This window comes from Notamacropus eugenii, chromosome 1, assembly GCF_028372415.1.
Source record: "Notamacropus eugenii isolate mMacEug1 chromosome 1, mMacEug1.pri_v2, whole genome shotgun sequence".
NCBI classification, from domain to species: domain Eukaryota; kingdom Metazoa; phylum Chordata; class Mammalia; order Diprotodontia; family Macropodidae; genus Notamacropus; species Notamacropus eugenii.
Genome location: NC_092872.1, coordinates 304,502,687 through 304,574,775, shown reverse-complemented (window position 1 = coordinate 304,574,775; position 72,089 = coordinate 304,502,687). Strand labels below are relative to the sequence as shown.

The following is a 72,089-nucleotide window of genomic DNA, read 5'->3' as shown; positions in this document are numbered from 1 at the left end:
ACTTACTTTTTGATTGATAAAAAATAGAAGGGATGATGTTTACTATTTTCATGACCCAGAACAACCTCTTTCCCTGACCTCATCTCCTTTTGGCAATGCTCATCCTAGAGACCTCAACTTTTGCAGTGCTACAGCTATATTTTTCTCCTCAGTGCGTACAACTTCCATATGTTCATTTTCTCTGTGGTTATATAAGGTAGCTATACCTTTCTGCTACTTTCAAAATGATGACATTGTGCTCTTTATTCTTTGATTCCATTTACTTTCCAAGTAGAATTTTCCCCACAAATTCCTACTTCAAGAGGATTACTGATTGTTTCTGCCAGTTAGTATCATTACCATCATCATCATTACCATTTTTATTATTAGCCTACAGCCTAGTGATGATTTAATTCCCTCAACCATTCATGCTGGGCTCAATTAATGTTTAGAGAGGAATACTGGGGTGTACTAGTAAATGTTCAAAAACAAGGATTTCTGAAAAAAAGTCAGGCACACAAATTCTTAAGTTTAATCTGCATTACTAACACTTTCTTAAGCCTATGTAATTAGTCAAATGATGAACCAAACCCTGATTTTTTTAGATATTCCATTTTCTAAGTTATAAGTGCTTACATTGAAAATTTAACAATAAGGTAAAGCCAGTTAAGATCTGGCTCCAGTATATCCCTGGGTACTAATACATTGACAAGTGTCTAGAGGAGGGCAGTGAGAATGGGGAAAGCACCTTATAATCAATCATGCCATATGAGGGTCATATAAAAAAACTGAGAATGGAAAAGAGGGATGCGATATCCATCTTCAAATATATGAATAGTCTGTCATATGGAAAGGGGAGTAAACCTGTTCTGCTTAGTCTAGAAGGAAGAAAGTAAAAGTCTCAGAGTCAAATTTAGGCTTACTATAAGAAAAAATGTAGACCTACACAAATATTTTCAGGGATGTTCTGGAGCCAGGAGGCCAGTTCCCAAGAGCTGATGGTTAAAATGTTAATATAAGTGTTTACAGCTCAGAAAATGGCAAATGCTAGATCAGGGCTTGATTTACTGTTTTGTTGATTGCCTAGACTTAAAATGATGGAGAAAGTATTAATAATGAAGATTAAATTGCAAAGTATGCCATGTGTACATCTACTTTTATGGAAATCCGGTTGTTAAATATTTAGCACACTTCAGTATCTCATATACATTAGACACAGTTAATATGCTGTTTGTTTTTGCTGCTTTTTTTTTTCCTTTTTATTCTTTGGTAGGAGAAATGATTGCCAGGGTTGAGAAAGGTGAAGGATGTATTTGGAAATGAAAATTGTGTAAAAACAAGATATATCATTAACTTAACAAAAATTAGAGCTATTCAAAAAGTTAAGTGGATAGGTTTTAGAAGTTCTGGCTTAGTGAATATGTCAGGCAAAGTATGGATGAAAGATTATGTTATAACTGTGAGTGTGTGTGTGTGTGTATGTGTGTGTGTGTGTGTGTGTGTTCGTCCTTCGTTGCCGAAGAAGACCATGTCATCAGAGAAATGATGACACGACTTGCAATTGAATTTGTTTTGAGTGAGGGAGGGTTGTGCAGGTCACCAGCCTCACTTCTCCTCCAGAGCCATCTGACTCCAGTGACCAGATATTCATCAGGATGACTGGAGATGACCCAGGATGAGGCAGTTGGGGTTAAGTGACTTGCCCAAGGTCACACAGCTAGTGAGTGTCAAGTGTCTTATGTTATAAAGGGATTTCTTGGGCTAGATAGTCTCTGAAATCCTTTCCAACTGACAATCAGTTCTTTCATGCATTAAGAAAATTATTTTGGTGGCTGTGGGAGGAGAAAGAAGGAGAAAGGAGAGACCAGAGTCAGGGAAACCACTCAAAAGACTCATAATCAATGAGGTGATAGTGAAGAGAACCTGAATTAGTATGAATTTGAGATAGGAGAAGGAACAAATTCCAGAGATATTTTGGAGGCAGAATCAATTAAACTTGGCATATGATGGGACCTGACTAGGTGGGGAAAGGGAAGAGTCAAAAATGACTCTGAGGTCTCCAGCCTTCTGTGATTGGAACATTGTTCTTATTAACACAAAGGAAGTTGAGTAAAGGGTCAAGTTGGAGGGGAGGATGATGAGAAGAGATGGATTCAATTCATTTCCTTTACTTCTTTCTTGCTCCCCTAAATCCTAAGGTGCCAGTGACATAATTTGCTCTCTGATCATCCCTTGTGCTATTCTCCAGTAAAATTGCATTTTTTTCCCTTCCCTGTCCATCCAAATTTATCTTTCTTGCTGTTTCAGCAAGGACCCCAGCACACACATGAGGGTCTGCTGTACAGGTTCTTAGACCTGCTTTTCTAAAAGGAAAGCAACTTTTGAGGGGGTTAACAATCCCTTTAATCAAGCACATATGTGTCATTCACTTTGTTCAGAGAAATAAAGATCAATATACAGGGCTTCCAACTGTCTGACCATAAGCAGTACATACATTACAGATCATCAGGACAGATCCAACTGTCTCACCATTACACACATATTTCCCAGAGAGAGAAGCACCAACATTTGGGTTTTCAAAGCCAGGGGGCTTCTTCAAATGGCTTCCTAGAGTTTCATCTGGCACATAAAACTTCTTCCAAAAATAAGACCCAAAGTAAGACCTCACCTCAGTGCATCTGTACACTTTCAGAGCCAGAGGGCATGGCCCTCTGACCCAGTGCCTCAATAGAAATTAACAAAAGGATTGAAGCTTGTTAATGGATGGAGAATATCTTTAGCTTTTCCCCTTGCCTCCACCATTAACCTTAAATTACCATTACATTTGCCTCTGGTTTCTTTTAAAACTCTAGTAGATAATTATTTAATCTGAAAACAAATTTGAGGTAAGCTGTTCATGGCCAATAATGGTTTAAAAGGCTACCTCTACCACATTACATTTATGTTTTAACAGGGCTTTCACTGTGGCAGGATAGATGGGGGAGTTATTTTAGGTCAAGACCCCTCCAGATCGCACTACATAGTCGGCTGTTTTCTCTGCCTACTGGTAAGACCTAAAAATATAAAAAAGCCAAACATTAGGGGTAATCAAATGATCAAATTTTCACCTTCAAAATAAAAGTGTCCTGCACAGTTTCAGACCTTAGAATCCACTAAATGAGGACTGTCATCTGCTAACCATTGTTGAGGACCACGTTTTATAAGGAACCACATAATGCCATAGTCTATCCCCAACATGTCAGCATTCTGCCACATTCTTAATGTGTATAAGCAAAGTGAAAGGAATAGAACACACTTGACTCTCCCCCACAAGCCTATCTGTCACCTCTACTCTAGTCTAAACTAGCCAGTTTGTCCCAAGCTCACATCAAGCTGTCGTATTTATTTCATTTAATGGACATGCAGCTTGCCACTAAACGTTACTTTTCTTCTGTCTCTCTTTGGAACCACGGCAGTCCACGGAAGGGAAAAGAAAACTTTCTAGAGAGGGTGTGGCAGATGAATAATATGGTCTTTGGCATGAAGATGTGTATATTTTGGTCTTTGAAAACTCTCCCAAGGGGTATTTAATAAGTTACTGCAGGCAGGGTTGACATTCAAAATTACATTTTTCTTACATATAATAATGAATAGTGGTGCAGTGAAAAGAGCAATGCATTTGGAGTCAGAGAATATGGGTTCGAATCTCACACTTGTTACCTGTATGATTCTAGAAGGTCGCTTTGCCTCCTTGGGCCTCAGTTTCCTCATCTGTAAAATGAGAGTGGTTGGCTTCCAAGGTCTCCTCCAGATCTCAATCTACAATCATATAATTCATATGTTTCTATGCGGGTTGCATTTCTACCTCTGAAATCCAGAGAATTTGAGAGGAAGGCTGAGTCTGTATAGGATTGTCAGGTTGCTGATTAAAAGAAAATTTTTTTATTCATTTTGAATTCAAATACAAAAAGACAAAAAATAAAAAACCAAATCCATTTCCATGTACACAGCACAATACAAAGAAAAGGATTCAGTATGAAACTATGAATCTCCATTTCACACTGAAAAACTATGTAATAAATACCATGCATCATTTTCAAAACTACCCTGCTTTTTCTATGCTTCCTTCTGAGTTTTCTTTTGTTCTCTGCTGTTTCATTTTTTTCTCCCTCCCTCCGCACCCCACACTAGAGAAGGCCACCATTAAACAAAGACACATATATATGTATATATATACATACATGTTTGTGGGTATGTATGTATATATGTATATACACATATATACACACATTATATACATACATACACATATATATATATTTGTAAAACCATACTAGGCATACTTCTATTTATCAATTCTTTTTCTGGAAGTGAATAACATCATCCTTCATAGGTTCTTTGTAGTTGATTTGAATATTTATAACACTCAAAATTATTTGGTCATTTGAGTTGTTCTTAGAACAATATTACTGTTACTTTGTATACAACATTCTCTCGGTTCTGCTCATTTCACTCTTCATTATTTCATGTAAGTCTTTCTATGTTTTTCTAAACTCAACCTGCTAATCATTTCTTACAGCACAGGAGTATCCCTTCACAATCACATACCACAACTTGTTTCACCATTCCCCAATTGGTGAACATCCCCTTAATTTCCAATTCTTTGCCATCACCTGATTTTGAGATAATCATCCCTTTGCTTGTCATTGTGTAGACACAGATTCTCAAGGTCAATCTCTCCATCAGTTTGATTTGCACATTTGCTTTATTTCACAATAATGAGGGATTGGTCAATGAAGGTCCAATCCTAGGAATGTACATGTTTGATGAGCCTGCTTCTGGGAGTTTCTGATGATGTAGTATGGAGGGGCCTGTTTCTCTATTTCACAGTAAGCACATGTATGTTGAGACTGTTAACTTTCCACTTACTCATTGGTGAAAAGGGACCTTTGGACTGGCTTTGAAACTGAGGGAGCAGAGAGAAGGCCCCCAAAGAGAAATTTGAGCTTCTATTTCCTTTCTACAAGTCACAAAGTATAAGAGGCCTATGTCTGGGGTAGGACTTACTCCTATTTGTGTCTTCTTTCCTTTAGTTTTGGAGCTTGGGAGATTTTGAAAGATCAGAGACATAGAGTCCATTAATGGGAGTCATGTCTCCTTAGACATATATAGCATGACCAGGCTGACCTTCAGAGAACTGCTGGTTTTGCAGTGGTACTGTTACACACCTGTCATTATTACATCATTTCTATGTCTGTTTGGAGACAATTTCTTTTAAGAAATTCAATGTTTTAACGGTTGCAAATTATGGTGTATTTGGTAGTTATTTTTAAAACTAATATTTCATTGTTTTCTCCAATCCCTTACCAACTGCTTGCTTTCTATACTCCCTCCTACTCAACCCAACTGAACAAAAACCAGTTCATATAGTCACTGCATCTGACGAGGTATGCAACATGCCTTGCTGCTGGAAGAAGAGAAGTATGTTTCCTTATTATCACCTGGAAACAATACTGGTCATTGCATTTCATCTGAATGCTGATGTGTTTTAGAATACTTTCAATAGGTGGACCAGACCTGGAGTCAGGAGAACTCATCTTCCTGAGTTCAAATCTGGCCTCAGACATTTACTAGCTGAGTGACCCTGAGCAAGTCTCTCAACCCTATTTGCCTAAGTTTCTTCATCTGCAGAATGAGCTGGAGAAGGAAATAACAAACCATTCCAGTATCTTTGCCAAGAAAATTCCAGATAAGGTCACAGAGTCAGACATGACTTAAATGACTGAACACTATGTTATTATAGTCACGTAATTGGTCTCCTGGTTCTGCTTTCTTCCTTCTGTGTTAGTTCACACAAATCTTATGTTTCTCTGAATTCCTCATTTTTGTTATTTCTTCTGGTTTGCCTCTGCTAGAGGCAGTTAGGTGGCACAGTGAATAAAGCACTGGGCCTGGAGTCAGAAAGACCTGAACTCAAATCTGAACTCAGTTATTTATTAATTGTGTGACCCTGGGCATGTCACTTAACTTCTGTCTGACTCAATAACATAAGGGATGATAATAGCCTCTACTTCCTGGGGTAGTTGTGAGGTTCAAATGAGAAAATGTTTGTAAAAGGTCCTGGCATGTAGCAGGTGTTTAAAGAGCATATGTTTCCTTCCTGCGGGTACAATAATATTATATTACATTCATATACCACAATTTGTTCAACACATTTCCTCAATGATGTGCATTCATGTGGGTGGTAAGAAGGGGGAATGGGAAAAAGAAGAAGATTAGGAGAAGACATGTTCTTTTTGCCTGTTCCACAAATGACAATTCTTTATACTTAGATTCTTTTGTTCCAGAAGTTCAGAAGGCTTTTAACTAACTATGTGTCCTCCACTATTAATGGAGCTGATAGCCCTGGAAGTTTTATGTTCTAAGCAGAGGAGCATGTTTTCATTTCCTAGGATCATGAGAGATCATAAATCTAGAACTGGAAAGCATCTGGGAAGCCATTTAGTTCCTTTGTCTGTCAGAAGAGAAATCTGTATGTACTATGTTTTTTTCATTATGTACTGATTATCTTATTCAGTCAAGATGGCAATTTGTGTGGCAGGATGTTCTACAAGGGACCACATGCTGTATTTCCATTTGGTTAAAGGAGAAACTGAGGCTTTTGGAGATAAGCCTACACCATAAGGCAGTGGAGAAATAGCTTTTAATTCTCCTCTTTCCTAAAAGATAGTTCCAAAAGAAGACTATTAAATGTACATGAAAAATTAAATCCAACATTTAGTTTCCACACTGTGCAGGGCACTGTCTGAGGATACAAAGACAAAAGCAGTGCCCTGACCTTAAGAGGCTTACATTCTAGTGGGGGAGGGAAGGAGAACCCAAAATATTGTAGATACAAAGTACTGTAATCTGTGGTCCAGACTCTTCTCCCAAAACCCAAGGACCAGGTTTAATTATTAAACTTTTTTTTTGGTTTCTAATGCTCCTATCTGTAGTTTACTTGGGAAAATTTACAAATATTCTAGTGTTAAAGTTCCAAATGTTGGTAACATCCCTTACAAGTCTGAAAGGTAGCAGTTAATGCATCTGTAGCAGGGTAGAGGACAGTCTTTATTTTGTTATTTGTTATGATTGTGTTGCTTCAGTAGTGTTTAACTCTTCATTACCCTCACTGGAGCTTTTCTTGGCCAAGATGCTGGAGTGGTTTGACATTTCCTTCTCCAGCTTATTTTACAGGTGGGAAACTGAGGCAAACAAGGTTGACTTGCCCAGGGGCACACAGCCAATAAGAGTCTGAGGCCAGATTTAAATTCAGGTTTCCTGACTCTAGGCTCAGTGCTCCATCTACTGTACCACCTAGCTGCCCCTATTTTACTTTGTAGAAAGTACAGAAGATGCAAAGTACTCACAAGAGCTCCCAAATGGATACAGAAAACACTAATAAGAATCTATTTTTCCTAAACCATCAATTGTTCTTTTAGAAACACGGTCTTTCTTATGATTCACATAAGAACAGAAAAAAAAGATAAAAGCCTTGAAAATTTGATTGAAAAATTCAGTGGAAAAGGAGAAAAATTACTGGCACCACCAAGGAGGTGGCATCTTGAGTAGAAAGGAAGCAAAATTTAGAGTCAGAGCACCACAGAGGAGTCCTGACTGCCACTTACTACATGTGAGACCTTTGGCAAGTTGCACTACCTCTGTGGGTCTCTGTTCTTCATGTATAAAATGAAGGAGTTGAATTAGGTAATTGTTAAAATCCCTTTTAACTCTAAACCTATGATCATATAAAAATCATTATCACTTGTACTCAGGTATTATTCTTTATGAATCCATAAATACTACATTTATTAGAGTAGATAAAAAAATTAGAAACTCTAGCTGTTTGCATTGTTAATGTTTTTTTTTTTTTTTTGCTTAATTTAAAGATCTTACCCATCCATTAATAGGTCCGTTTGACCTGCTTAAAACACATGGAAGCCTAAGTCACAGGAGGAGCTTCCTGAACAGGTGGAACAGGAAGGGTGAAGCAGGAAGAGACAGAGCTGGAGCTGAGAGGAAGTGAATCAGACTAGTCAGAGCTGAGAAAGAGATAGTAGGCAACTAATGAGTGGGAGAGCTTGTTTGTGATTTTGTTTAAGGGAGCCTGTTTGTGGGAAACCTGACAGAGGTATGTAAGGCTTGGGGCTGGTGCTGCCCTCTGCTTTGTTATTGTGTATAGATTTCTTTGTTGCTATGATGAATTTGGCTTTCTGGTGTTTGAATAGATGTTTTGGTTCTGTCTTCCATGTGGAGAGTCTGTTGCATTTTGCAATTCAAAATTACACTGGCATATTCATAGCTGCCATAGGTGCTATGAATATCACATTGGTGCTACACTGTTCTAGAAAACAGTTTGGAGCTATGACTCTAGAATGACTAAACTGTGTATACCTTTTGACTCAGAGATACCACTACTAGACCTATATCCCAAAGAAAGAAAGGAATCATATGTAATAAAAATATTTCTAGCATTTTTCTCTTTTTTTCTGTCTCTCAGAAAAGAACTAGAAATGAAGGTGGTGCCCATCAACTGGGAGATGTGGGGAATGGCTGAACAAAGTATAGTTTATGAATATAAGGGAATATTATTCTACAATAAGAAATGATTGTCACAAATGAAATTTTGAGAGACAAAGTTCTGGGTATGATAAATTAATTTGTTAATTAGGCTAGCAAATCATTATGGTCAGCTAGCTGGTGCAGTGTGGATAGGTATGGAGTCAAGAAGATTCATCTTCCTGAGTTCAAATCTGGCCCCAGACACTTACTAGCTGTATGATCCTGGGCAAATCACTTAACTCTATTTGCTTCACTTTCCTCATCTCTGTAAAATGAGTTGGAGAAGGAAATGGCAAACCACTCCAGTTTCTTCCCCAAATGGGGTGAAGAAACTTGGACATGACTAAAATAATTGAACAGTAAAGCAAATAATCAATGTCGAGGTCAATGATCACTCTCATGTGATCAAAGACCCCAGCAGAGCATTCCAAGCCACTTAAATCCAGGTGTCTTCCTTCTTACAGTTCATCCTTGTTCCCCTGACAAGGGAAAGGCAATCTTGATTGGTGAATATTTAATGAAAAGGTAGGCTAAGAGGTCTCAACTCCTTGCAATTATTTTATCATTGGGGAAAGAGAATAGCTGGGAAACATGACTTAGTCATGGAATTCAAGCTTCCTCTAGCAATGGGCTAGAAGAACCAGGATCTCCCCGACTTTTAAAGACCAGACCAGTTCACCTCCAACTTTGATTAGAAAAAAAGGACACAAGAGTCACCCTTGGTAGTTTGGACAGCTCAGGCTGGTCTTCTGCGCTCAAGGGATAAAGCCTAACTCAAGCCTTGGGAGGGACTGAAATATGATCTTTAAGGAATATGATTCCTTAGCTAGAATGAATGGGAGAGATGACCTTTTGAACAGAGAAGGGAATATTACAAATTAATGTTCATAATCAAGTGATATAGCATTAAAATAAATTTTTCTCATGAGGAAAGGAGCAGTTTTAAAGAACTCTTGTCAGACATAGGAACAGATGCAGAGTGAAGTGAGTAGAACCAGAAGAACAATCTATAAAATAACAACAACACAAAAGCAAACAACTTGGAAAGACTTAGAAATGCTGATCAGTGTAACAACCAACCAAAATTCCCGAGGGCTGGAGATGAAACAAGCTGCTCTCCCATTCTGACAGAGGACTGATGGATTAAAAATAAAGAATGAGGTATATATTTTCAGGCATGACCAATGTGGAGATTTATTTTTGTTTGGTTACGTATATTTATTTATTTTTCCTTTAAGTGGGAGAGGGAGCTAACAGAGGCAGAGGAGAGGAGACTAGTGACAGGGTTACCAAAATGCAACAAAAAAGGAGAAAAGTAATGAAATGGGGTTATCAAAGCATTTTTAAAAATTCACAGAACAGGAAGATCAGTAGGAAACACTGACAAGCATCACAGCTTTGAAAATATCATGCTGAATTTATTATATACTTAGAAAGAAAAGCAAGCTGTATACAATATGAATTTCCAACTTCGTGTGTTATTATCTTTCTTCTTTTTAGTTTGTTTGTGGAACACTAATCTTGTTTGATGTTTGTTCAATTCAGAATTTTTTAAAGTTATAGCTCTAATGTAGTTATACTAATCTAATAATAATAATATTTATATAGGACTTACTATGTGCCAGGCACTGTGCTAAGCACTTTTCCTGTTTGATCCTTATAACGATCCTGAAAAATAGTTGCTATTTTACAGATGAGGAAATTGAGGCAGACAGAAGTTAAGGGACTTTCTCAGGGTCACACAAGCTAGTTAAGTGTCTAAGATCAGAGTTAAACTCGAGTCTTCTTGACTCCCGACCTAGCACTCTATCTATTGTGTAGCCGTATAAGTGAATACTGTTCCTGGTAATGCCTTTGTTTATTCACAATGAAACCACCCCTGAAATATCATTTTAATGCACTTTGCTGTCTTTCTGAAAGCAGGATTGTGGAAACTCAGACTTAAAAAAGTCCTTCCAAATCATTTAGTCCAACCTGTACATGATTGAGAATCCTCTCTACACCATCTCCAAGAAATGTCTCTTCATCCTTTGCTTGAAGATTCCAAGTGCAGGGAAACCCACTGTTTCCAGATGTAGACCATTCTCCTTTTAGGATAGCTCTAATTGCCAGGAAGTTTTTCTTAACACTATGCCTAAACCTTCCTTTCTATAACTTCATCCTTTCTTTTTTTTTCTAATTCTGCTTTGTGGAGCCAAACAGAACTGGTCTAATCCTTCTTATAAATACTCCAACACAGCAATCTTGTTCCCCTCCCCCTCCAGGCTGAACTCAGTTCCTTCAAACAATTTTCAAAGGACTTGATCTTGAGAGTATTTACCATCTTTATTAACTTCCTCTGGATGCTCTCCAGCTCATCAATGTCCTTCTTAAAATGTAGTTCCCAGAACGTAATTCTGCAGAGATGGTCAGACCAAGTTTGAGTACAATGGGATGGCCATATCCTGTTCCTGGATGCTAGACCTCTTTCAATGCAACCCAAAAATCACATTCATTTTTTGGCTGCCATATCACATTACGGATTCATATCCAGCTTATAGTCCCCTAAAACCTCCAGATATTTTTCAGACAAACTGTTGTCTATCCAAGCCTTTCCCATCTCATATTGGTAAAATTGATTTTTGAACCCAAGTGTAAGACTTTTTTCAATTCCTATTAAATTTCATTTAACATAGTTTTGAAGGATTGTAGAACTCTGATTAGTACAATGATAAACCACAAGTTCAGATGAAACATGCCACCCAGCTCCTGTCAGAGGATACACTTAAAAAGCAGAATGGGAATACATTTTTTGGATATGGCCAATGTGGGAATTTGTTTCATACACTAAACATATTTGTTTTGTTTATTTTCCTTTTTTTACTGTTCAATGGGGGGGGGGGTAGGCAGTAGAATAGAGGGATAATGAAGGCTTATAAAAATAAATAAGTTTTTAAAAAAGAAATATACTTCATTTCATTCAATTAAGAAACTTATCTGTTAGCATGTTTTTAAAGACAACATCCTGGATCTACAAAAAACTGTGAAGAAAGGTCATTAAGCAAAGCCTTTAAACTGTAGCTGGTGAGCGGAATCTGACGCCTGATTTTTTTTTAAGCTTGAAAATAGCCTCTAAGGAAGGAAATAGAAGAGTGGTTATACACTGTCATAAATCATGGTTGCTTTTTGTTTTTTAAAAAGAGTCACCAGACAAAGAGGTATTTTATTCTGGAAATATGTTCATTCCTTTATTCCTTCTATTTGTGTTACTAGTTTAGGCCCAAATGAGGAACTGAGAGGAGGATCTTTGAAACCATTCTATTCAGTAGATCTAAGATATTAGGAGCCAAAAACTTTGGGCATGATATGGAAGATTGCAAATGCATTTCCCTCACAAGGAGTTGTTGATGGCGGCAAGTATGGACTTGGATTGTAAGTGTGAAGTTCTGAAAAAGTAATTTGGCCCCAAGAAGCCTTCAGGGAGCTAGCTCCTTCATGAGAGCCTGACCTTTCCCTCTCTGGGTGTTATTTTGTATGATTGTTTAATAACAACCAGTGCCTTTCAAATTTTGTGCTGGATAGATATTGTATCTGATAGGAAGGACAAGGTTATATATTACAGATCTGAGTCTCAATCAGTAAATGTAGAGGCAGATATTGCGCTTATATAATGGAGTGTGGGAAAAGCACAATAAGGGCCAAGAGACTGAAACTTCGTAGGAGTCTAGGAAAGGAGAAAGAGGGTTCCAAGGGAAACGGAACTTGAGCCATTGGACTTTGGTAAGAGCCGAAGACGAGGCTGTAGACCTTAAGCAGTAGGAAATGTGTTAAGCTCATCTCTGCTGATAGTCTCAAGGGCAAGAGAAGGGCCTAATCCAGACCACTACAAAAGCCCAAGAAATGGGTTAGAGAAACAATGTCACTTAGTCTTAAGCTAAAATCAAAAGCCTAACCTTTCTGCCTATTCCTTTGACATATAACAATTTATGGAGCTGACCAGTGGAAGGTACTTGTAGTTCAAAGACTGAAACAGTCTTTTCTTTTGGCTAAAATCTTCTTCATTTCATCAGCTTCTCTCTCCCTTTTTACCCAAATATTTTCATGTGTTGAAGTCATTTCAGTAGGTTAGACTAGATTACCTCTAAGGAACCTTCTAACTTTAAGATGTTATGACTGTTAAACATGGGAGGGCTGGTTTGGAGAACCAAATTTCACTGTCAAATTCCCCTGGGCTTCCCTGGAAAAAAAAATGAGAGAAGAGAAAAAGGAAAGAAAAAGGAGAGAAATCCAATAGCTTTTTTTGAGATGTTAACACAGGTTAAAGTTCTTACAGGCTGAAAAATGACTTCCAAATTTTTTTGGATCTTCTTAAATGTCATATGTATGAAGCCTGTCACTGGAAAAAAAATGTGAAAACAGGAATAGATCAATTAACAGTCTTTTGATGTCTGAATTCCAGGAGCAGAGCTCTTTGGTTGGTTGATAAGAGATTGAGTATCTGAAAACAGAAAAAAGTTGTTGACATCAAGTTCATTTTCTAAAATATGTTACTACTTTTACATCTCTCCCTCTACATTACTTGCATCTGTTCCCTTCTCTCTAATGATACCACAACCACCATAGTTTAAACCCCCATCACCTCTTGGCTGGGTTATTGCAATAAACTTCCTTTAGTCTCTCATTCATCTTCCAACAGATGTCAAATTGATATTCCTAAAATATAGTTCTGACCGTCCCTCCCTCCTCTAGCAGTGCCCTCTTGCCTCTAAGAGGATAAGATACGAACTCCTCTGTTTGGCATTTAAAATCCTTCATCATCTGATTCCTGGCTACCTTTCCAGGCTTGGAAATATATATGTATATGTATATATATATACATATACATATACATATATATGTGTGTGTACACATGCACATATATTTATGTATATGTATATATGTATATATAGATGTATGTACATACATGTGTGTATTATATATGTACATTTACATACACATATATATGTATACACACATTATATATGTGCATAGATATATTTAAAATCCCTAGTTTCCTTAATGGCTATCTCTTATAGAAGATCTTTCCTGATTACTCCCCTCCCCCTCCTCACCTTGAGAAATGACATTGAATTTGCATAATTTTTTATTTACTTCTCTATTTTTGTTCCACTTCCTCCTTTATTCCCCCACCAGCAGAATTTAAGCTCCATATAACATAGTCTCTTTTTGATTTTATCCTTGTTTATGTAATACCAAATATGGTACCTGACACACAGGAGGTGCTTAATAAAGGCTTTTTGAATAAATAATTTGAATCTTTAGAATGAGCTTGCTGAAAGAGGCTTTATCTAGAAATATATTTTTAAGGTAGAAGTTGAATATTTTGCAACCTCATCTTCCCCCAAGTTAAACTCTCCAAAGATTCACACAAAAAATTCAAGGCTCCGTTCATGTCTGAGCTTAAATTCTCAGGAGAACCATTAGCTTATTTGATACACCAGAAAGAACAGTATTTTTATGCAAGTATTTTAATACAGGAAATATGAGTCTAGTCAGTATCTTTCCAAGTGCATATGTCTGAAAGAGTTTTGAAGGGAAATGCTGCTTAATATCTTAAAAGCATAGTTAAAAGAAGCCCACATGAGGACATTTTAGCAGTGAAAAGCTTGTCTCTGAATGAATATCAAATTCAAAACATCTAATGATGATAACAGAACTAAGGCAAAAGGGTGACTAATCAAAGGTCACCTGAAACATATTTTACTGTGAAAATCATTTCAAGGGTTTCTGCTCTGCTGGTTTCATAATTAAGATACAACACACATCAAATCAGTCTGCAAGAAGTTTTGGTTCAGAACCAGTACTACCAGTTTTCTGAGACTAGGGGAAAAAATACAAACAAAAAATTCCTTTGACAGAGATTTTAGTCAAGCTATATAGTTAGCAGCATAAGAAGACAAAAACTAGGGCAAGGAAAGAACAATGGTTTCTCTTCTGTCACCACACTCAGACATGTGACCCAGTGAACGATTAGCTAATGGTGAGATAATTGCCAGGAGTCTGCCCCCTCCTCCCTTTCCCCCCCACAATGATCATTTAGATTTTAAATAGCCTCTCAGGTTGGATTTTAATAAAAAGTCACACAGGGAAATCTCTACTTTCTTTCTCTTTTGTCACAGATATATTTTAAAACATTGGAGAACGCAGTTCTATAAAGCAAAAGTAAGGAAAAAGTAGAGTCCTTAATGGATTCTAGTGGCAGTAAAGTGTCACTCCTCAAGTGAACAAATAGTTACTAAAACGCTGATTGTGTGGTTTGCAATGAAAATGTCTGAGTGGGAAACCAGTTCCCAATGCCAATGGGGAGATGGTTTTAAACTGCTGATTAAAGAAGCAATGCAGGAGAAAGGTGGGCAGGCTGAGACATAAATAGATGTTGTCTTAGATAGCAATGGTTTCTCTCAAAGAATTATGAGAGTGTGGGGGTTTGTTAATCATTGACAGATAAGTTCATGTGGGTTATCAGCATCACTAAGGATACAGCCTCAAGGTTGAGCTCCTTCAGGGTGTTAGATCTCTTTGATGCCTGAATTCTGAACCCCCAACTATCATTATTCCAACCTCAATCTCAGTCACTAACTGCTCCCTTATTCCCATTCCACTCAACCCAACTTTGCCCCTCCCTTCTAAAGCTACCCACTCTTGGTGGCAGCTAGGTGACACACTGTAAAGCAGTGGTCCTGCAGTCACAAGGCCCTGAGTTCGGATCTGACCTCAGATATTTGACTTACTGGCTGTGTGGCCATGGGTAAGTCACATAAACCTAATTGCCTCCTTCCACCCCAATAAAATAAAGCAACCCACTTTTGTCACTGTACTTACTCCTTGAAATGTTTATTCTATAAATAACACACACCCACTTTCATTTTTAATATCTTCCTTTCCCACTCCTTCCATATTTTAGCTCTGGCTCCTTCCTAAAGACAAAGCCTCCTTGACTGTCCTTTCCAGGACTGGTTGCACTTTCACTCATTCCCTCTACTCACTGGTTGAAGTGTAAGTGTTGGAATGCTCCTAGCTCCCTATTACTTCTTCCAGGTTCACCCTTTACCACCTTTACCCAATAATTTCTTTTCCTTGGAGGTTCACTCAACCTCCACCTACTACCTCATCAAAATTGTTGCAGCTATTGTCTACCAAATGCTGATATGCTTCCCTCCTTTTCTCAATGAGTTCAGTGCTTGGCTTACAGCCCTCCAGTCATACCCAACTCCTGTTCTCATACTAGGAATCTTCATCATTGATATTCCCTCCCCTAAAGTCATAGTTCCTCAACTTATTCATTCGCCATGACCTCCAACCCACCTCATTCATACACAATGTAATCCTGCCATCACCTACAAAGACATCATGTCTAAATTCAACTCTGAAATTCTCTTACTCGATCAAAATTGGTTGTCATTCTTCCTCTTCTTCTGCCTTGCAACCCCAAACTTCACCCTCACTGTGACCACCCATCCCTCAGTCTCTTAGTTCTTTCCCAGGGCATCACCCTTGCACCGGCTACACTCTTCTCCCTTTCCTACCTTAACCCCTTGGTGAGCCATTTCAATTCTACATTGTCCCTTTGTATTGAGTCCCTTGCCCCCTTATCCTATTACTCATCTTGCCCTGCCCAGTCTCAGCCCTGGATTATTCCCACAATCTGTGATGTTTGCTTCTACTCATATGCTGCTGAACAAAACTGGAGAAAGTCATGAAACCATGTTCACTATAGCTACTACAAATTTATGCTACATGATCTCAACTGGACCCTCACTGCTGCAAGGTAATCCTCTTTGCCTCATTATGTAACTCACCATAGATCATTTTATAAATCTTTTCATCCCTCCTTAAACTTCCCAAATCCACTTCCCACCATCTCAGCTGAAAACACTGCTTCATATTTCACCAAAAAAAATCTATGGCTATTCACTCAGATCTCCCTCTTCTCTCTTCTTTTTCATTTCAAATAATTCAAATGTCTTCTACCTCTATTTCTTCGCTCACTTTGGTCTCATATGAAAAGATGATCTTTCTCCTTGCAAGGGAAACCCCTCTATATGCACAAGTGATTTAATTTCATCCTATATTCTCCAGCAGATGCCCCCAATTGTCATTCCCTCTTTCTCATTTATCTTCAATTTCTCCCTGCCCACTCAACTGCTTCTCTACTGCCTAAAAACATGCTCATGTCTCCTCCATCCACTAAAAGCCTTCAGTTGATCCATCCATCCATCCCTGCTATTATTCCATATTTTTCCTTCCTTTTGCTGCTAAATTTCATGAAAAAGCTGTCTATAATCCGGGACTCCACTTTCTTTCCTCTCACTCTCTACTTAACTCTCAACAGTCTGGCTTCTAACTCATCAGTTAGAGGTGCCCTCTCCCCATCTCCTGTGCCTGGACTGTTCTCCTTCCCCACCTCTACATCCTGACTTCCATGACTTCCACAGTCAGATCTCACAGCTAAAATCTCACCTTCTATAAGAAGCTTTTCTCCTTAATTCCAGTGCCTCCCCTATGCTGATTATGTCCAGTTTATCTTCTACAGATCTTGTTTGAACATAATTGCTTGTGTGTTGTCTCTTCCATTAGACTGTGAGGTCCTTGAGAACAGGGACTGTTTTTTTTTTTTTTTTTTGTTTGTTTGTTTTTTTACCATTTTTTGGATCTACAGTGCATAGGATAGTGCTTGGTACATAGTTGGTACTTAATAAATTTTTATTTATTGATTGATGGATGAATATAATTTCAGTAATGGGGAGAAAACTAACATCTAGGGTAGAGGATAAGATACACAGTGTAGGAGGTAGCATTTACTCTAAGCTTTGAAAAGAACTAGGATTTCAAGAAATGGAAGTGAGAAGGGAAAAGCATTTTAGGCACAGAAAACATGCCATGCAAAAGTATGGACATAAGAGATTGATAATTTTAAAAATAAAGCATTTATTAAGCACTTACTACATATTGGGTGCTAGGCATATAAATACGAGCAAGACAGTCCTTGCTCTCAAGGAACTCTAATAAGGGAAGATGATACATAGAGGGGAAATGAAAATAGAATGTTCATAAATGTATAGCATAATGGCCTGGTTCTGGGCAAAATAATATATATTATAGTTTACCTGTCAGAATTCAGGGCCCAGCTATGGGGTCTAAAGTTGCAGTAGAAAGGAGATGAAGATAATGGCCAAAGTCTAGGTAGCATAGTGATGAGATGGCCTGGCAGTGGGTAAGAGAATGAAAGATATAACATGCACGAAAACAGCAAATAGATCACTTATGTTGAAATGTAGACTGTGTGACAGTGGGAGGGAGTAATGTGAAATCAGCTTAGAAAGATAAGATGGAGTTAGATTGTGAAAGCCTGCACATGTCAAAGAAGAGTTTGTATTTTATTCTATAGGCAATAGGAAATCACTATATTTTCTTGAGACTGTAATCAGTCTCATAAAAATATGGCCAAATCTTTGGAATAAGTATCCCAAATAAAAATAAAATAAATAAAATGTAACAGCTATATCGAGGGTGGATTAGAGAGGGGACAGATGTAAGGTGAATCTGATCACCAGCAAGAGGATGAGCTCATCTTCTGACCTGGCTTGGCAGAAGTCATGGGGTTGGAAAGAATTATTTTGACAGTGCAGAGCCAAGGTGAAATATACAATACCTTTTCATCAGTCCCACAAACTGTCTTACGGTTTGAAGTTTAAGTATCAACTTCCAGGGAGAGTATAATAGAAGTTATATTACTGCTGATGCTTGTTTAAGTTTGTGCACTTGCGGGTACATTATTTCCTTTCACTCTTATACCTGGTTAATATTATACATCTAGTACCTTTCTACTCCTCCTTCTAGAGACATCCCAGATATGAGTTAAACTTAAGCTTGAAGTCATTTTCTCCAAGGCTCTATCTGGGTTTGGGGCATAAAGACATAAAGAAGGCTAGAGGGAGCCTAATCTCTATCTCTCTATAGGGCAAAACCCTGCCTAGGACTCAGCCTAGTTTTCATGTGTGTGGGCTGAGAGTTCAGAGCAGAGAGGGACCTCTAAGTGAGGAGCCTCCTACTTTCCCTAATAGAGAGGGTGCCCTAGTGGTATTGATCCCAGAAGTAGGCAATACTGCTACACTCCAGAGATTTAGATTGGGATATTGTTTGGGTCTCCTATACATTTTCAGGTATTCACTGGAGAGATTCCTCATCTAGGACTCTCCAAGGAATTCCTAGTTGGGCAGGGATTTACTGGAGTAAAAGTAGCAGTTTTTTAAACTTATTTTAAACTGTTTTTATACAGTCAAATTTTCAGTGCAAGTAAAATTATTTATATGACTGAATGCTTAAGGATGACTGCTGATATCATTGTATTCATTATGAGCTGAAAGATAATATTAGCAATATGGGTTTTGTATTCCTAGTATACTGATACTTAGCAATTTGCTTGGAACAAGATAGACACTCATCCATATTCATTTTCTTTCCTCTTCACTTTTGAGCAGAGCTAGACTTATCGTAAAGTGAGTACAGATGGTTTGTCTGAGATCCTTATGGTCTGTAGTTCCTTGAGGTAAGATTTTCCTAGAAGCTTAGTAATCCCAAACAGTTAGCCTCACATATTTACTCCATTTTTGGGAGCCCCTTACCTCTTTGGAGCTTTTCTGGATCTGTTTTTCTTTTTAGTTACTCGCCTTATCCCAGTGGGACCTATATATTTCAGGGATCCTTTGAGAAATTTCAGGTGATCTTTATGTTGCAGGGATTTGGCGGAACTTTTGCTCCAGGAATAAGGCTGGTCTGCATGTGTGGTTCCAGACCCAGAGGGACTTAATAATGGTAGGAGGAGAGGGTGTAAATTGAAGGGATGTTCATCAATTGGGGAATGGCTGAACAAGTTGTGACATCTGATTGTAATGAATACTATTGTGCCATAAGAAATAACAGGCAGGATGCATTTAAAAAAACCCTGGAAAAACTTATGTGAACTGATGCTGAGTGAAGTGAAAAGAACCAGGGGAAAATTGCATGCAGTAACAGCGATATTGTACAAAGATCAACTGTGAATGACTTAGCTATTCTCAGCAATATGATGGTCCAAGACAATTCCAAAAGACTCATGATGAAAAATGCCGTCCAACTCCAGAGAAAGAACTGATGAAGTCTGAGTTTCGATCAAACATACTATTTTCACTTTATTTTTTTTGTGGCTTTTGTGTTTTTTTAATTTTTTTTTTGGTCTGTGTCTTCTTTTACAACATGACTAATATAGAAATATGTTTTACATGATTGAACATGTATGAGCTATATCAAATTACTCACATCTTGGGAAGGGGTGGAGGAAGGGAGAGAATTTGGAACGCAAAATTTTAAAAAACTAAGTTAAAATTGTTTCCCTCCATAATTGGGTAAAAATAAAATATTATTCAAAAAAGGAAGAGAAGGTAAGCACCTCATCCTAACCTGGGGCCTTGTGTTATTTTACAAGCACCAAGACAGTGATCTGATTTCTTGTCTGTTGGTCATGGGGTGACTTCCAGTTAACCTCAGATTCACTATCTCTGTCAAGAACTGTGGAGGTAAAAGGCTTTCCCTCTGAGGAAGGAAGTTTGATTTCCTCTTTTTTATTGCCCTTGGATTGAAGCAGATCTTTGAAAGCACAAAGACAGGTTAAAACCTATGAAAATTATGCTGAATGATCTTTGCTTGTTAAATTACATTACCTTGGGGGTTAAGTATTGTCTCCAGGTATATGGTATATGTTAACTTTCCTATTTTTGTGGATGGTACTATATGGATTTTACCTTCAAATTATGTCATTTTATTTGTTAGGGCCAATACATGTTTAACTGAGAAGATAGTGACAGAGAAGGTAGATAGTTATCTTACCTGACCCTCAAACTTCATTGATTTAATACTAGAATGTAAGGAAGGAGGTATTAATATTGTAACAAGGTTTAATATAATGTAAACATTCCTTTATCCCCTTATGAAGTATGAACACCTCTCTGATTTGAGTCATACGGGAGGATAGACAATTATTGAGCATGTCAAAGGGTAACCCTTACGAGATGTCATCCAGTCAAGTTCAGAGAGTTGAAGAGGGAACATTTGAAGGGGGAAAGGAGAGAGGGAGAAGAGGGAATTTTCCCTCCTTCCCCTTTCTTATTAATCATGGCATCTAATCATAGAGCAATTCACCCAGAGGGAAACCCCTTGTAGAGTAGTTTGAGACATTTTTGGATCAGGAAAGTTCAGGCAAGAGCCAGCAGTTCAACAGAACTATGCCCTCTTCTCACAGTTGTGGAAACAGAGGGACAGTCACATGAGAACAGAAGCAGCTTCAAGGATTGTGACCCATGGCAGCACAAAAGAACGAACTTTGTGAAGTTTCCACTAGATGAGAAAGGACTTGAGGTCCTTGAAATACAAGAAAAGTGAGTAGTTTTGGCCACGTGTTCTCTACATGTATGTCTTGCTACCATTTTATTCTTCTTTGTACCATTTTTCCATGGACATACTATATGTCTTTGTGGGAGAGTGTGTCCCAGTTTTAAGGGACATTTAAGTATATTTTGTGGTCTCTGTCCTTATTTCATTTTGATAAATGGCATTACTTTAAGCTAATTGTTTCTTACTGGTTGATTGTTAATGAGAGGCATACCAGTTGCTGTTCAGTCATTTTTCAGTCATGTCTGATTCTTCATGATCCCATTTGGGGTTTTCTTGATAACGATACTGGAGTGGTTCTCCATTTCTTTCTCCAGCTCATTTTACAGATGAGGAAACTGAGGGAAACAGAGTTAAGTGACTTGCCCAGGGTCTCACAGCTAGTAAGTGTCTGAGGCCAGTTTTGAACTCAGTAAGATGAGTCTTCCTGACTCCAGATCCAGCATTCTATCCATTGCACTACTTCACTGACCCAGCATATTAGTAGGGGCTCATGTTAAGAGGTACAAGCCCTGCACAGAACCTGAGAGTAGCATCTGCCCTCTGGGGATAAAACCTGCCAGTGCAAATGCAAGTTCGAGGAATAGTTCAGAGGGGATGGTAATGAAAGGGTTTCAAGCTAAAAGGATTCATAATGAACATTTTGTTCAACTTTTATTTTGCATGCAAGGAAATTGAGAATCAAAGAAGGAGAAACAGAGAGATACAAGAGCAAGACAGAAGGAAAAGGAATAAATGATAGTATAGAAAGAGAGAGAAGCAGAAAAGCAAATAAAAGGTCACAAACTAATCATTGACTTTAGAGCTAGAAGGCTGTAGAGATCACTTAGTTCAACCTTCATTTTACACATAAGAAAGCAGAGGTCCAGAGTGAGGTCGAGAGACAGAGAGACAGAGTGAGACAGAGAGAGGGAGACAGAGAGAGACAGAGACAGAGAGAGAGACTGAGAGAGAGACAGAGAGACAGAGAAAGAGAGAGAGAGAGACAGAGAGAGAGAGAGAGAGAGAGAGAGAGAAAGAGAGAGAGAGAGAGAGAGAGAGAGAGAGAGAGAGAGAGAGAGAGAGAGAGAGAGAGAGAGAGAGAAGAGGATGTGGGAGAGGATGGGAAGGAAAAGAGAGAGGAGAAACAGTGGAAGAAGAAAAAAGTGATAAAGAGATAGAAAGTGGAGAGAAAGAGAAAGGGGAGAAAGAGATGAAGAGACAGAGAGATAAAGACGGTGAGACAGAGACAGAGCTAATCGGGAACGTAACTAGCAACCAAAGGCAATGTCTGCGATTAGCTTAAATATGTAGCCAGCAATGTTAATTGAATGTAAAACCCTGGAGAAGCAAGCATCCAAAAAATACTAGTTCCAGGAAATAAATGTCTCTTGCCTGTCAGGGATCTGGCAGCTGAATTGTTTGCATTCTTGGTAACTGGAGAACAACCTGCCTCCCTCAAAGCCAACTGTCAGCACCCAGTAACCCACATGCCTACCTTCCTATTGCTCCTTTCAATTCCTGTTTACTTAAAAAAAAAAAAAAAAACCCATCCTTGTCTGAAACCCTCACCTTTATCTCAAAATTGAAATTCAAGATTTGTAAAAAAGATTATCTGCCCCTGTGACATTTTTTTTATAAATGTTGACTCAATAGGAACAGTACTGAGTAATAAGACTCAAATCCCTGAAGCAACATCATTCTGCCAGCCCCTTTCCCCCAGACTTACATAGTTGTGGGATGGTTGCCAGAGAAATACAATAAAACATAGGAACAGGAATAAATAAAAATAAAACTCACCCAGAGTCATATGTCTTTGCCTGCTCATTTTTCCCTTTTATTACAACCCTCTGCTCTTGCCCTTTTGCTCAGAGTAGTTTTTTTCTTTTAAAATTTACTTTTGACTTTTACTTTTTGCACTTATTTTTTCATGCTTTGAATGTACTTTTTTTTTCCTCCAGTTTATACCATTTGGATGTAGTGCCCTCCAGGTTACTCCCTGTTTTTCCTCTTGGTTGTTTCTAGCTCTATAGTTTCCTGTTTTTCATTCTTTCTCCTTTCAGTCTTCTGTCTCTTGTTACTTGATAGTGGATTCATCCCTTGTCACCCTGTTTAAAACAAGTCATCACTCTCTTCTTGTCACTCCTTTTGTGAAATCTTGTACTTCTTGGTAGTCATCTTTGCCCTTAAATGTGCTTGTTGTTCTACATTAGGGACACAGTATGGTTTGCATGATAGCTTGCCAATGGTCCTAAGTCAATATTTAATACTCATTTCTTCTTCTGCTTTCTCAGAAGCATAGAAAACGACCCTGGGTGCTTGACTGTATCTATACCTCTAGCAGATTAACATGGATACATCCCCGAAGTGTCATACTCTCCCATCCTCTTTTTCCCACTCTCATACTCTGTATGGAGGCATGAATTCCTGACAGAACACAATCTACCCCTTGACATATGATGCTTCCAGACTATCCTTCTTAGATTAGGGTGTGTGTGTGTGTGTGTGTGTGTGTGTGTGTGTGTGTGTGTGTGTGTGTATAGGGTGCATGTGTATGTATGTGTGTGTGTATAAATATATATATACATATGGCCTTCATGATCTCTGAAGATCTTCATCCCAACTTCCACTCTCATTGATGAATTAAATCTCCCTTCAGGAACTTGGGGATGTCTCTGAGGGCCAGCGAGATTCTTCTCTAACAATGTAAGCTAGAGTTCATTCCACCATGTTCTCTCCAATGTTGTTTGCTAGTGATTAGTACCCAAGTATAATTTAACGAATTAATATCAATTAGCTTTTCCAAGTGAATATTTACTAAGTGAATAGAGCAAGAACAAAAATATAAACATTTTCCACCAACGCTTGGGGGTACATTCTCCATTATACTACACTAGTCTTTAGGAATAGTGAGCTCAGACTCGAAGTAATGGTTGCAAGGAATTAGCCCCCATCAAGTTCACTTCTGAATGTGGCATAGTCACCATGAAGGAGTTGTTCTCTCTTAGCTGCCTTCATTTCATTTCTATGATATGTCAAACAGGTCACTTGGGACTTCAGTTTTCAATGGGCTCTATTGCCTGGAAACTCCGTCATGAACACATTGGACTTATGGAGGCTTGCTTTTTAGACATTTTGAAGCTCATAAAGTCACAGCCTAATCTTTTCTGTCTCTGATATTCCTTCATGTAAGTCAGTAAAGAATAGATGGCAGGGACAGAAGCAACAGAACAGAGCCATATCAACCCAAGTGGAGAATATTGCCTGCTGGCATAGGCTCTTTCATCCCTCCTGGAGGCTTACATCACTTGAATATAGCCAGGTGGGAAAAGTGAGACACCCTGGTCAGTTAGTGCCTTTTGAATATTCACTCATTTCTGGCTTAGCAGTCAATCAAAACTCCATTTCTTCATCATGCAGTTAGTGGATCAGACAGTCAGAAAATACCTACACATGTTCTGAAATGCAAAGCAGGGACCCTTGATTCTACATCATCAGGCACTTCCAGAAGTGTATTCACCAAACACACCTGTATCCAGGACTGAGGCTTCTGTGGCTGGTTTCTTCTTTACAGATGAATCTAGAATGGCTGTTTGAGAAGGGTATGAGAAACAACTGTTAGGGTATAAGTTAGGGTATAGTAAAAACAAAAAAAGAGTATTGCACTTAAATGTAAAAGACTTAAGTTCAAATTCTGATATTGTTATTTATTAGCTGTGTGACCTGAGGAAAGTTACTTAATGTCTTTGAGCCTCAGTTTCCACATCTGTATACAATATCCTTCACCCCATCCTTCTCTGTCCTATGCTGTGTAGAGCAGGGTGGGGGGCTTATGTTGAAGAACTAAAGAGGAAGAGATGCTACATAGCTTGAGGAAAAAATAGTAGCTTAGTTCAAGGTTAGAGATGGAGGGTTGTTTCTTGACAGAGCTGGCTGTTGAGCTTACTTACCCTTCTCTGTGCAAGGTAGATAGTTGAGGCTAGAAGCAGTGAGACATCCCCACATGGGACCAGGGGAAGAACTAAACCTCCTAAGTTACAATTCACATTGTACCTTGAATTCCATGCTCCTGTGCCGTTAGTTTCAGGTCCAAAGTTCTTTCATAGTTTACTGTTTTTGACACTGATGACCAGTCATGTTGGAAGTGTTTGAAGCATAGTGTATCAGATAAAGACCCAGCTTTGGAGCTAGGAAAGCCTGTGTTCAAATCTTGCCTCCATTATATTATATACTGTCTTTATGATCGTGGGCAAATCCTTAACTTCTGAATAATTTAGGAAACTCTTTAAGTTGTAGAAAATGTACTGACCAGCGCTGGTGGAAGGATTTTTCTCATCTGGGGATTCCCTATATCAATGAAACGACAAGTCCACTCCTAAACCTTCCTCCAGCCCTTCAAAGGTCTGAAGATGGGGATGACTTCCTTTTAAGTATTGCTTTCTCTAGGTCAAACTCCTGGAACTCGAGTGCTGTACAAGCCACCACACTTTCTTATTATGGCATGACCAAAGGATAGTTACCCATTAACATTTTATAAAATACCTCTGACAAAATCATATTCCTTTCCAAGCCAAAGGCATGTTTATTAAGCCCGACTTCAGGCCATTATCAGCCCCGGTCTACACTGTTAACTTCAGTGAACCTGATTAAGCCATATATTTTGCAAATAAGCCTTTCATTGCACTAAAACAAAGCAGATGGGCCAGGGTTGACAGCCAGTAAAGAATCAATGGGAGCTCTGCAATGGTACAATGCCTTGGAGGGAGGAGGGTAATTGGTGTACAAGTCTAATACTAAGAAAAGACACCTTTTAATGTTCTCATGGATATGTAAGCCCCTTTTATGGGGCATCAGGTTACAAAGCTCCAGCAAGAGGGGAAAGAAATCACTAAAACATTTGAGGATCAAAAGAATTCAACCTGCCAAATGCTACAATATTTTTTATGAGGAAACAAACACATTTTCTCCTGAGGGCATAGACACAATGAAGTGGAAATATGGTTCAACATATTTTTTGTAAAAGTCTTCCAAATTATATCTAGGTCTTAGACACCACTTCCAATCTAGTCATTTCCCCCTAAAAATATGAATAATATGAATAATATTCTGTGAATATATAGAGCACCTAAAGCATTAAGTTAATGCATTCTAGCCATCACAGTAAAATGGTGGGGGGAATCCATTTGATTCTCATAAATCCACTTGGTTTGTGGTTTTACTTACTAAGCCATTCACCCATCATACAAGCAATACAGATATTGTTCTTTAGATAATTTTCACATTAGTTTTTTTTTTATGTTGTACAAACACCTCAACAAACAATGTTTAGGTAGAGAGCAGAGATTTTTCACTAGAAAGAGTATACAATGAAAAGTCACTAACTACATCCTGCCTAAGTGAAGTTCTAAAGATGATTTGTATGGATCCTGATAGGGACCAGGTGTATAATGAAAACTGAAAAGAATTTTCACCCCCTACCTAACTCAGAAGGGCAGCTAGGTGGCACAGCGGTCAGTAAGACTTGAATTCAAATCTGACCCCAGATACTCACTAGCTTGACCAGACCCTAGGCAAGTCATTTAACCCTGTTTGTCTCAGTTTCCTCATCTGTAAAAATGAACTGGAGAAGGAAATGGCAAACCACTCCAGCATCTTTGCCAAAAAACTCCAAATGGGGTCACAGAGAATTGGACATGGCTGAAATGATCGAAGAACAATTAATGTCACCTAACTCAAAAGAGTAGACTGAGTTCAAAGTGGTGACAGCTGGGGCAAAATGGATTCAAAAGAAAAAGGACTGACTTGCTGGTCAGATATAGTTCTAAATAACAAAAAAACCCCCAAAACTAAAAAAGTCCCTGAGGCTAGAAACTAAAAGACTGGAGAGACCATTTCTTTACAGGAAAAATAACACACAGTAGCAACAATTTGGTGGAGAATGGCTGGCAGATGGTTGCATCAGAGACTCCACAGAAAACAAGCAACACCAGCAAATGACAGTGAAGTAGAGAGGAAAAAAACACAACTAGAGGATGTAAGCAATGTGCAGCAGCAGAGAAAGTAGTTCACAGTTCAATCATATCACCATACTACCAAATGGCATTGGCAGTTCTATGAGAAAATAAGAAACCGCAATGGAGGCGGAGACACAGCCCTAGACGTGTGAGTTGTCTTTGCTGCTTGGATATATATATGCCCTCTTCAAACAATTTCCCTGACCATATGTGTTCCATCTCCCACCAACGCTATGGTAATCTGTCAGAGAGTGTATCGCTGTGAGTATGGGGAAATTTTGTCATTGTTTTGGTATTCCATTTAATTAAATGCCTTTTGCTCTGAACTCATGTTTCCTCAGACTGATCTGACAAAAGAAACACTAATGGGAAGGCTTACAATCTATGATTTCTAGTAGATGGTGACCCATAATATGTATTGAATATGGGATAGCTTTCAGGGGACTCATAATTGAGGAGGATTGAGCTATACTTATTTGAAGTGTTTTGGGAGTAGAATGATGGTTGGTATGGAACTGGAGAGGGAGAGAAGTAGGCATATATTTTAAAAACTTCCCTTCATCAAAAATATCATATTGACATTTGGAAAAAGTATTGAATATTCAAACTTCATTTTCTTGCTGGCTGTTCTTGTGCATTTGGTTAAAATAGAAAACAGAGGTCAAAGATCAGTGTAAAGTTAAAAGCACAAAGTGGAACAAAAAACAGTATAGAACAGTTTTGCACATATTTATATCAGTCTTAAGCATAATATTAAATGCATCCTGAAAAGGAAAAGTAAATAAAAACAAAGTTTAGGCTTCATAGGACTCTCAGGACAAACTTAGATTTGACCTTGCATGAAACTGCCTACCCAATTTAGGCTAATAGAAGTTTGAGATAGCCAAAACACATGTATTTCTATAAAAGGAATGAGGGGAATTTTAGAAAGCTTTAAGATGCTCACAATGGAGAAAAATAAAGCTCTAGAGCTACCATATAGATTCTTAATTCTTCCCTATCCCCCCCCCAAAAAAGAAAAGGTTTTCAAATTTTTAGATCTCAGACTACCTCCATCCCAAATACCCCAGTCCTATTTACCTCAACCAAAAATAAAGTGATGGGGATGGTGTGGGATGGGATGTGGCAAAATTTCTGTGCTGTTGAGCAGGGAAAGGAGTTAGTGACATCTTTCCCTGTGTCACTATGGAGAAGGAGAGAAGTTGGTGTCAATATAAACAGTGGAAGTTGACATATTGTAATAGGAGAAGTTACATATAAAAGGAAAATGTTTTGCTAATGGATCATATTGATACCTCCAAAACAACTGGGAAGCACTCAAAAACTATTTGTACAAACCACTCCCAAGACGTTTGCTGTGACACCTTTTCTTTCAGACTGATGGCTATGATCTCCTAGCTTGAGAATCAATGGTCTATGGCAGGTGTTGACAATGATTGTGTATGTGATGGCACATCTGCTTCAAGTTTCATTGTCACTCTAGAAGTAAACATGAAGAAAAATGACCATTATGAATTATTCTGATACTCCGATTAAAAGTAACAGTACCCTTTGAAAAACCAAATATGATAGTACTACATAGAAACAAAACAGTTCACATACAAATGGATAAAAGGTCAATGATATAACTATTTTAGTAGTTTTCAGCATAATGAATAAACTTCACTAGAGGTCTCCAAATGGCAGCTGGGTGACTGCTAATTGGAGATCTTATATAAAGAGGTTTCTTGCTTAGGCCCAGCTTGGATTTCATGATCTCTGATCCTTTCCAGTTATGAGATTCTATAATTTTGTGAATTAGTTATTAACATTTTGAGGAAAATATTGCAATGTTTTATTGATAACATGAGTGAACTCTGGCTCTTGCCCTTGGTCAGATTGATAACCCTTGACTTCTAGGGACACAATCATCTGCCTTCTTTCTTGGGTATTTCCTCTGCACTAATATTCTGCCAAATTGCTCTCCCCTAATCCCATTCCTGATCTTGGCACCTTTAGGGTGGTGCTCTCACTCTCATTCCTACCCCAGCCTCACCTTGGACATATTGGTTCCCTCATGGACAACACCACTCTAAATGATGTCTTACAATGCTTCTCCAAAGGTGAGTATATTTCCAAGATAAAATAACCCTGAACTCAAAAGTAAAAGCATAGTTTTAGTATATCAGTCAATTAAATAATTATGATAAACTGATGAAAACATAAAGGCTGCTGAAATCCTTGCCCATACCTGGGATGTCCCCCATCCCCAATTTTAGCAGTTAGATTCCTCCTTTTAAGAATAGGGATGAAGGTTTCATTCAATTCCCAGAAAAGGAAACTCCCTCTACCAATGCAGGTCAATACCTCTGCAACTTACAGATTTGTCTAGAGCAGGCTTGCATAACCTGTGGCACACTAAAGGATCTCAGACTGCCTGTGAAAAATGTAGCAGATATAAATACAGGTCCAAAACACTGAGAAGTTAAGTGACTTGCCAGTCACGTGGTCACATAGCCAATATGGGATAGAAATGTGATTTGAATCCAAATCTTTCTGGTTTCAGCATTAACTTTCTTCCCATTCCAGCACCCTCTCTCTGGGCCAACGCAAATAGCATATCCTCTTTGAAGTTTTCCCTCATGGACTCTGAGGATAAATATCTTTCTCCCTTGTTGGATCGAGAATAACTCTGTTTTGCAGCTCTCTAATGTACATGTATAGTGCTCTGTATCACAGTTATCTAGATACATCTCATTCCCCTATGAGAGTGGAGGTTCCATGAGACTGAGAACTTAGTTTTATCTAAACTTTATACCTAACTCTTCATACAGTGCTCTGCTCATAGGATTATAGGATTATAGACTTATAGGTGGAAGAGACTTTAGAGAATATAAGTTATAGTACAATGATGAGGACTTAATATTAGTTTGTTAAATTGAATTGAATTTAAAAACTGCCTTAATCTAATAACACTGGAGAACACACAACAGCTGAAAACAGCGTGCATTCAAACCAAGTTATAACCATTACCACGGGAAGCCTGTGGAATGATTTAACAAGTAAAATATACCAAATAAGCCCCTCTTTTCCTAAGCCTAAAAAAATGTGGGATTTTCCACGTGAGTGATGTAAGGATGAATTATGAGCATTGAGAACTAGAGGAAAAAATCTGCTGAGCTCTCTACTCTTAAGGCAGTCTAAATACTCAACTGCTCTGTTCCTTTCCTTATTTTTCTTTTCCTTGATGGCCATGGATCCTTCTGATACTTCTTGGCTCCAGGCTATTCATTGAGGTGGTTGACCAAATGGTATACAGGATTCAGATTACAAAAATAATGCAGAGGGAAAAGCCTTAGGAAATAAAGTTCTAAACCACAGCTTTTATTAGCCATAAAAGTATGCGAAACCCATAAGCTGACAAATATTTTGATCTCACTAATATTGCTCTAGAAGTCCTGAATATCCATCTAATGCAGATTCTTGCCTAATTTTTTTAAAAAAATTAATAATTCTGAGATTTCATATGTTGCTTTGAGATATGAATGCATCTGTCATCCCTTTGGTGTGGATACTACATACGTCAAAGAAGAATGCAACACACTCATGCCTTCTCAACCAGTGCAATTCTTGTCCATAGCTGCCAATAAATTCTATGAGGGTTCTGCCCAGTGTATTAATGTCCTTTCTTTGATTCTTTTAATGTTTGTTCCTATAAGTGCAACACCAAAGCTGTCCATATATCTCTCCCTCTCACTATATGAATGAACTAATAGTTCAATAATGTCTTTTAAAAATATTTTATTTTTCCCAAATTACATATGAAAACAATTTTTAGCATTAAAAAGAATTTTGGAGTTCCAAATTCTTTCCTTGCCTGAGACAGTAAGCAATCTGATATAGGTTATACATGTGTAATCACATAAAACATAGTTCTGTAAATAATGTATTTTTTACTTTATACTGTTACTGTGAATTTGCTGCACATTAACACACCTGTTGAATTGAATCAACATTGACATGCATAATTAGCATGAAGCAACATACAATTAACAATGGATTTTTTTATTGTTAATATAACATAAAAGAGCCCATGCAGTATATATTAATATGTATAATTACTAATTTAATAATGTATTTGTGTGCTCAACATAAATAACATCAACATAATATTAACATACATAAATGACTATTTAAGATGTATACACGTATATAGATTTAGATGTAGGCATATACATATGTCTTGGTGGGGTTTTTTTCTAACAAATTTAACACTGCCCCTTCTGTTCTCTCGTTCTCTTCTGTTTATTTTTTTAGAGATTCTTTAATTGTCTTTTCTTGATTTTTCAGTGGATGTGCTGGAGTCAATTCTAACTGATTTGTGAGATCAATTGCCAAACTTTCAGTGTGAGCACTTATACCTTGGAAATTGGCATATAGTATAAATCAGGGCTTAATTTATTGTTTTGTTGATTCACTACACTTAAAAAAGTGATGGAGAAAATGTTAATAATTCAGATTAAATTTAAAAGTGTGTTGTATTCCCCAAAGAGTAGATTGTTAAACATTTACCTGTATACCCTTATGACTTCTCCTGGTCTCCCCAAGACTTCTACATAAAAAATTTAATCCTCCATTATAGCAATATACATATTCATACAAACCAAATTCATACAATGGCTACATCTGAAAATGTATTGCTCATTCTGCTACTTTAGTCCATGATCTCTCTGCCAAAAGATGAGAAGCATTATTCATCAGTTATAATCGTTCCTTGGGTTACTCATGGTTCTTAAATCTTTCACAGTTATTTTTCTTTACAATAGTAAACATTATTTTCTTTGTTCTACTCTCTTCATTCTATATCAGTTCATGCAAATTCTAGGTTTCTCTGACTAAATAACTCACAAAGTTGTTATTGTTTTATAGTGTGATAATATTCCCTTACACCTATACACCAAAATTTGTTCATGCATTTTTTAATTTATGGGCACCCATTTTGTTTGAAATTCTTTACTTCTATAAAAAAAATTGCCATAAATATAACTTTATATGTGAGTTCTTTTTGTCTTCTTTAATCTCTTTGACGTGTAAGCCTAGTAGTGGTATAGAAAGATCAAAGAGTAGATAGAGTTTACTGAATTTTGTGTATATTCTACAAATTGCTTTCCAAGAATGTTTATATTCCAAGAATACTTCACAGCTTCTGCAATAGGGCATTAATGTGCCTTTCTACTCTTCTAATGTTCCTTTTTTTTTTTTGTCATTTTTGGCAATGTGAGTGTGAGTTAGAAATTCATAGATTTGGAAACTAAGTGGCAGTGGAAGCATAGCAGACTTTGAGTTGGGAAGATTTGAATTCAAACCTAGCATCAAATACTTCCAAGCTGTGTCATTTTGGGTCACAGTCTCTATCAGTCTCAGTTTATTCATCAGGAACATAGAGATAATAATAACACCCACCTCCCAGGGTTGTTGTGAGGACAAAATGAAATAATGCTTGTAAAGCATTTTTGAAAGCATATATATATATATATATGCTAGCTATTATTATTGCTTTAATTTTTAATTTCTTTTATTAGTGAATTGAAACATTTTTCATATGGTTCTTGATTCTCACCATTCTTTTGAGAATTATATTTTCATATTCTTGTAAATTTATGTTAATTACTTATAATATCTTAGATATCAGAACTTTATCAGGTAAATTTGTTACAAAGATTTTTCCCCCAATTAACTTTCCCTTCTAATTCTAAATGGACTGATTTTTTTTGGTATAAAACCTTTCAATTGTATGTATTCAAAATTGCCCAATCTATTTCCCATGATTCTTTTTCAAGAGAATTCTTTCATAGTTGTTAAAGGTATTCCTTCCCAGCTCCACTAATTTGTTTATAACATAACCTTTTGTATGTAAGTCTTCTATCCATTTGCAGTTCATTGTGGTGTATTGTGATATGAAATGTTCTAAACTCTCAATTCTATCACACTGCTTTCTAGCTTTCCTGGCAGTTGTCAAATGGCAAGTCCTTACTCTGGTATTTGGGGTCTTTTTACTGGGTACCATTCTACTATGTTTGGTTGATTCATGGTTTGTGCACCTAATCTGTTTCAAACATCAAAATTTCTAGCTTTTAATCAGTAGCAAATTGTTTTGATAATTACTGTTCTATGGTATTGTTTGATATTTGGTACAGTAAGGCTCCTTGGTCCAATTTTAAAAATACTTCCTTTGAGATTCTTGGCCTTTTGTTTCTCAAAATTAATATTGTTACTACTTTTCTTAGTTCTATGAGGTAACTATTTAGGAGATTCACTGGTGTAGCACTGAGTACATAAATTAATTTAGATAGTGTTGTCATTAGCATGGTATAACCATAAGCAACTAATATCTCTTAAATTATTAGTTCTGTCTAGAATGTATTTCAGTTATAGTCAAACAATTCCCTTTGTGTATCTTGGTAGATGAGTTTCCAGATATTTTACAAATTCTCTGATTATTTATGTAACAGAGGGCCTAGATAGTAAAGATCTGAGCAAGTCACAAGCAACATGGTGCATATGTATCTATAGTATTGATGAGACAGAGTGAAGACCAATTACCCCCTATATTATATTGGTACACATTTATGTGCAAATATATTGTTGTTGATGTTGTACAGTCATTTTTCAGTCTTGTCTGACTCTTTGTGACCAAATTTGGAGTTTCCTTAGCAAAGAGACTGCAGTAGTCTGCCATTTCCTTCTCCAGTGTATCCCATTTTACAGATGAAGAACTGATACAAATAGAGGTTAAGTGACTTGCCCAAATGGTAAGTGTCTAAGGTTGGATTTGGAGTCAGATCTTCCTGACTCCAGGCCTTGTGCTTTATCTACTGTACCACCTAACTACCCATACATATCTGTGCAAATATTTAAAAATGTATTTGCATATATATACACTTATGCATGTAGATTACATTATATAAGTGTATGTATATACATGTATACATGTATTCTACATGTTCGTGTGGGAGTATATTTGTGTATATATATATATATATATATATATATATATATATATATATATATATATATATATATATATATATATATATATATATATGATTCTTAACTCACAGAAAATAAAATTGAAATAGAAAAAAAGGATAGAGTTGGCCTGTGGGGTGTAGTTTACCAAGGCTTGGGCTAGTTTTATTTCTTTTTTTGCTTTATATCTCCCTAGTTCAAAACTATTTTTTAAAACCAGATTTGTCACATGGGAGGAGTTTGGTAGGATTTTTTCTTTCCTCATATTTATAAACAGTTTATATTATCTGGAATTAATTATTCTTTGAATGATTATTAAATTCCACTTCATATCTACCTGATCCTACCTATTTGTCCATTTCTTTATAACTTTCTCAATTCCTATTTCTGAGGCTAGGTCATTTTAATTCTTTGTTTGTTGGTTTAATTCTTTATTAGTTGGTTATTTCATAGTTTTGTAAATATTCATCTATTTTTTAAATCCATTTTGGGGCACATAAGTGAGGAAATTTTTCTAGGAATTTCCTTTATTACTTTATCATTTATTGTAAATTGTCCCTCATTTTTGATACCGGCAGTTTGGTTTTCCTTGCTTTTTTTTTTTATCACATTAGGTAATAATTTGCCTATTTTAAAATTTTTAAAAGTTCCTAATTTTATTCATCAGTCCAATATGCTTTATGTTTTCCATTTTGTTTATTTCTCCTTTGATGCTGATAATTTCTATTTTGTGTTGTATTTTTTTATTTGTTGTTTTTTCTATTCCCCTTCCCTATATTGAGCTCTATAATCAAGTATCCACTCATTATAGAATCATTTTTTTATTTATGCTGGACAGAAAAAGATATAAATGTAGTATATACTTTCTGCATAATCTTACTATCACCATAATACATCTACGTTTTGCAGACATGCTTCCCATTTGATTCTACCTTGCACCAGAGCTAAAAGCTATTCCAGTAAGATGGCCTATCAGTCTAATCCTCTTTTCTGACTCAGACGTCTGACAATGTTAAGTGTATTTGATGCTTGGCTAATTGAAATGTCCAATAATTCTCTCCTGGAAGGTGTAGCTTGAGGCCTGAGAAGATCCCCAATCTGTGCCTATAATATTTTTCTGACATAGAAGAGCTAGCCTCAGCCTTACCTTTAGGAACAGTGTATTTTTTATAGTTTCAGGTTCTCTGTTGACAGGCATCTCTTGTTTAGGAGAGTTTCTGCTTTTGAAAGAAGCTTCTTTTTCTTAAATAAAGATTAATTCTCATGTGCTATCTCCTACTAAAACTATATTAGGATTTTTTGAATGATAGAATGAATACACAAACATAAAATAAAGATCAGGAGTAGAATTTATTAGGGAAAAAATCAGAGGCAGTAATCATGATCTCAGACAAAGTTAAAGTTAAAATATATTTAATCAAGAGAGAAAAGTAGGGAAACTACACTATATGTCAGCCATATTCATCAATATTGTTTTAGACTATTTAAAACAACCTGATAGTATAAGATTGAACTATTGCTGTGGTGTAGAAAATGATGAGTTGGTGGATTTAGAAAAATATAGAAAGACTTGGACTTGTGAAGGAAGATGTTATACTCCTTTAGCGAAACAGAGGACAAACAAGTATATTGTGGTCTCACATAGATGCATATGAATGTAAATGAGTATGATTATAAATATCTGAATATATGTATGTGTACGTAAGTGTATGTGTGCAAATATATGTTTGCGTTTATATGTATATATACATATATATCATGTACATAGATACACACATGTATATGTGTATCATATGTGTGTATAGACACTCAAACATACAAATTTAACTGAGCTTAATTGTAGCTTTCTTGGAGATTTACCAAAAGTAAAAAGTATACAACAGAGAACAAAAGAAAACCTACAAGGAAGCAAAGATAGGCAGCTCTGAATACAATGTGTAGTAGTTATTATACAGTAGAAGTTTGGTTCACTAATTTAATTCACTAATTTAATTCATTCCAAGATTCTGTTCATCATGTGATTTGTTTGTATTGCAAAGTGAATTTTCCCATAGGAAATAATGTAAAGTCAGATGAACAGTACCACATTCTCAAAAATATTAATGTGAAAATAATTATTTATAATTTTAAGTAAGTTTTTTTGTCCTTAATGCACCTGAAATACAATAGCAATGATTAATCCACAATATAAACCAAAAATAAATTAAATTAACCTGCACCTTACCTTTGAGAAGAGTCATGGCTGGTGTGGGGGAGAAGAGAGGGAGGAGGAGGAGGAAGGGTTATTGCTTGGAAGGAGAATCTCTTTCTATGAGAACACTGGGGATTTCATCATGGGCAGTGTTCTCTTTTATGTTACTTTCACTACAAGTAAGACTAACACTACTGCCTTCATTATTTTTTCGAATCTTTTTCATGTTTTGACTCACTGATTTTTTTCTTTACGTTCACTTCTGACTAGGAATCTATCTAACGACCCTTGTTTTTTATGTTTTTCAGAATATCATGGAAATGTGACTGCATTATCATTAAAAATATTCATGGCTCCCATTGCTACAGCCTTATTTGGGTAATATTTTTCAACAAAATTTTGATGTTCATACTATGAATTTTTGTTCATCAAGCAAAACAAATTTTGTGAAGAATTTTTCCTCCTCCTGTGAAGCATACGTAAACCAGGTTACTTGTAAACCTAGGTTCTACTGTACAGGCTTTCTTGAAATGGAAATTTATTACTATATATTTTGAATCCTCACTTACATTCTTCTGTATACAGGAAAAGTGCTTTCTTTTCTTTTCTTATTTTGTCTTTAAGTTTCAGTATTTAAGTGTAAAATAGATAAAACTAAAAAAGTAAAATGATAGAATAAATCATGTAATTCATAGAGAACATTCTGAGTAGAATTCCCTGTCTTGAACTTAATAGAAGTTACTTTCTAATTATCCAAGTCTCTTACATTTCTTTTGAATACTTTCATGTCTTTAATCTTATATTCTACGTTTGTTCCTAATACCAGGAGTCCTCTATGAGTTTCAACAACTATAATAGGACAATACAGTTGAACCCAATTTAGTACCCATCTTTTCTGTTTTTAAAATACTATTTCCCCAATGATGTGGAAAGACAACTTTAGCATTCATTTTTATAAATTTTGAGTTCCAAATTCTCTCCCTCCTTTTCTCCTTCACCCCCAACCAAGACAATAAGCAGTTTGATATAGGTCATACATATGCAATCATACAAAACGTATTTCCATATTAGTCATGTTGTAAAAGAAGACACAGACCAAAAACACTCACAGACACAAAATAAAGTAAAAAATAGTGTGTCAGATCTGCCGTCAGACTCCATCAGTTCTGAAGGTGGATAGCATTTTTCATCATGAATCTTTGGAACTCTTTCAGATCTTTGTATTGTTGAGAATAGCTAAGTCATCCACAGTTGATCTTTGTATAATATTGCTTTACTTGTACAATGATCTCCTGGTGCTGCTCATTCACTTTGCATCAGTTTGTGTAAGGTCAAGATTTCCTGAAATTATCCTTCTTGTCATTTTTTAATACCACAATAGTATTCCCTTATGATCATATACCATGACTTGTTCAGCCATACCTCAATTGATGGCCATCACCTCAATTTACAATTCTTTCATCCACAAAAAGAGCTGCTATAAATATTTTTGTATATGTGGGTCCTTTCCCCTTTTTAACATTCATCTTTTCAAGAGTTAGTTACACTTATATATACATATACATATATATATTGCTGAATAGAATTATGTAAGTTTCAATGTATGAGCATGTAACATGTAAAGCTACGCAGTAATAAGTAGCAATATAAAGCAAAATTATATGAAATTGTTACTAATATATGAAACAATAAGGCAAGTATGCAATATAATGACAGTGCAGCAGGTAAAAATCACTGTGTGTACACACACACACACCAGCTAGTAAATAATTATGCAAAAAACTTATTTAATCTAAGTCAATTGTCCATAATCTCATCAAACGTGATGTATTAGTCAGTAGCATTAACACAAATGTTTTATGTTTATATTTGCTCCACAATAGCATTAGATTGATTATAGGAGAAAAAATTGTCCTAAGGAGACTAAGATAACCAAAAAATTAGAAAGAAAAATAACTTTCCCCAGATCAGGTCTATGAAAATAATGGTGGTAAACTATAATCATTTTTAAAATGTACATCTAAAACTATGAAAGGGGGAAAAAGTGGAAAATTTCACCTAAAAGAAAATAATGAGCAAGTTGGACTGATGTTTTGTTCAACTAAAGAAAAAAGAGAAGGAAAAAATAAAGAAAAATTTCAGAGTAAGTGTATAGAGGCTTCAAGACGGTTTCAGTAAAATCTAGAATCTCAATTGTAAGACAGAAAATAACCTTTCAAAAAATTAATTCTGAGAACAATCTCCAAGCTCTGATGTGCAAAAAGGACTTTCCTCCTCATTCCTAAATCTCATCATCTCTAATAGCAATGCAAAGATTTTCAGAGAGAAGGCAGAGTTTCTAGGGCCATGGGTACACTTATGTTACCCCAATCCATCCCCTCCCTCCTCATGATTAAGCAAGATAGAGTCTCCATATGGTTTTCTTCCTGTGCATCCTTCTCTGATACCAAGGTTGACATCCTAGGTCATTTGAACTCTAGGTAAAAATTCTACTCAACTAGCATAGTTATTGCTATGTCTCGTGTTCCCATGACAACATGTGGCAGAGTGAAGAGATGGGGCTACATAGTTATGATTATGTCTAAGTCAATTTTTCTTTTGTTCCTATATATTATCAACTTGCTTTTTTTCAAATCACAGCCTCACCTGTATTCATCTTGTGTTCATGCGGGAAAAAAATCATTCAGCTAAGACCAAATCTCAAACCATTTTTCAAATAGGTTGGGTTCAGCCAAAGCCCTAAATACCTTTTGACCCTAGATTTCCCCCCCAACATTTCTCAGACCCATGAATGCTTTAGAGGAAATTGGATCCAGATGGTCCTGATTCATTTATATTAAACTCATCACAACATGATTCTATAACCGCTTTTGATGGCCATGAAGCCCTCTGAGCCTCTTCCTCAAACCCAAACAGCTCCATTTGCTAGTGGTAAATGAATGCAAGCACCAAGAATGACGTTTGGGTCCAAGATTGGAATTTGCAATGTTTAGAGGAGTAAGACCAGGGCTTGAAATTTGACAAAACATATCCTTGCCTTCCTCATGAAAAGTTCATAAGGTTTTTGTAGATGCTTGAAATGAGTTATGTAATGTGACTCATTTAATCCACAAAAATGATAAGGAAATAAGATATTTTTACTTATTTCTCCCTTCATCCTCTTTGTCTATTCTTGATAAAGTGAAGAGGATTAAAGGGTGGAATTTTAGAAAGAGAAAAAAGGAGGCTTAGAATTACTGGAAGTCAAGAACAAAATGTCATACTTAATGCACACTTGTACATACACAGAAACACACATACATACACATATAACATTCAAAATTTATGAGAATTTTTTAGTATCATAACTAACCAAAAAATAGCAAAGACCAGAAACAGGACAGGACCCTTGGACAACAGAAAGCATAAATTCCCCCCCTTAACTTTTAACTGTACCCATCCCTCTTTCTGTTATAAAGGAAAAGTTCAACTTATTTGACTCTGAAGGATAATTCTTGCCCTTCTGAATCAACCAAAATGCTTTAAAATGATCAATCCAAAGGAAACATTTTCTTCACTTAATAGTTCTTCCCAGTGCTTCCTTTTGTCATGGAGGTAACTCTGGGTTCTCATTCATTGGCTGAGTGTAGTTACAAGTTCTGGTAGATCTCACTAGTGTGGAAAGTTTTTTGACCCTGAACCTATTAATATTATCTGTCTTACCAACAACCAGTCAATAATTACAAAGAGACTCTTCACCAGGTTGGCCACATGATTTTTGTTTTGTTGTTATTGTTGTTGGTTTTGGGGGGTTTTGGTGACACCAAAACAAGAATTCTCCATATAAAGCAAGAAGGAGTTATGCTATATTTGTGCTAGTAGTACCTGCATCAATGCGATCATAAATTCTTAAAGCATTAAAGTAGAAGTTCAACAAATGTTCACATCAGGACATTTAATGAAGTAAAATGAGAATGTAAATATCAAAACAATCTGCTTCTTTCCATTTATCAGATGTGTCAAATTACCAAAATGAGAAAAGGCTTATAAGATAGATATAGTGCTGGAAGGAACTTTAGAGATTATCCAGTACAACCTCCTTATTTTTAGATGAGTAAATTGAGACTTAAGCAGCTGAAGTAATATGATTGAGGTCACTCAGATAGTGTCAAGGACCATAACTGAACCTAGATCCTCTGTCATCAGAGTTGAGTAGAGAAAGGAAAAGGATAGGTAATTGGGACAACTTTTTGATTTTTTTGAAAAATGTGATTAGAATATTAGTGTATCACCTTTTTATAATAGCATATTTTAATTCTAGGGACAATATAATGGTCCCTAAATTCCACTTGGTTCCCCCCATTCAGTTATCAGGAAATTATTTTAGATGAAGCATTTTTATTTCAGTCATATTAACTCTGAGCCCCCAGTTAGGAAAATTCCCAACACCTAGACAGAGGTTGAGCTCTGTGCCTAACTGTACATTCATACTGATCTCTAGTTAATCCTTGGCCTCTTTGTGGTTGAAGCAAAATTCAGTTTACTGGAAACATAGGGTATTTTTAAAAATTACAAGATTTTATTGTAGCTGTAGATAGACAAACATCAGAAAGGGAAATTGAGAAAAGAGCTGCCCTTTTCTTGGTACTTCCTTTGACCTGAGTCTTCCTTCGTCAGCCAGATTCCTGTAGAACCAATGTGGCTTCTCTTCCACAGCCCAGTCTTCCCTTTGTACCATGGTTGCTCCAGTCTTTCAAATACAGTCTTCAAAAAGATCTTCTTCTCCACATTTGAGACAGAATCCTCCTTTTATACAATTAATTATGGTATAACCAAGACTCTCACACCTTGGCTTATATTGATTCAAGAAGGTGTACAGACCATGTTCATATTTCTGATTTTTTGACTCAATCAAAAAATGTTTGCATTTGACTCCATCTTTACACCAGGATAGAATTATAAGTAGTTAGTAAAGCTTATAGCTAAAGTACTTGGCAAAATATTTTTCATGATTTTTTTAACCCTCTAATTTTTTTCTTTTAGTCACTTTTACTAGAACTTCAAATCTTTCAAAATCCATCCTCCTCTGATTCATATGGATAATTTGTTAATACTCAAAGAGCCCTATTTTGCATATTATACAGTCAAATTACACCAATAGCATTGTTATTTTTTTAGACACTTTAAATGTTCATTTTCAGTACTTAGCTACCCTGACTCATGTATAGATTTAATGAGATCCTTTGGGAGAAGAGGCAAAGAAATCATTACACACATATACACATATATGCATATGTGCATATGGGTGTATGTATGTGTATCTTTTCATCCAGGAGTTATATTTATTTGTGGAGAAAGGAAAAGAAAACACATGAAGCATGCTAGACTGTGACGTCGTGTAGGAATAAGAATAAGAATAATAAACTAATAAGAATAAGAATAATAAACTAAATCTTTGTCTGAAATGAAGGAGATGATGTCATTCTGAAAAGTTAAAGACTGAAGAGATTAAAAGATTTGAAGAGGAGTTTGGAAAAAACCTCTGGTCCTTCATGCTGGCAACCTTATCATTTGGACAGAAGCCATCTCACCTGTCTTCCCCGCAACATTTATTGAAGCCCTACTGGCTGGCCTATGGCTATGTTTCTGTCTTCATTTCCAATCTGGTTTTGAGGCCCTCCAAAGCAGCATTTTCACATTGGTTCAAATCTTTTTAAATGAGTTGTGACTCAAAAGACACTTTAACTATGAAAGTATTTAGAACAAATGGCCCATTTGGCAACATTGCAACCAAAATGTAGAAAGGGGAGGACATAGGCATTTTGAAATTCTTTCATTCTGCATGTTGTCTCCCCTCCATCCCCATTAAACTGTGGTTTCTTTGAGGATAGTAACACTTTTTTTGTCCTTCATGTCCCCAGCAATTAGCACAGTGTGTGATACATAGAGGGAACTTAAAATGCTTGTTTACTGATCTGCAGCAAAAGAAGAAGTAGCAGCCTCTACCTTAGATTGCCCAAGATACAAAGGAATAATTATAAAGTTGTGTGATGGATTTAGAAAACATGCCAATTCTGACGTATGTAAGTGAATATTCTGTCCAAAGATACAGAAGAGAGTTCTTTCTCTCTCCCTGTCTCTGTCCCTCTGTCTCTGTCTCTGTCTCTGTCTCTCTGTCTCTCTGTCTCTCTGTCTGTCTGTCTGTCTCTCTCTCTCTCTCTCTCTCTGTTTCTCTTTCTCTCTCTGTCTCTGTGACATTATATTGAGACCCTCCATCATTCTGGCTGATCTCCTCTGGGTGCCCTCCAACTTATCTGTATGCTTCCTAGGAAAGATGCTCCTCAGAACTGAACTCATTACTACCCCAGGTGGCCTTTCTTTTCATCAACCAATTCCTTATTTTGACAGCTGTGACCTGCTTCATAGATCAAGGTGCTACTTAGGTATAAATTTCTAACAGAAGAAAGAAGGCTAAGTATTAGACCAAGCCAGTAGTATTTTTGTTGCTGTCACTATTTTTTTGCTTAATTATTTCTTATTTTGTATTAAATAAATGCAACTGCCACTCCCATTCTGGAACATTCATTTCCTGAGGAGAAGAAACATTTTCATTAAGGATGGTTTATGTTTTATTCTAATCTGTTTTTTTTTTTGCTTGCATGTTAAAAGCTAATAGTTTTCTTTGAAGCAGAGCTGCTGGTATTTTAATATGTTTGCATGCTGAAAGTTTGACAGGTCTGGTTTTGCTTTCTGTCCTTGTAAATTTTTCAGTCATAAAGCATGCTACCCGTCACTGACAGCAGTCTCAGTGTGCAGACTGACACATTTTTTTTTTGATGTGGTAAATGAGGTAATTTATTCTGTAATTTGTATTTTGACTAAGGAAAAAGAGGGGAACAAGCATTTATTAATTGCCCACAATGTACCAGATACTGTGCTAAATGCTTTTACACATATTATCTCAGTTGATTTTCCCAACAGTCCTGTGAGTTAGGTACCATTATTACCCCCATTTTACACTTGAGAAAACTGAGCAAGAGGTTATATGATTTTCCCCACGGTTCCATAGCTAGTGTCTGAGGCTGGATTTGAACTCAGTTCTTTCTAACTCTACACCCAGTGTTCTATTCACTACATCACCTACCTGATTTTGGACTGTGCATATTTTTTATAAAGGTTTTGTTTTTCTTTCTTTCAAATAGAGACTGGGGTGTGAAAGAAGGGAAGGTGAATTTTTATTAACTGAAAAAATCAAATCCTCATGGAACCTCCCCCTATGATTTATAGCATTTGCTGATTCCTAAAGTACAAATGCTCACACTGTAAATTTAACAATTTGCTCTCGGTAAGCTGCTTCAGCACTCATATGTCTTTTACCGATAGCATGTGACAACAGAAGTGGCACTTTTATCCTATTGAACTAAGAACTATTCAGTCTGCAATTCTTTTGCTTCTGAAAATTCTGGTGGTCCTCAGTCATGCTTGTATTAGTGTGAGAATGCTATTGGTTTTATCATGCTCTTTCTCATCTGTAAAATAAAGATATCCATAGCACAGACCTCCCAGAATTATGAAGATAAAATGAGGTAGTATTTGTAAAGCACTCTACAAACCTTAGAGTGCTATGTCTCCTCCCAATCCGCTTTCTTCTTCTTTTTTATTGTTACTACTGATTCATAGAGAGCTTGCAGTATATTAAAACTTCCAAGCCTTTTACGGTGAAGTGCTGTCTAGCCACGCCTTTCTCATCATGTTTTTGTGAAACAATTTTTCTCTCCTTATCCATCTCTGGGGAAAAATATTGTTCCTAACTCAATATTTTCAAGTCAAAGTCCTCAAAGATTATAACAAAAATGGCAATGTTGACAGTGGCACCATAATTAGAGTGTTTCACAATGCATACATGCTTTCCTCACAACAATCCCATGAGAGTCCCTTCTCTCCTCCTGAATTGTACGTTGAGTTCAATGGGACTCAAGTACAACTTGGGATGTTCAGCATCTTCGTGTGTCTCCAAGCATCTGTTTCACTCACACTTAAGCTTTGGCTTATAGCAAACTCCCAATATCGCTTATTTTGGGCAGAAAGAACACATCACTTCCATAGGTTAGTAGATGCCATACAGTGTTTTCTCAAGAGCTTATAAGATTAAAATTCTGAAGCTCTCTGAGTACCCAGTCACACATGCTTTCTTCTTTTTCCTCCCCTTTTCATATTATGTCACGCTTGGTGAAACAGATAGATAGGGAAACATAAATTAGACAAAAAAAAATTGTTCCATTCCTACTGAGAGATTGGTGAATACATCCATGGCTTTGTGACAAATATTTCTGCAGTGCCATTTCATCTTGGTGAGGACCACAGGATCTTGAAAGTTCTTATGAAGGAAAACAAATTTGGGATACATTGAGAAGCTGTAAAGTGTTTTCAAAATCTGGACATTGCCCTTGAGAATTCATTGTCTCACTCTTTCTACCTCCTACCTTGAGTTTTGTACTTCCTGCTCCCTATATTCAGAACTGAAGCAATCAGCAGTATCTATGGTAGCTAGGTGTGACCATGTAGGTAAAGTGGCACCTGACTTTGAAGGATGGGCTTTCAGGTTACCCCATAGGGGAACTGTGGTAATCTTTGGTTGGTTTTGAGATTGAAATTGCTTGACTTTCATACAGTGACTACAGTGGCCAATTGGGTAGTCAGAGACTCAGGTGTCCTGTGGCCTCTTGAATTTGAACTGCCCAGCTTCCATAAGGTAGGTACTGTGGGGGTGGCAGCCAAAGAAACTATTTCTTCTATAGCCCTGAAGCTCAAGCAGAAAGTAACAGAGACCAACCTGTTGGGGCAACCCAGATTCTAGAGCAAAAGCAGGAGACTTGAGGAGAGAAGGTCTCTTTTGTGCCTGAAAATGTTAGCAATTGATAAGCTTTGCTGCTGCATGTGTGTGAATTGAAGTGAAGTTTCTCTTACCACATTTCTTCTGATCTCCCCTGTTTTATAGTTGATGATCTTGAGCCATTGTTCAATAATCATCATGAAATGAAATGAATATTAGCCAGAAAAGAAATGCAGACAATGAATTTTTAGTTGAATTTCATATACATGTATATGTATAATCATATTGGTAATTTTTAAAATTAAAGAAATCTCTTATTATAATATAAAAGGGGGGAAGTAGTGGATTAATACTTTTTAGTTACATTAATTTTTTAAAAGAGAAAAAAATCTCATACCTAAATATTGTACTTTTGCAATATTGACTAATAACATAAAATCAACATAGCTTTAAAAGATACAATTTAGTGAACTACTACTACTGTCATTATTACTGATGTAACATTTTATTTTCTTGATCCATTATTTAGTTTTAAGACAAACAATAATTAAAAGAATAATAAATTTCAATTTTAAAAATGTTCAGATTCAAGAAAATATTTCAAGTCAGAACTAAAATTGCACTTGTTAAAATAAAAATAGCACACTTTGCAGTTCATATTGTTTCACTGTTTTAATTTTCAAACAAAAAAACTACGTGGTTATATAAAATGGCTAAATCAAAGTTACTCAAGTTTCATTACTTTGTCGTTACAATCACTATGTTATCAATGTTTATTTTTAATCTACTATTTAACCATACAAACATGTGGTATGACAGTGGTCAGAGACATATACTATCCCATATTGGAGCTAGAATGATTCCCAAAGTTACAAAATTACTATTAAATAAATGAACATAGCTGAGTTCACATGTGTTGTGTGTCAAGGACAACTGTATTATGGGGAGGTCCCTGAAATAACTTCCAAGTGGAACACATGTTGGTTAAAGGATAAGTAATAAAAATTAGCTAATTTGAAGTTTATATGTATATTATCAAAAACATAATAGTGACTAAAGCAATTGTCTAGAACTTGGGCCAATAAAAGTTTTTTGGGGGGAGGAGTATTTAATCCCTGCTGCTTCTGGATCACTGTCTTGTTGTGGCAGAGGTGCTTGCATAGCAGAATGATATCTATTTGAATCCAAGGCAAACTATGCAACATCATTGTAATACAAATCTATTCTTCAACCACTGATTCAGAAGAGGCCAAAATTTATCAATTCTATGAAGACCTATAACATCTAGAAATAATACTCCCTCCCAAAAGATGTCACATTCATCATAGGAGATTAGAATGCTAAAGTTGGAAACCAAAAGATAATTGGAATAACAGACAAGTTTGGCCCCAGAATACAAAATGAAGCAGGGCAGAGGCTAATAGAATTTTATTGAGATAACTTGTTGGTTTCAGCAGGCACTCTTTTTCAACCCAAAAGACTACTCTATCACCAGATGGTCAATATAAAAATCTGATGAATTGTATACTTTGTAGTCAAAGGTAGAGAAGCAAAGGATTTAGGATTACAACCAAGAATTGCTTGCCCACCAATACTGGGCATAATCAGAGGGGGAGGAGGGGGAAATGGATATTTAATGAATTAGAGGACTTTCAAGTATTCCTGTTGAAAAGACCAAAGCTGAATAGAAACTCTGATTTTGAAATACAAGACTCAAGTGAAACATATAAAGACAAATGGGAAAGAGAAATCATAAGGGATTCAATAAAACTAAACTATTTACCTTCCTACATCAGAAGATGACTTGTAACTATGAAGAACTTTCATTATTAGGGCAGTTGGAAGAAGTATACAAAGATAGAGGGCACAAATATGAATTGAGTATGATGGGATGATATCTAAAAAGATAAAATTGAGGGGTAAGAAAAGGGAATGAACTGGGAGAAGAAGGAAGGGAGAAGTAGAAATGGGATAAATTATCTCCCTTAAAGGGAAGCGATAGAACTTTTACAGGGGTGGGGAAGATGTAGGGGGCAAATGCTTGAACCTTACTCTTACCAGAATTGACTCAAAGAAGAAATAACCACACTCACCTGGGTAGAGAAATCTATCTTATCCTACAGGGAAGTAGAATGGGAGGGGGATAAGAGAAGGATAAGGTACTGATATGTCAGATTGGGGGAGGGGGTGGTCCAGAAGCAAAATGCTTTTGAGGATGGATTGGGTGAAAGGAGAGAGAGAAGGACAAACAGGAAAAATAGGATGGAGGGAAATACAGAGTAACCATGACTGGAAAAATTTGTACAAATATATAGAGAACTGAATCAAATTTATAAGAATACAAGTCATTGCCCAGCTGATAAATGGTCAAAGGATGTGAACAGGTAGTTTTCAGATGAAGAAATCAAAGCTATCTATTGTTGTATAAAAAAATGCTCTAAATCACTATTGATGAGAGAAATTCAAATTAAAACAACTCTGAAGTATTACCTCATATCTTTTAGTTTGACTAACACGACAGGAAGGGGAAATGAGAGATGTTGGAGAGGATTGTGAGAACATTGGGACAGTAAACACCTTGGGTGAAATTGCAAACTGATCAAACCACTCTAGAGAACAATTTAGAACTATGTGCAAAGGGCTATAAAACTTTTGACCCAGCAATACCACTACTAGATCTGTATCCCAAAAAGATAGAAAAGGAAAAACACCTGTATATACAAAAATATTTATGGCAGCTCTTTTTGTGATGGCAAAGAATTAGAAATTGAGGGCGTGCCTATCTGTGGTATATGGTTGTGACAGGATAGTATTGAGCTATGAGAAATGGTGAGGAGTATGCTTTCAGAAAAACTTGAAAAGACTTACATGAACTGATGCAGTGAAGTAAGCAGAACCAGGAAAAGAGTGTACATAGTAATAGCAATATTGTACAATGATCAACTGTGAATGACTTAGCTATTCTCAGCAATACAACAATCCAAGACAATTCTGAAGGGTTTGTGATGAAAAATGCTATCCATCCCCAGAGAAAGAGCTAATGGAGTCTTAATGCAGACTGAAGCAAACTTTCTAACTTTCTTCATTTTTCTTTTTTTTTTTGGAGGGGGGTTCCTGTGTTTTCTTTCACAACATGACTAATATGAAAATGTTTTGCATAACTCCACAAGTATAATCTATATCAAATTGTTTGCTGTCTCAGAGAGAATAGAGGGAAGAGAGAGGGAGGGAAGGAATTTGGAACTCAAAATTTAAAAAAAATGAATGTTAATATTGTTTTACATGTAACTGGTGAAAATAAAATAAAACATAAACCTAGTAACTGGGAATAAAATAAAATAACACATAAGCCTACTACCTGGGAAAAAAATAAAACATAAACCTAATATTCATTCTGAAAGAAAAATGTTAATTTTAGTCACTTTCTAAGTCATTACATAGGATCTTTAAAACATTTTTTTAGACATTTCACCTTCCTAGATAAGTAGCATAATAGGCAATAGTGACTTCTTGTTGTTTTTGTTGCTTTTTTTTCTTTAAGTTGGGGCTGTGAGAAAATTGCCCTCTTTTTTCTCTTGAAAGAAATTATGTCTGTTCTGATTCACATTCAAGAGGGTATAGTGAGTTAGGTGCAGTGTCACATTCCTATAATCCCCTCTTCTTCCTGTGTCTGAGGCTGGAAGAACTCTTGAGCTTGGAAGCTTTGAGCTGCAGGGAATTATGCCAATTGAATATATGCAGTAGGTTTGGCATTAACAAATAGGAGCCCCTGAGAATAGGAATCGTCAGGTTGCCTAAGGAGGATCAAACAGACAGAAAAATTCCAGAGTGGAACCATGCCTGAGTGTTTCCAGCCTTGCTAAAATAGAGAAGACTCAGTCTCAAAACAAACAAAAACACAGAGTGAGAGCTTACAGGACAGTCCAACATCTCATATCCCCTTAAAAATAATAGGAACATCAAACAAAAAGAAGGGAAAGGGTTTAAAATGAATTAGAATGAGGAAAAAAGAGAGAAGGTGAAGAGTAAAGAATACTGAAACAACTGTGATAGGGATCTGGTTTATGCACAGACCTCATCAGCTTGCTCAGTTGATGTCTCCATGTGAAGGACACTAGATTGCATCCATACAGAGGTTCCTAGGTCAATCACGATGGGTGATTGCTTTGTAGTTGTTGTCCTTTGTTCTTGAAGAGGAACAAAATGAAAGTACTATATTGGAGTCAAGGTACAGGATATCTGCCTGATCAGACCAATATAAGCTTGGAATACTCTGCCATGGGCCAGTAACAAATAGTCCATAAGAACATTTGGAGTGGAGATGTCTCTAAATTTCCACAGCTCACATTTCTTTTGAGCTACTGCAATTCTGCTTCACTCATAGAGTTCTTTCTTTGATGCTTGCCAGCATCTCCCATGGCATGCAATTGATTCCAAAATTCTCCAGAGAGACCTTGAAAGTGTCCTTACATCACTTCTTCTGACCATCATGAGAGTGCCTGCCTTACATGAATTCTCTCTAAAGTAATCCTTCAGGGAAACATTCATTTGGCATTCAAACAAATGACCAGCCCATCAAAGCTGCGCTCTCTGCAGTAGAGTTTGAATGCTTGGTAGTTTAGATTGAGAAAGGACCTCAGTATCTGGTACCTTATCATGTCGAGTGATCTTCAGACTCTTCCTAAGCCAATTCAAATGGAAGCAGTTCAGTTTCTTGGCATGGCACAGGTGTATTGTCCAGATTTCACAAGCATACAACAAGGAAGTCAGCGCAATGGCTACACAGACCTGCAGTTAGTTCAACATTGATGCCCTAACATTGATGCTCTTGGGAGCCTAACCTTGATGGCACTTTTGGATGTGAACCTGACAAGACCCATGTAATCCAAGAATAGAGCTAAGTTATGATAGCAAAATTGTGACCCTAGGTATGGGGAAATTTTGTCATTATATCCATGAAGTAAATATCCCTTTGTAAAAGCTATCTCATGTTAAGTGGTTAAATACAACTGAATGCTAGTTACTGTCTCCCTAAGAAGGGGGGAATGCAATCAGTGGAGACTCAAGTTGATGGTAAAAAAAGAAATATCCCAAACTCCTTGCCTCAGAACTCTGAGGGGAAGATGTGGACTGCCTAAATGTATACATTGATAGCTTTAAGAGTATGGGGACAAAGCACATAAGTTATGCAACAAAAATATATCCAACAGAGTAATATATCAGAAGCACATAGATTAATTTATTCAATAAATATTTATTTAAAAGCCTGTGTCAGGCACTGTACTAGGTAGGCCCTGGGGATGCAAAAACAAAAACAAATAATCTTAGGGAGACTTCATGAAGCCTATATCCATAAGAGGGAATATAAACATAGACAAATAAAAATAGGACAATTACATTATTTTTTCAGAATCTGGGAAGTGGTGGAGTGGCCTGGGTATCTCAAGGGAAGTCAAAAGTTCACTTTTGCTGAGGGACCCAAGGCTACTAGTGAGGAGGAGATGATGGTCTGAGTAGAGAAGGCAGTTGAATTGGACAGTCCCTAAAATCTCCATTAGTTCTAAAACTTTATTTTATTCTTGGAGTACAGAAAGGTAGGGGGCCTCTTCAGAGAATCCTGTGACATCACTAAAATTTATGTATTCTTAAAACAGGCTTAGGATTTGTCCACTGGCAGACTTCCTCAGGAGAGTGAAGAGGAGAGGGGAATGTGGGATAGAAATGCCTTACTGTGGGGAAAGTATCCAAAAGGCTTTATGATATTCTCCAATATCGTAAGTGATGTCAGTTCTCAACATTTACTATGGTGTTTTCATAAATCAAATTTTCAAAGTCTCGTAAAAGCAAAAAAAAAATGAAACTCAGACTAGTGAATCAAACATACTATTTGCTGTTTGAAGATCAAAGGTCCAGAGACTGTAAATCCATAACATTTGCTTGCAAAAACAGATGATGAAAAAATATGGAATGAGTTTCTGAGATTTAATTCAGAAGCTGGCAGAAGTATGCAGAAACAGAATTACATGGCTAAAAGGCAGAAGGAGGCAGAGAGGGCTTCATATTAAATATTATTAGGGATCTAGGGAGTTTAGGGAAGGCAAGAGAGGGAAAGGGAGCAAGCATTTATGAAAAGTCTGCTATTTGCCAGGCAGGGCAACTAGGTAGTACAGTGGATAGCACCCTGAGCTTGGGATCAGGAAGGCTCATCTTCCTGAGTTCAAATCTGACCTTAGACATTCATTAGCTGTGTGACCCTGAGTAGGTCACTAAACACTGTTTGTCTCAGTTTCCCCATCTGTCAAATGGGCTGAAGAAGGAAATGGCAAACCCCTCCAATATCTTTGCCAATAAAATCCCAAATGGGGTCACAAAGGGTCAGACATGATTGAAAATGATTGAACAAATTTACCAGGCACTGTGCTAAGCACTTTATAAATATCTTATCCTTTAGCAGCCAGAGTATTGTAAGTTTTCATTCTTTTATTCGTATGGTCTCATCATCCAAACAGAAATTTTAAATTGGATGTCCAGGGAGCAAATCACACACTCTCAACATCATTAAATAAAGAGGGGAGATGAACATTTAGAGGAACTTTGCCTGTAATCAGTGATAATATGGGGTTTGATTCCTCTACTTGTAAAAGTTGTTATGAAAACTAAATGCCCTTTGTCTACAAAAATGGGGCCTTTATGTCTTTAAATATTGAATTATTTGAACTAAAGGAACAACTAAGAATGGGATAAATTACTAGCATTCCAATAAATAGCAGAATCAGGAACTGCAAAATCACCATCCCCACGTGTATTTTATCTCAGAAAGAAGACATATGGGCTAAAGAGGGGTAAAAAGGTAAATTCTATATTCTGTCAAACAAATATTTATTGAGAAACTTCTGTTCTTAACACTTTGCTAGACATTATAGAGGTTACAGAAATAGTATGCCATGATTCCTATCCTATACAACGAACTTACATGAAATAATGGTGAATTATGTAAGAGATTATGTAACTAAATGTGAAATTGAATGATACAGACTACAGATGCTTTAGCGTTTCAGAGGAAATAATGGTTGATGAGTGCCAGAAAAGTCGGGCAAGGTTTTCATGGAAGAAGCACAACTTAAGCTGAGCCTTCTAAGATGGGAAGAGTTTGAATGAGAGGAGGGAAAGGGGAAAAGATATTAAAGAAAGATGATAAAAATGATTCCTTATTAGTATAAAAGCAGGTAGGTAGTGCAGTGGCTACAGCACCTGGCCTGGAGTTAGGAAGATCATCTTCTTGAGTTCAAATCAGGCCTCAGACATTTACCCAGACCCTGGGCAAATCACTTAACCATGTTGGCCTCAGTTTCCTCATCTGTAAAATGAGCTGAAGAAGGAAATGGCAAACCACTTCAGTATGAGAAAACCCCAAATGGATCATGAAGAGTCAGACACAACTGAAAGAACTGAATAGCAGCAATATTAGCAGAACTGTGATGTTGTAGATTACAAAAAGTGATAAATCTAGAATCAAGAGCTCTGCTATGGAATGTTTCATCTAAATTTTTTTTTGGTGGTTTCTTGTTTTTGTTTTTTACCAGGTTTGTTGATTATGAAAAGGCAATTGATTCAATAAATAAAATGCTGCTTTTACAGAAAGGTTTCCTATTCATACATCAAAGTCATCCATAATTCTTTGGAACATATAATTTTCCCTTACTTGGGGAAAATCATATTTAATAATTCTGTAATGATATGCATGAGGTGAGAGAGATGTATGCTTATCAAGGGTATTAACTCCTTTGATGGAAGGAACCTAGCAAGGAGTGCAGGTCTGGGGGGATTCTTTTTGGATAACTAGACCCTCCAGATGTTCCTGTTTTGAATGACATTGTACTGATTGCATTGTGCCTCAAGTCACTATAGAGCCTAACGTTGGAGATCCTTGATCATTCATCCATACAGAGAAGACCAAATGGATGAAAAATATCTATTGTCCAAATTTTAACATACATTGGAATGGATTCCCTCTAGAACTTGTCCAACAAAATGTCTATCTGGGATAGATAGAATAGATAAACAAGAAGCTGGTTCTGAACTGAACAGGAAGAGGAGAGTGGACTGCTTTGAGGAAATTACAGTACTATTTTATTGACTCTGAATTTCCCATGGAAGCTAAGGCCTATCTTTTTAACTCAAACATTTTTCTTTGCTTAAGTTTTATTGAGGTCTATTATTTTTCCACCTATACCTGATTCCCCTGATTTGTATTTAATTAAATATTTCCCAATTGCATTTTTAAAAATTGAACATTCAGTATTTTAAATTTTGAGTTCCAATTTTTCTCCCTCCCTCTCATGCCTTCCCCATCCATTTAGAGGGCAATAAATGTGATATTAATTATACATATAAAGTGATACAAAACAATTCATACTAGCCATTCAACACTAACATTTTACTGATGTTGCTATATGGTAGCAATGTATGGAACACCACTGCCTCCAAAGAACTAAAAATAAGTATCACAGTAAGGGTAACAGAGGAGCACATGATGGGTATGTGCAAGCTTCAACAGATAGATAGATGATAGGTAGACAGATAAATAGACAGATAGATAGATGATAGATAAATAGATAGACAGATAGATAGATAGATAGAGTGAGCATTTATTAAGTACTTCTTAAGAGTTCTTCTTAAGTTCTTCTTATGAGTTGGGCACTGTGCAAAGCACTAGGGACATAAACACAAGTAAGTGAAATAGCTCTTGTTTACATTATTTTTTTAAATTAAATTTTATTTATTCAATTAATGAAACTACTTTCTTTCACTGCCCCCACCCAGCAGGGAAAGAAAGAAAAATAAAATATTTATTATAAACATGTGTAGTCAACCAAAACAAATTCCCACATTGGCCATTTCCAAAAAGGATATCTCTCTACTCTGAGTATATCACCTCTCCATCAGGAAATGAATAGTATGTTTCATCATGAGTCCTCCAGAATTTTGGTTGAACCAATGTCCATCAATCAGAGTTTCTAAGTTATTTGTTGCTATTTTATAAATTGTTTTCTTGGATTCCACTCACATCCCTTTGTATCAGTTCATACAAGTCTTTCTAGAGTTATGGAACCTTCCCTTTCATCATCTGACATTACTTTTTTAGGACTAAGCTCTCCCTTAATCTACCCACTCTCTTATTCCACTCTAGCCTTTCTCCACTCTTCCTCTTGTTTCCATTTTCAGTAATTGTGTATCAATTTGCAATTGTATGTTATAGAATGTACTTCTATATACATATCTCTCTGTGTGTATTCTTCCCTCCTTTGACCATTTCAGATGAGAAAGAGGTTTGTGTTTCTGCTCCCCCACCATCTTTTCTATGTTGTTTGTATAAATTTCTACTTGCACACTCAATTATTTGAGACAATCAGTTTATTCTTCTTCCTTTTCTATTTCTCTTTTAAGATCATTATCACAACAGAATCATTTCCTGGCCCCCTGTCTAATTAGATTCCCTCTATGATCCTGATAATTATAGACTTCTGAAGGGACAGGTGTCACCTCCCCGTATTAAAATGGAAATCATTTATCCTTATTTAGTTCTTTGTGATTATTCATTCATGTTTACATTTTTATTTCCCTTAACTCCCATGTTTGTACTTCAAAATTTCTACTAAGCTCTGTTTTTTTCTTCAGAAATGTTTGGAAGTCCTCTATTTCACTGAAGATCCATTTCTCCCTATGGAATACTATATTCAATTTTTCTGAGTAAGTTATTCTTGGTTGCAAACTTGTATCCTTTCATTCTGGAATATCGTATTCCAAGCTCTCTGTTTATTTTTATTGCTGATTGCTAAATAGTGTAAAATCCTAACTGTGGTTCCTTTGGTTCCTTGAATTCTTTCTTTATAGCATTTTTTAAAATTGTACTGCAAGCTCTAGACTTTGTCTAGATTTTATTCCTGGAAGTTTTAATTTTGAGGTTTCTTCTAGGAGATAACTAGTGAATTCTTTCTATTTACACTTTTCCCTCTGGTTCTAAAATGTGCCATTGGTTTTCTTTTATTATTTCTTAAAATGTGATACTTAAGCTCTCCTAATCTCTTTTATTTGTTAATTATTTTTGCTAAGAGACACCTTATATTTTCTTCTGGTTTTTTCTGCCTTTTGATTTTGTTTTAATATGTTTTGTCGTCTCTTGGAGTAATTTCTTCTATTTGATTTATTTTAATTTTTAGGGAGTTTGTTGTTTGGGAAAAATATTTGTACTTCTTGTGCCAATTTGGTAATTCTCTTTCCAGTTTTTTCTTTCATAACTTTCCTTTCTTTTCTAATTTTTTCCTTTATTGTTTGCATTACATTTAAAAACCATTTTAGCTTTTTTATACATTTGTTTTATCTGTCCTAGTAATTCTAGTTGAATTTGTGTCTAAACTGTGCTTTTCTTTGAGGCTTTGACTATAGATCCTTTGATGTCATCATCTTCCTCTGAGTTTGTGTTTTGAGTGTCTCTAAGTCCATAAAAGCTTTTCATGATGAGATTCTTTTTTCTCTTTGTCTATTTTTCCTTACTGATGTTAGGATCAGACTCTAAGGACTTCTAAAGGGAATACCTGGGTTGAATTTGTGCCCTCTAGGGTCTTTCTGTTGTTCTTTCTTGAGATATTAAATTTGTGTCATTCCTGTATCTCAGGAAAAACTCAGGCTGGACCTACAAGTTTTCAGTACTCCCAATGTGATCTGATTCAGGGTAAAGTCTGATTGATTCTATAGTAGTCTAAGAACTACAAATTCCCAGCCTGAGCTTGAATCTGAGCAAGAAACCTATGGGCTGACTTCTAGGAGCCAAGGTGGTGGAGTAAGCAGTAAGTCACAACTTACAGCTAACAACACAATGCAGAAAGACAGAAATATTAAACGCATCTTTTTCAGATCATGATGCAATAAAAATTACAATTAAAATAAAGTACCATGGAAAGATAGATTAAAAATTATTTAGAAACTAAATAATCTAATCCTAAAGAATGAGGGGATTAAACAACAAATAATAGAAACAATAACTTAATCCAAGAGAATGACAATAATGAGACAACATACCAAAAGTTATGCAGCGAAATGATGTAGCAAAAGTGGTTCTTAGAGAAAGTTTTAAATCTCTCAACACTTACATGAATAAAATAAAGAGGAGATCAATGATTTGGGCATGCAACTAAAAAAGTTAGAAAAAGAACAAATTTAAAATATTCAATTAAATACCAAATTGGAAATACTGAAAACCAAAGGAGAGATTAACAAAATTGAAATTAAGAAAATTATTGAACTAATAAATAAAACTAAGAGGTGGGTTTTTGGAAAAAAAAATCAATAAAATAGATGAAACTTTGGTTAATTTGATTAAAAAAAGAAAGAAAATCAAATTACCAGTTTCAAAAATAAAAAGGGTGAATTCACCACTAATTAAGAGGAAATTAAAAGAATACTTACGAGTTATTTTGCCCAACTGAATGCAGTAATTTGACAATTTTAGTGAAGTGGATGAATATTTACAAATAAAAAAATTTCCCAGATTAATGGAAGAGGAAATAAAGTGCTTAAATAGCCCCATTTCAGAAAAAGTAATTGAACAAGCCATCCATGAACTTCCTAGGAAAAATCTCCAGGGCCAGATAGATTTACAAGTGAATTCTATAAAACATTTAAAGAACAATTAACTCCAATACTATATAGACTATTTGGGCAAAATAGGCAAAGAAGGAGTCCTACCAAATTCTTTTTATGATACAAATATGGTACTGATACCTAAACTGCAAATAACCAAAACAGAGAAAGAAAATTATATATCAATTTCCTTAATGAATGTAGATGTAAAGTTTTTAAATAAAATATTAACAAAAAGATTACAGCATATCATGAGAATGATACACTATGATCAGGTAGTGTTTATACCAGGAATGCAGGGCTGGTTCAAAATTAGAAATACTGTCAGCATAATTGACCATATCAACAACAAAACTAAGAGAAACCATATGATTACCTCAACAGATGTAGAAAAAGCTTTTGACAAAATATAACACCCATTCCTATTAAAAACACTTGAGAGCACAGGAATAAATGAAGTCTTCCTTAAAATGATAAGTAACATCTACTTTAAACTATCAGCAAGCATTATATGTAATGGGGATAAGCCAGAAGCATTTCCAACAAGATTGGTGGTGAAACAAGGATGTCCTTTATCACCACTGCTATTCACGGTACTAAAAATGTTAGCTTTATCAATAAGAGAACAAAAGGAAATGGAAGAATTAGAACAGGCAAGGAAGAATCAAAGCTATCACTTTTTTCAGATGATATGATGATATACTTAGAGAATCCTAGAGAATAAAGTAAAAAAAACTACTTGAAATAATAAACAACTTTAGCAAATTACAGTATATAAAATAAATCCACATAAATATTTGGCATTTCTATATATTACTAACAAAGCCCAATAGCAAGAGATAGAAAGATAAATTTCATTTAAAGTTACTGTAGATATTATAAAATATTTTGGAGTCTACCTGCCAAAACAAACCCAGGAACTATATGAACACAATTACAAAACATTTTCTACACAAAGTCAGATCCAAATAACTGAAAAAACAACAGTTGCTCGTGGGTAGACCAAACTAACATAATAAAAATGACAATTCTAACTAAATTAATTTACTTATTCTATGCCATACTAATCAAACTACCAAAAAACTGTACCAAAATTCATTGGGAAGAACAAAAGTTTCAGAATATCAAGAGAATTAATGAAAAGAAATGCAAGTGAAGGTGGCCTAGCCATACCAGATATTAAATTGCATTACAAAGCAGCAATTTTCAAAACTACTTGGTACTGGCTAAGAAATAGAGTGGGGGATCAATGGAATAGGTTAGGTACACAAGATGCAATACTCAATGACTATAGTAATCTGCTATTTGACAAATCCAAAGTCTGCAGCTTCTGGGATAAGAACTCATTATTTAACAAAAACTACAGAAAAAACTGGAAAATAGTGTGGCAGAAACTTGGCATAGACAAACAGCTTACACCCTATGCTAAGATAAAATGAAAATGGGTAAATGATTTAGATATAAAGACTGATACTATAAGCAAACTAGGAGAGAAAGGAATAGTTTACCTATTAGACCTATGGAGAATAGAAGAATTTGTGATCAAACAAGAGATAGAGAACATTATGAAATGCAAAATGGACAAATTTGATTGCATTAAATTGAAAATTTTTTGTATAAACAAAGCCAACACAACCAAGATTAGGAGGGAAGCAGAAAACTGGGATATTTTCTTTTTTACAACCAGTGTCTCTGATAAAGGCCTCATTTCTAAAATATGTAGAGAACTGATTCAAATTTATAGGAATACACACTATTCCCCAATTAATAAATGGTCAAAGGATATGAACAGGCAGTTTTCATATGAAGAAAGAAATTAAATCTATGGTTATATGAAAAAATGCTCTAAATCACTATTGATTAGAGAAATGCAATCAAAATAACTCTATCACACCACACCTATCAGATGGGCTAACATGAGAAAACAGGAAAACAATAAATGATAGAGACGTGGGAAAATTGGAACATTAATGCATTGTTGGTGGAGTTGTAAACTGATCCAACCATTCCAGAGAGCAATTTGGAAATATGCCCAAAAGAGAAATTTACCTCCAGCACCTCCAAGTATCCTTTCAGGTCTGGCTCTCCCCAGGTCCCACCACTGTTGAGATGCTCAAGTTTGAAGCATGAATTTCTACTTGTGTTTTAGCTTCTCTATGCTTGGGGATAGCAGCTGCTGCTCCACAACTTGACCCTTCTTTAGATGCTAAATGGGAACAATAGAACTCACAACACAGAAGGACCTATGGAGGGAATGAAGATAATAGGAGGACAGCAACATGGGAGAAGAGTTTGAGAATGATTGAAATGCACAATCTGGAGTACAATGCTGGAAAATATAGTTTCCTGATGGAAATGAACAAGTTTGGAGATCTGGCCAATGAAGAATTCAGACAAGTGATGATTGGATTTACACAAAAGGGATTTCAAGGGAAGACCAAAGGAACTCTATTTCATGAGCCACTCTTGGAATACATCCCTAGACATGGAGACTGGAGAAAGAAAGCCTATGTAACTCCTGTTAAGGATCAGGATCTATGTGGTTCTTGGTGAGCATTTAGTGTAACTGGTTCTTTGGAAGGCCAGTGATTCCATAAGACAGGCAAACTTGTTTCACTTAGTGAACAGAATTTGGTTGACCACTCTGCGGATAAGGGCAACCACAGATGTCATGGTGGTTTGATGGATTATGCCTTTGAGTATGTGAAGAAAAATGGAGGCATTGATACAGAGGAATCCTATCCCTATGAAGGGATGGATAGTGACTGTTGGTTTAAGCCATAAATTGCCATTGCTAATATTGCTGGACATCTCATTAGGGCAGGAAAATGGCTGTGGCGACTGTGTGTCCCATCTGTGTTGTTACTGATGCAGGACAATTATCTTTCCAGTTATGTGAGTCTGGTATTTATTATGAACCTCAATGCAGTAATGAAAACCTAAATCATGGCCTTCTGGTTGTGGGCTACGGTATTGCTAAAAAGGATGAAAAGAAATATTGGATTGTCAAGAACAGCTGGGGTAAAGGTTGGGGTGACAAGGGGTACATTTTAGTGACCAGGAATTAGAATAATCACTATGGAATAGCGACACTAGCCAGCTATCCTGAAGTGTGATGTGATTGAAGGAGCATTGCTTCACAGAGACAGAATAATGCTTCACCTGACCTGTATAGTTTGGGATGAAACACTACAATCAACCAGGATCCAAACTGTAATTTGAGTTTCTTCTGACATTTTCACTTTTGTGAAATATAAACACTACTTTGTTGTAAATAGCTTGTAATATTGCTTAATTCCAAATCATAAATTTTTATTTGAAAATTGTATATATAAAACTTTCCCTTTTTAAATAAACCTTCATTTGCTATATATGAAAAAAAGAAATATGCCCAAAGAGCTATAAAATGTGCATATCTTTTGACCCAGCAACACTACTTCTAAATCTGTATCCCAAAAAAGATCATAAAAATGGGAAAAGTACCCACATGTATAGAAATATTTATAGCAGCTCTTTTTATGGTGGTAAAGAATTGGAAAATGAGGGAATGTCTATCAACTGGGGAATGGCTGAACAAGTTGTGGTATATGAATGTAATAGCATACTATTGTGCTATAAGAAATGATGACTTCAGAGAAACCTAGAAAGACTTATATGAACTGATGCTGAGTGAAGAGAGCAGAACTAGGAGAACATTGTACACAGTTAACAGCCACAGTGTGAAATGACTGACTTTGATAGACTTAGCTCTTCTCAGCAATGCAAGGATCTAAGACAACTCCAAAAGACTCACAATTGAAAATGCCATCCACTTCCCCACATCCAGAGGAAGAACTTTTTAGTCTGAATGCATATGGAAGCATCCTATTTGCTCTCCTTTTCTTTTGTTGTCTTGTTTCTTCTTTCTTATGGTTCCTTCCATTCTAATTCTTCTTTATATCATGACCAATGTAAAAATATGTTTAATATGAATGCATAAGTAGAGCCTATATCAGATTGCATGCCATCTTGGGGAGGGGGAAAATTTGAAACTCAAAATCTTATGGATTTGAATGTTGAAAACCAAAAATAAATAAATTAAAAAAAAAAGAAACCTGTGGACTTACTCTGATTGAAGTTTCAGTAGCAGTTGCTGGACTCAGTTACTATTAGCCAGCTGGAAAGCTCTGCTGGTCAAGAGGAACAGACCTTCAGTTTGGTCTGGGGATTTTTGACTTCAGTCAAAGGACTGCACTTGAGGACCTCGAGGGTCATATGTGGCCTCAAGGCCATAGATTCCCTGTCCCTGGACTGTGTGCTGTCCCTAGCATCCACAGACCACTCTGTTTCCCTTTATTGACTTGTGCTGGAAAAATTACTCTCTATTATGTTTTTTTCTTGTATTTCCCAATTGAGACTCAACGAGTCAAATTTTCTATATCTGTATAGAAGAGCTTGGGGTAAAGCTCCACTGTTCTTCTTTCAGCTATTCTGTTGTCTTCTACAACAGCCTTCTCTGGCTTCTAATTTTTTTAAATTTATTTATTTTAAGTTTTCAACATTCATTTCCACAAAATTTTGAGTTCCAAACTTTCTCCCCATCTCTCCTCTTCCCCCACCCCAAAACACCAAGCATTCTAATTACCCTTACCACCAATCTGCCCTCCCTTCTAACATCCCTCTCTTCCCTTAAGGCAACACACAGAGGAATGGGAAAAGGGCAGAGGTATGATGGAGACCTATATGCTGACAAAATTAAGTGAAAAGTTTCACTGGGGTAGCTCCAAGTATGGAATCTGAGGTTCACGAGGGAAAGATGTGAAAATGATAGGGAACTCTGAAAAAATGGTGTAAAGGATATTAAAGGATTGTATGATGAGGATAGATGATCTGGTCACATGGCAAGGGTAAAAGATGATAGGTGGACAGCCAGAATTCTCCACTGTTATTCTTGAGATATTACGGGAAAGCAATGAAGACCTCCAGGATGTTGGGCAGATTCCTTGAGGTGAACTTTGGGGACACCATGGACAAGACTTACACAGGCTGGGCAGGCATGAATCAGTTGTGATCATTATCCCTGGAGGGAACTCCAAAATCAATGAGCTCACAAATCCTTTTGATTATTTAAATACATATATTTATTTATGTAATTATTATTTGCCTAATTCTGTAAAATGTCATCTTAGACAAAAATAATAATAAAATTCATTTGTTGGAACAAAATTAGTCTAAAGGCTTGGTGGAAATAATGAAAAATTTAAGGAATGAAAGGGGTAAAGAATTCAAGACTTCAAAATAAATTCCAAAGCAGTAATCATCAAAACTATTTGGTACTAGTTTAAAATATACATACAAACACACACACACATACATGTATGTAGTTCAACGGAGCAAACTAAATAATTAGGAGTCAGAAGGAATCAAACTAAATAATCCAATATCTAGTATACCAGAAAGAATATACTACTTAAAGAAGGCTTCCCTATTTGACAAAAAACTGCTGGGAAAGCTTGATATCAATTCAGCAAAGCAAACAAAAATAGATTTAGACTAGCATCTCATACCATATAATAAAATAAGTTCCAAGTGGATACTTAGCAAATATAAAAGGTTACATCTTATTAAAAACAGATGAAGGAAAAATAGAAGTGTCTTTCACAGTTATTTCTGGGGGAAGAATTCCTAACCAAGCAACGGATAGAAGAGCTAACAGATGATTCTAGAACTACTCTAAGTGATTATACTAGGCTTGTATTTGGTGAGAAAGATGTTCAAAAGCCCTAAATTCATAGTAATTCTACCCTTGGAAATATAACTATAACATATGGAAGTGGATCATGATTATGATCCAGTTAGAGATTGAAAACTCTCTAACAATAGATTGGGAAGTTAATATCTCATCCCTATGCTAGGAAAAATAACTTTACCCTATGTGGTTCTCCAGAGTCATCCCATGCTCTCATGTCACAAACAACAGGACACAAAGAAATACAAGGATAGGATCAACCACAGATGTTTATGAAAACTTTATAAAAAGCAGTTTGATCACATACAGGCACAGGTGCCAGCAACACTCATCTGGAGTAAAGAAGGAGTTGAGGCTAAGGAACATCAATTTTTTTAATATTGACTTTTATCTCAATGCTCCAGCCACCAGAACCAACACTCATGGATTTTTTAAAAGCATAATTGTATATAGCTTTCTACTTGCCCTTTTAGAGGTCACCTTTCAAGGAGGCTTGAAAAATAAAGAAGAAAACTGCCATGGCCACTGAACTGCCACTAGCCATCATGGATGCTCCATGTTTTGGGAAAAGACCCTGGCATCTCACTTTTTTACTCTCTCCTTGTGCTTTCTTCTCTCTCTCTCTCTCTCTCTCTCTCTCTCTCTCTCTCTCTCTCTCTCTCTCTCTCTCTCTCTCTCTCTCTCCCCACCCTCCCTCTCTCTCCATCTCTCTCCATCTCTCTCTCTCTCTCTTTCTCTCTCTCTCTCTCTCTCTCAAAGTCCTCATTACTCTCAATGTAGGAAGAAAAATCTTTTCTTCATTTCTGATCTTGTGTTACCTTCTCTTCCCAGGTTAGGAACTTCTAGGGTTTTTGTATATAGTCCAAACCTTACCTGAGGACTATTACAGTAGTGCCATACTTGATCTGAAAAGGACTTCAAGTCAAGGTCAGTTAAGTGATTTGCCCAAAGCCGCACAGTTAGTAAGCATCCGAGTTGGGATTTCAGCCCAGGTCCTGACTCCTTAGCCAATGCTCTTTTCAAAGTGTCAACTACTTTCTTAGAATACTTTGATTATATGAAATTGAAAACATTTGCACAATGGAGCTAGGATAAGAAAGAAAGCTGTTGAATGGGAAAAACGTGTTTGCATCAAGTATCTCTGGTATCCAAGATATATAGGAATTAACAAAAATACATTAGACCAACAACTATTGTCTAATAGATATGTGGTCAAAGTTTATAAACAAATTATTTTCAAAATATAAATCAGAATCTATTAATAATCATCATGAAAAATTATTCTCTCTCCCTCCCCGGCCCATTCTGAGGGCCCAACATCAATAGGCCTCAGGGAGCCCTTTCTCTCCCTCAATCCAGTTACCATTTCCCATTTCTCACCAGATACCTTTATCACTTGGATACTGATTCTCCTATTCCTCCTATTGGAGGTAACACAGAGCCCTATTCCATTCTTGGCATCATACTCTCTTTCCCAACAGTTGTGGGTCAATGATATGACCACTCATACTACTTGGAGAATCACCAACTGAAATAGTTCTGGAAAGACAGCTGACCACCAGATCTTGCTATTTTCCTGCCATTATGTCCTGATGGACCTCAGGCACCATTGGGTGGTAATGGGGAGGAGATATAGCTAATCAGCAATACATAATTCAACAGGCCTTTATTAAGTGCTTCCTAGGAACTCTGCTAATTCCTGGGGATCCAAAAACAAAAGTCAAATGCTGCTCTCAAGCAACATATTCTAATATACATAAAATGAATACAAAGCAATTTTGGGAGGGAGTGCACTAGTAGCTGGGGGATCTGAAAAAGCTTTTAAAGAAGATGGCACGTGAGATGAGCTTGAAGGAAACCAGGGATTCAAAGAAGTAAAGTTGAGAAGGAAGAGCATTCCATGCATGGAAGGGGCAGTTGGTGCAAAAAACAGAGATGGAAGATGGATTACCATGTTTTGAAATATGACTAAGCAAATGTGACTAGATTGTAGGGTGCAAAGAAAGGATTAATGTGTATGAAGGCTAGAAAAGTAAAGATGGCCTGGGTTTTGCAAGAACTTTAAATGTCAAACAGAATTTATCATTTATCCTAGAGACAACAGTCCTTTCCATTGGAATTTGTTAAGTGGGAGAAAGGTGATATGATCACACCTGAACTTTAGGAAAATCACTCTTTCAGCTGTGTTAGTTTGGAGTAGAGAGAGACTTGAAGCAGGGAGAACAAATAGAATGCTATTGCAATAATACAGGTGGGAGGTGATGATTGCCTGAATGAAGGTGGTGGCAATGTGAATAGAGATGAAGGGATGTGTATGATAGATGCTGTAGAGATAGAAATAGCAAAATTTGATCACTGTTTGGCTATGTAAGATGAAGAAGAGCAAGAAGTTGAGAATGACACGTAGATGTGAACGTAGGACTTATGGATTGGAAGCAAGCGGTACCCTGAACAGTAATAGGGACATTCAGAGAATGGTGAGTTGTAAGAAAGATACCAAAAAATGAAACAATTTCTTCCCTCTAGGACATTACATCCTGTTCTATAGTTGTTTTTTTCTATATTTTCATTTGGGGTTTTGTTGGTAATATACAGAAGAGTTGACTTCTAATTAATTTATTTTATTTCTTGCTACTTGACCAAAGCTAGTGCCTTGATTAGTTTTTTTCATTGATTCTGTAAGGTTTTCTAAATAAATAATTACATCATCTGAAAATAAAGATAATTCCACCTCTTCTTTTAAAATGCTTATTATCTTAATTTATTTTTCTATTTGTTGGCAAAGTTAGCATTTCTGATGTTAAGGAAAAGAATAGTGAGGAAATGGGTATTCTTTCTTTATTTCTGATTTTATGGAGCAAATTTCTATTGTTTTTCCATTACAAATAATGTTAGTTCTTCATAATAAGCTTTTCATAAATATTTTATCATATTAATTCAAATGTTTAAGATAGATAATATATGTGTGTGTTGTCTTTTCCTTAAAAAATGAAATGCAAGTTTCTTGAGTTCAGGGACTGCTTCCTGTTTTGTCTTTTTATCCCCAGCATCCAGTATGAAGGCTTACACCTAAGCAGTCACCCAATAAATGGAGGATTACACTGGATTTTCAAAAACTTTTTCTTCATCTCTTGATATGATCATTTGTTGGTTTTTTTCTTTTATGCCAATATTTTTCCTACTGTCAAATCTCTATTAAAATATCAGTTTGATTTTAATAATTTGGGCTATGTTGCTATGGCTTCTTTGTCAAAAATTTATTTAAAATGTTTTTGCATCAATATTCTTTAGTTTTATCAATCTACAGTTCTCATCGGTTTTATCTCTCCTTATTTTGGGTAGCAATACCATATACAGTGTTTGCTCTATCTTTAAGAACAGTTTATGTAATGACTACATATGTATCAAATTGCTTGTCTTCTCAATGAAAGTGGGTGTGGAGGGAGGAAGGGAGAGAGAATTTGGAACTCAAAGTTTTAAAAATGAATGTTAAAAATTATTTTTAACACGTAACTGGGAAATAAGATGTACAGGCAATGGGATATAGAAATCTATCTTTCCCTACCAAAAAATAGAAGGGAGGAGGATAAGAGAAGGAGGTGTGTGGGGAGGGCAGATTGGGAAAAGGGGTAGTCAGGATGCATGCCATCTTGGGGTAGGGAGAGGGGAAAGATGGGGAGAAAATTTGGAACTCAAAATCTTGTGGAAGTGAATGTTGAAAGCTAAAAATAAATTAATTAGTAAAAAGAAAAACAGAATGGCTTATATAATAATTAATTGTTCTTTAAATGTTTTATGGAATTCTATTTATTGTAAATCTGTCTGGCCAAGGAAATTTTGTTTGGGAATTCATTTATAGCTTGTTCATTTTCTCCTTTGGTGATTGAATTGTTTAGGTTACCTATTTCCTTTTCTATTAATGTATTTTGTATTTTTTATGGAGATTGATAATTTTTCATAAATTCTTAGTTTTGCTGGAATATAATTTGTTATGATAGTTTCTGATCATTTTTTTTTATTATTTAAATGTCATTCCATTTCACTCCCTCCATAGATCTGTTGATCTGATTTGAACTGCCGGCCAGAGAAGGAAAGGGATACATCATGTTCCCTCAACTGGTAATCTACATGAGCCAGAGAATGAGAGAAGTGCCATTACGTCATGCCTCCCCCCATTGATCCCCTTGCCTAAACCTACCCCCATGAGCATATCCCCTTCCTTCCAGTTACACACTGGACCCTTAGGGATATTGATAACTTACCTGTACACATTCCTCAATGTCTAACAAACTCCAACCTAGTTAGACCCTTCCCATTCCAGTGATTCTGAACCCTCTACTGTAATTATTCACATTTCATTCTCTATTACTGCCCAATACCTTATTCTCTTCTCCCTCAACCCAACTTCCCCAGTGTCGCAGTCTAAAGCAACAACCCTTTCCACTGTGCTCTCTGGAATAAGCTTACTCTTTAGGTAACAAATTTGTTTTTATTTTAAATCTTTTCCTTTTCTGCTTCTTCCATCTTTTGGCTCTTACTGAGATCTGACTTCTTCCCAATAACAAAACCTCATTAAACTCTCTTTCTGGCCTTGGTTGCACTATTATTCAATCAAACCCACTCAGTAGTTGGAATACTGATTTCCCATCACCACTTCCAGGCTCTCGCTGTACCACCATCACTCAACAGATCTCTCTTCCTTGGAATTTCACACAATCAATATCTACCACCAAATTGAGATTCTGATAACTATTATCTACCAATCTCCAGGATCCTCTACTTCTTTCCTCAATGGATTCAGTGCTTAGCTCAGTCTTTTTTCCTCTCTAACTTCTGCCTTCACATTAGGAGACTTCAACATATATATTCATACTCTCTCAAACACCTTAACATCAGTTCCTCAAGTTACTTTTTCAGAGGACTTACTTTTTCTCCCTGTCTCAGCTATGTACAGAGATGGCCATGTCCTTGATGTTTCTATCACCCACAAAGTAACCACTTCCAGGCTCAGAACTATAAAATTCCCGTATCTGATCACAATCTGTTGCCTTTCTACCTCTCCCTACCTTGCAACCCCAAATCCTATTTTTCATCTTTCTATGAGAAGGCAGTCTTCTATTTCTTTATTTCTTTTCCTATCATTCTCTTCTTAACTGTTTACAGTCTGGCTTCTGACTTCACCATTTGATAACAATTTATCTCTCCAAAGTTACCAATGGGCCAAGTATAATGGCCTTGTCTCATTCCTCATCCTTCTTGTCATCTCTGCAGCCTTTGACACTGTTAATAATCCTTTTCTTGATCTCTTTTCTCTAGGTTAGCATGACATGACCTCTTTCTATTGAAGAAGAGGTCTCCTTAATTTGTTTTGCTGGATCTTCATTCAGGACATACCCATTTTGGATATCACCCAAGATTCTATCCTAGGCTCTCTTTTCTTCTTTCTTATTTCACTTGGTGATTTCATCAGCTCCCATGGATTCAATTATGACCTCTACGCTGATGAAAATCACATCAACTTTTCTAGCCCTAACTTCTCTCTTAATCTCCAGATTCACTCTCTAGCTGCCTACTATACATCTTGAACTGTATATCCTATAAACTCCCTAAGCTCCAAAACAACTTCTCTTTTCCCCAAAGTCCTTAACTCTTTCTGTAGAGGGCACTATCATCCTCTTGCTTACCCAGGCTCACAGCTTAAGTCTCATCAACACCTCATGTTCTCTTTTACTCCAAGTATCCGATCTGTTGCCAAGTCTTGCAGATTCTACCTTTGCAGCATCTCTCATCTACACCCCCATTTCTCCTTGGACACTGCCACCACCCTGATGAAGGTCCATGTTACCCCAATTTTGAACTACAGTAGCCCATTGGTTGATTTCTCTGCCTCAAGTCTCCTCTACTACAGTCTTTCTGTCATTTAGCTGTCAAACTGATCTTTCTAAAGCACAGGTCTAGCCACGTTACCTTCTCCTTATTCAATAAACTCCAGTAATGCCCTATCATTTCCAGGATCAAATATGAAATCTGTTTGTCATGCAAATCTTTTTATAACCTGGAAGCTGCTCCCTCCTCCCCCTAAACGTTTCCAGTGTTCTTTCCTTTTATTCTTTACCCTGGCAATATGCCTTTCCCCACCACACTCATAGTCTGTGATCCAGTGACATTAGTCTCTTTGCTGCTTCATGCACAACTCCAAGCTTTTTTTACTGGCTGTCCCCATACCTGTTCTCCCTCTTCACGTCTGCCTCCTGGCTTCCTTCACTTCCTAAGTTCTACAAAAAGTCTTTCCTAATCCCCTTTAATACCATTACCTTCCCTCTGTCGATTATGTCCAATTTGTCCTGCATTTACCTTTTTTGTTTATGGTTATTTGCTTATCATCTCCTCCATTAGAATGTGAACTCTTTGAAAGCCTGTCTGTCCTTAGCCCTTCCTTATATCCCCTGGAACTTAGCACAATGCATGGCATATGCTTAACAAACTCTTGCTAACTTGACACTGATTTTCTTGTTTTGGTAACTATTTTCCCATCTCTATTTTATACAAAGTTTGCTATTTTTTCAACTTTATTAACTTTTTAAAACAATGAGCTGTTTTGTTTACTGAGTCAATAGTCTTCTTTCAATTATAATTTTCTTTGATTTTTCAAGTTCTCATACATATTTTGAGATAGTTAATTTGCAAATTTTCTGTTTTTTTTAAGTTGCATGCTGAATCCATTAGTCCTCTCTTTTAAACATAAGTAGTTATCCTTTCTTTCTTGTTAATATATTTATTACTGCCTTATGAAAAATGATTACAACTGCTGTCTTTTTAAAACATAATAAAACATTCCAGCCCTTATAATTCTGTGCCTTTGTGGTTCAAATGTGTTTTATGCATGGAGCAAATTGTTGAATTCTCATTAACATTCAAGGTTAGAATTTTAAAATTTGTGTTACCTTCCATAAAATTTTGTTTTTCTAAGTCAGAATTGATGTTCTGCACTTTAATTTGCTCATACCTAAAGGAACTAAAAAGTTTACACTGGAAGAGGAAAGGGAATAAACATTTATATAGTGCCTACTATGTGCCAGTAACTGTTCTAAGTGCTTTAAACAAAATTATTTCATTTGACACTTAAAACAATTAAATAGCAGTTAATTGGCTTGCCCAGGATCACAAAACTAGTGTTTGAGGCCAGGTTTAAACTTAGGTTTTCCTTGCTCCAGGCCAGATCTCCATCTACCTATCTCCTGAAGAAAGGGGCTTTATCTTTAGCATTATAAATTTCTCTGCCAAGACAATGAAATGCTAGACCTGGAGTCAATAAACATGGGTTCAAATCTTGCCTAAGATCAAGGGGTTCTTTAGATTTTAAAAGATTCTGATAACTGTTTCAATATAATTGATTTCCTTTATAATCTTACGCACTTTATCTTCTACATTTAAAAATATTCTTCTGAGAAAATATCCATAGGTTTCACCAGACTGCCAAAAGTTTCATGCCAAAAAGTAAGTTAAGAATCTATGCCTTTGATATGACTAACTGAGTGATCATGATCAAGTAACTACCTCTCAGTGTCTTAGTTTCCTCATTTGTTGAATGGAAAGAATAAAACTTGAACTTTCTACCTCTTGCAGCCTTAAAGGAAGCACTTTATAAATGTCAAAGCATCATGGAAATGTGTTACTATAATTAAACTAGTCAGTGAATAAACATTTAGTAGGTGTTACTATGTGCCAGGCACTGTGCTAAACACTGGTGATACAAATACAGATAAAAAACAAAAATTGTCCCTGTCCTCTGGAGCTTACAATCTAATATGGGAAGACAATACACAAAAGGAAGCTGAAAGGTGTGTGTGTTGGGGGTGGTACCCCATGCAGAGGCATGATTGAGAGTTTCAAAGAAGTCCAAAGATAGCATTTGTTGTTGTTAAATTGTTTGGTTGTGACAGATTCTTTGTCATCCCATGGACCATACACAGCACACTAGTCCTTTCTATGCTCCACTATCTCTTGAAGTCTTTCCATGTTCATGTTTATTCATTGTTTCCTTGATACTATCCATCTCATCCTCTATAGTCCCTTTTTCCTTTTGCCTTCAATCTTTCCCAACATCACAGTCTTTTCCAATGAGTCCCATCTTCTCATTATCTGACAAAAGTATTTAAAATGCAGCTTCAGTATTTGACCTTCCAATGAAAAGTCTGAATTGATTTAAGTGTTGATTACTTTGATATCCTAGCTGTCCAAAAAACTTTCAAAATTCTTCCTCAGTACCACAACTTGAAAATGTCAATTCTGCAGCACTTAGCTTTCCTTATAGTCCAAATGTCATAGTTATACACTATTACTGGAAAAACCATAGCTTTGACTACATGGATCTTGGTGAAAAAGGTGATGTCTCTGCTTCTTAGTATGCTGTCCAGGGTAACAAATGAGAAAGAACACTGTGCTGAGTCCCTTCTTTAAATAGAGGCCCTGGAGCTTGTTGTCCTGCACTCTAGTCAAAGGGACCAATCAGAGGGGTAGAGAAAACTGATGAGATGTGAACATCAGGCAGATTCAATCTTTCAGCATAATAAGATCTCCCAAAGTGAGTTTCCTAGGAAAGGAAGGCATGATAGAGAGTTCCAAAGAAGTCCAAAAGCAGTATAGCTGGTGGAAAATGGGGGAAACGAAAAAAGATTCCCTTCTTAATCCATTCCATACTTGCTCCATTTCTAATCAGCAATTCCCTGAATTAACTCTGTACCATGTTTTTTCTATTTACCTTCCTTTGAGAAAACTCAGTCTGAATGCATAATGCCTGCCGTCTCCTCGTTCTGCTTTTCTTCAGTCCAGATTCCCATGATTACATCTGCAAATTATAGGCAGTAGTATGCCCTGCCATTTCTACACAATCTCTCACATATTTTCCTAGGACTGCTTTTCTTGCCTTTTCCTCAGCCTTTAAGAATATAATCATTCAAAGCAAAAAGTTGAAACCAAAGTCACCATCATACATGCCAGCAACAATGGAGAGTAACATGAAACTCCTTGGAAAATCTTCAAGTTTGGGGATGGTTTCATGTATTGTCATATTAAATCCACATTGTGACAATGAGATTCATTTTTTGGCTCTTCAGTTTTGTAGATTAGGGAATTAAAAACCCATACTGAAGCTGAGTCTAGTCTAGTCCACTCATTCTAATCTATTCATATAAATAAGGTTAAAAATAATTGTAGGAGAGAGTCAAGATCTAAGTATATTTGAAATCCTTTGGGGGGAGGGTCCAATCCCTCATCCTTCATGGAAATGTTCTTCAATATGTAATCCAGAGCACTATATGGTTCAATGAAGTCTCTCACTGACTCCTGTCATTTATATGAATCCATGTATATTCATTCATAAGGAAATCTAATGGCCTTTCTCCTTCCTCCTGATATCTCCTTCCTTTTGTCCATTCCATTGTGCTATAGGTTTCTGGATTCCCGATAATGAGTGGAATTACAAAGACCTCCAAAATTTGCTAATATCTGGCAAGTCTTTGCCTAACTATTTAAATCAAGCATCTACCCATTTTTTACACATCTCCAGGGGAAGTTATTACACAATCTCTACTTATTTCCAATTAATAGTGTTTCATTTTCATTATAACCCAAAAGTTCTCCTTTATGTCTAATGAAACTTTTTTAAAATGACAATTAAACTCTTCTTGTTAA

At 36.3% G+C, this 72,089-nt stretch overlaps 1 pseudogene; it reads left to right on the top strand.

The window, feature by feature from the left end:
- Positions 1-58,794: 58,794 nt before the first annotated feature.
- LOC140525387 (cathepsin L2 pseudogene) lies at positions 58,795-59,784 on the top strand (annotated as a pseudogene).
- Positions 59,785-72,089: the final 12,305 nt, after the last annotated feature.